Source organism: Vicia villosa, linkage group LG7 (genome assembly GCF_029867415.1).
Source record: "Vicia villosa cultivar HV-30 ecotype Madison, WI linkage group LG7, Vvil1.0, whole genome shotgun sequence".
Taxonomy (NCBI): Eukaryota; Viridiplantae; Streptophyta; class Magnoliopsida; order Fabales; family Fabaceae; genus Vicia; species Vicia villosa.
The window spans coordinates 74094040-74166128 of NC_081186.1; the positions used below are offsets into that span (position 1 = coordinate 74094040).

Below are 72089 nucleotides of genomic sequence, written 5' to 3' on the forward strand. Positions count from 1 at the left end.
ATCCGGAAGATAAGTTTTTAATGGAACTGAACCATATGGAAAGACCTGAAATAGAGAAAATGTAAAATTGGTTATATTATACCACCTTAAAAACAATCCTAACAGCAGTACCAAGAGTCAAGAAAATTTATTCATTAAATTTCCATATCAATCAGCTGCACAAAATTGAATAAGCAGTAGCACTTTCCAAGAAATATTCAATAATTAAGATATAAGGGATTGTTTAGGCATGCATAAAAACCTGTCTCAATTGATATGGCTAAAATATAGACATTAAATTAAAAAGGATTAATATAGAAACAAGAAGCCACAATACACAACAGAAAAAACAGAGTGTGGACACTGCAAAGCACTAGGGTCAGCAATTCAGTCCTTACTACATGCTATGATGGTTCCCTTTGGTGAGATACAAGCTAATAAACTTTCTGAATCAAAGCCAAATGTTATAATATAACTTTCTGAAACAAATATTACCAATAAAAACAATTTCCAAAGATAGATCTTTTTTAACAATTCAAAATGATTTTATTCCAAATATCCTCTAGTAGTAGTTATCACAACACCAACAACTCAGTGACTCAAACAAGAATAGACATCGTAAAGAAAAAACAGGAGCAGAGACGAGTAAACAAACAGCAGCTTTCAGTGATGCTTTTTCAAGTTTCTCGAACTCCTAAACTAGTTTGTGGGAGTCAATAGACCTAAAAGTCCTGATATAGCCCACTATTACCACTCTTCATGCTGTAACCTTGAAGAACTACAGGACCATTAAGGCATATCAACAACCTTGATTACCTTAGAGGGGAAACATGACATTATAACTACAATAGATTGCACATACAAACTTGTTTGCAAAATTCCACTTACCTCCTTATTATTGTCACTTTCAAGAGGGATTTGTATAAGGTCCACCCATGAAGGTGTGGGTGATTCTTCAAACAAAGGGTGTTGGGGTGCAAAAACAGTTCATACAGTAAAGGATGCTAGATTTATTTCACAAACAAGAAAGGTGTCAATGTAGTAAGTCCTGACTACAAGGGGAAACAATGTGAAATAATATACATTTCACTATTTTATCCTTTTTATAATATTAATTCCTTTCTATGGTAAGGCGTGCGCCGTGCTGTCTGGCACCTATTGCCTCAAATAAATTTTAAGATTACATGTTGCAAATGATAATTCATAGAACTAATCACCACCAATAGACCTAATACAACATAGCACCAGAATTGATATTTACACAATACCCAAAGAACAATGCACCCATCCTTTCCATATGCATTGTCTATGCAACTGACACAACTAAGTAGCACCAACTAATGATGCTGAAGCACCGCCCAGCATAACCACGCCAGTCCTATAACTTTCACTCCTAGCATTGATGACAATAGGTTGTGAATACATTAAACCTACATATAGCAAAAGAGGGAACTGTACTACATTCCAAAATATTTGCTTCTTTGCTGAATATTTTTGTTTGATTTTAATGATCTCTTAAATAAAAAAACTCACCAACTAATTTTTCAAAATTTTATTCTTATCTCTTAATATCGGCCATTAAATAGAATGCTAGGGAGCATTGATGGAATGTTAATATTTTGACTATTTTAAAAGAGGGTCATTTAGTCGAATACAGTAATTTCTTCAACTAATGCTATTAATGTCTCTATAACCTTGAGCAAAATCCTTAAACAACATGCATTTTGAAACAGAAGTAGGAAACACTTGCATTGTCACCGCGTACACATTGACTCAAGAGTATCAATTGCTATGGTACCTCTAGAAGTTGGGCTTACATGTAACTAAATGTAAAAGTTAGCTTAAGAGGTGATGGATGATTGTCCAAGCTTTATAAAGACTATTTTGTTCATATATCTAGTCTATGTGTGGTCTCAGCACACCCTTTTACACATACAAATAAGCATCTATGTAGACAAATACATCTGGCTCAATTCCCCTCACTCCTAGAACGAAACATCTAGAACATTGAAGATACAGGTGGCACAGTAAAAAATCTAATAGGCTCTAAAATTATCTTAGAATTTGAACTTAAGTCTAACTCAACACCAGAAGTTGGTACAAGAGCTGAGGGTAGATCAAGCATTATAAAGACTATTTTGGTTATATATTGAATCAATGTGGGATCTCAATAGTACCCAACCTAAGTTGTCCGACATTTCATTGACTATTAACTTCAGAATAAATATTTAAAAAGCAATGAATATAAGTACAATCTGATGATCTCACAAACCCTAGAAAACAAGGGAGCCTTTTAATGTGGACAATTATTCACAACATAGTTATCAGGTTTACAATATTCTTCAGTATGTGGCATGGGTATGTGGTGCAGTCCCTACTAAGTATTGGGTATATGGGAACCTACATAGTTCGTGTGCTTGGATTCATATGTTATGCTATACTGATAAGTATGCTAACAATAATTTTCTATCTGATTAAATCTATTAAATTACATATCGTAAAATATAAAATCTCAAATAAAAACTATGTGATTGGACGTCATTTTAATCTTCTCAGAATATAATGCGAACTTAAAGAAAAACATAGAAAGGTGATGGAAAATACTGTGTTTAATTCATTCAAATTCCACTTCAATTTAACTAAACAAAAAGACTTGTCCGGCAATAATATTTCTTTCACAAAACATTTGGCAACGCCTTTTTTCAATTTTGTCGTTTTCCACAAGGAGTCAACACTAAAAGAGCAACTCTTTTAATCACTGCTTTCTCTCTCCCACTTAAAGAGAAACATTACATATTCCGATACATTCCCAATACTCAAAAGCTCTCACTTCAAAATCAAGCTTTCTTCAAACATTTGGCAATGGCTTTTGCAACTTTGTCGTTTTCCATAATGAGTAAACACTAAAAGAGCAATGATTTAATCATTGATTTAATCTTCCGTTACCTTCCCAATTCTAAAAAACCCACTTCAAAATCAAGCTTTCTCCAAACATTAGACAACGGCTTTAGCAATTTTTTCGTATTCCACAAGGGGTTAACACTAACAGAGCAAGAGTTTAATCACTGCTTTCTCTCTCCATAATGATTAAACACTAAAAGAGCAATGATTTAATCATTGATTCCTCTCTCCCATTTAAAGAGAAACACCCCACTCTCCGTTACCTTCCCAATTCTGAAAAACCCTCACATCAAAATCAACCTTTCTCCAAACATATTACAACGGCTTCAGCAATTTTGTCTTATTCCACAAGAAGTTAACCCTAACAGAGCAACCATTCAATCACTGCTTTCTCTCCCTCGTAAATAGAAATGCCTAATCTTCTGCTACCATCCCAATTCTCAAAAACTCACTTCAAAACCATTCTTACTCCATTCAAACTCTCTCCAAACATTAGGCAATGGCTTTTGCAATTGTCATTTCCCACAAGGGTTTAGTACCCACAAATAAACACTTCGCCTTCCGTTACCTTACCAATTCTCAAAAACTTACTTCAAAATCAAGCTTTCTACATTCATTTAAGCATGCTCCTACCATCTCCCATCCAACATTCATGTTCACATATCTAAGCTCCCACCAAAGTAAAATCATCACCAACATCTACAGTTAGCTTCCATCTCCTCCACCAATTCATCTCTTCTAGAAATTACATGAAGAATTAACGGGAACTGGTTTTCAAAACTACCTCAAGTAACAAATTATGTTACACTCCTCACAAATATTTAATAACTTAACAAATCTTCCAACAACAAAAAATAAAAAACAGAAAACAAGCAATTCAAGAATTTCAAAAAAATCAACAAAGTCAAAAACCAGAAACCAGAGGAATTAAATTAACCTAAAAATCGAAGAACGAGCAACATCACCTCGCAGCGAGCACCGAAACGTATTAATCTCTGAACATAATCAACAACCTCTCTCCTCCTCCTATCAGCAGCGAGATTAGGTTGAATCCGGCGGAGAATCTCCCCCGTCGTTTCCTCAGCCGCCGTCCATCCCTCCTCCGTAACAGACGAAGGATCGAGATTCAAAGCAGGAAGCGGCGGCGAAGGCGGTGACGAGGAGTAAGGGCGATCCTCCCCGAAAACGACACCGTTTAGATGAAGATCGCCCATGACGACAACGACTCGTAGCAGCAAAAGAAGAAAAAAAGGTTAAATGGGGACCACACCCCGGAATCGGAGCCGGGGGTAGAAAAGGAAAAAGTAATATGAAAAGATAGAGAGGTGGTTCGTGGTTCGTGGTTCGGTGTGGAGGTGGAAACTGCGGTGGCGCGTGAATGGGGAATACGAAAGATGAAAGGGAACGAGGCGAGGCTGGTTTTTTGTCTTTTTGAAGTGGGTGGTGGTGAAAATGGTAAAATGGTAAAAATTTAGGGGGCAGAGTGCAAATAAAATAAATGTGGTAGATTGTGTATGATGAAAATGGAGGAAACTAGGGCTTTTTCTTGTTTGTATATGTACTCACCGAGTCAAAGACAAACGGTGCCTCCTGTTTCTGATTTTTTATAATAAATAATAATATATGGTACATGGATTTTTATTTTACTTTCTCAAAATTAATATTATAATTTATTTATTTTGTAAAAATAATTAAATTAATGTAAATTATTGTTTAACTAAATTATTGATTAAAAACTTATTTTTATGTTATTAATTTATGTGAGTTCACTTGTCAAATCATTAAAATCAACTCATAAATCCTAATGCATAGGTATAGAAATGTCAACAAAAAAGAAGTATAGAAATGTCAAACATTTTGAATACTTAGTCCATTATGATTATTATGATAAGGATGTTGCTTTCCTATACTTAGTTATTAAATACTTCATTTATTATAAATTATAGTAATTTATTTTGTCAATTTTATATGATAAGTTGGAATTTGAATAATTTTATAAAATTGTTTATTATTAATAGTATAAGAAATTTGAAAAATATATATAAAGTATTAAAATAACTTAAATAGAAAAATACTACCTATTATTTTGATACCAAAAATTTAGTTTTTTTACTGAACTTTTTTTTCAAATTATGCGTGGGAATGTGAACCGTTTTAATAGTAAAATGGATAAGTTTTAAGTTTTGGATTGTGAATAAGAAATGTGGGATTTGTTAATGTGCATAAGATATATCCTTATGTACGGTGCATAAAACTCAAATATTATTTATATATTTATTATTTAAAATAATATATCGATTACTCAAAATAGTATAAATATTACTCAGAACAATGAATATATTACAAAAAATTATTAAAATTCGATATTACTCAGAATTGTGTAAATATTACTCAGAATAGTGTACTCATTACTCACAATTAATAATTACTCATAATTAATAGATGTGTACAAATAATGCATATATTATTTATGGATTATGATATTATTACTCGTTTCTAACTAAAATATTACTCGGAAAAATTTAAATATTACTCTTACGAAACTTATGTACCGTGTATAAGGATATAACTTATGCACATTAACCTCATCCAAAAAATTGTGATATCTAAAACAACTCAATAATAAATTTGTTTTAGTTTTTACATACCACTACCATTAGAATCAATAATTTTAATTTAATGTAAATATATGAAAATGAAGATGGAGATTTTTTTCTTACTTACTTTGTTTTGATAAAGTTAAAACTTATTGACATAATTATAGTTTTGATATGAGAAATTATAAATTTTTTTGTTTTTTTACCATATACTAAGACACATTTAGATTTTTAAGAAATAAAACCATTTAACATAAGAGACAAATGAATGAATGATAGATGTCACGATTGAGTGAAAAAGATTTTGTTTAAATTTTTATTTTTTTTTCAAAGTAGTAATAAATTCGTGAATACACTAATACGCGCATTTGTTTACATAATATATTTATTTTAAATAAAATATTAAAAATAATATTTACATCAATAATACATTTTTTCGTATATAAAAATATTTAAATGAATAATAAATTTTTTTCCGTATACCTTTGGTTCATAAACATCATCTTTCGTATATCAAAATATTTATATTAATAATATATTTTTTCCCGTATAAAAATATTATTTATGTTTAAGTATCATTTACAAAAGTATTTGGATCAATAGTAAAATTTTGTATATAAAAATATTTAGATCAATAATAGATTTGTTAACCATATACAAATATTATTTTTGTTTAGGTATCGTTTACAAAACTATCTAGATCAATAGTAAATTTTCGTATATAAAAATATTTAGATCGATAATGATTATATGCTATAAACAACACCAAATATTAATAACATAAATTTAAAATTTAATACTATTAATTATATTTTTAATTCTCTTAAATTTATTTCATTGTTTTCTATTTCCATCATTCTTCAATTTTTTTAAATTGAAATCAATATCCATTAATTGTTTTTTCCAATATGACCAATTACAAATTACAAAAAAGGATAGGTGATGCTTCTTAATTTTTCAAAAAGATTATGAAAATTTCTTTATCAACCCCCATGTCTTTTTGGTCACCTCTGGTGAAAAATTTAAACTATCCCTTACTTCGGAAATGCATTTTCGAAATGCAAAAAAATGTTGTTTTCGGAGATGCATCTCCGAAAACGCTTTGTTTTTTCAAAATTTGTCTTATTTCGGAACTGCATTTCCGAAAACAGCATTTCGGAAGTGCATTTCCGAAATACTGCGCGTTTTGCAGATTAAGCAAAACAGCCCCCTCCCCCATTCATTTTACCCTAAATCTTCTTCCAAACTTCCTCTCTTCAAAATTTCTGCAAAAGCAAGTGTGTGAACTAGTTAGAGATTGTCAAAGGTGACCCAATCTCAACCTAAATCATCTCAATCTCTATTAGTGGTAAGTTTATCAATTTTTTCAATTCTTAGATCCATGATTCATATCTCTATTAGGGTGTTTAGAACTTGCGAAAATTATATTGGGGTAGGTTGGTAATGCTATTTAGGTTGTTTAGATAGATTAAAATTAGTTTTGAAGTTGGATTTTGGGGTCTGCCATGGAAGTTGCAGAAAACTGCTTCGCAAGGGTGTTTCGGAAGTTCATTTCCGAAAACACCTTCATTCCCAGTTTCGGAAATGAACTTTCGAAGTGGTCCAGAATTGATTTTTTTTTTGTTTTTTCAATTGTTTCGCATTCTTATTGATTTCAATTGTTTTCAGGAACATGGCAGGCAACCCAGCACACATCAGACAGGGTAGAGAGACCCAGACTGCGTCGGCTAGACGCGAGCGGGCGGCGCAGCTGGCATCGATGCAGGGATGGGGGAAGTGACGGGGACGTGTGCGAGTTCCCGTGCATATGGACGAGGGTACTCCTGCATCTGGATCGAGGAGTCGTCTGACTCGGGTATCTTCTTCCCTCCAGCGAGAGGAGGAGGATGAGGCAGTTACATACCACGAGGCGGAGGAGGTACTGGATGTTGACCCTCCACACGGGGAGGAGGAGGAGGAGCAGGAGGAGGGCTACCCAGGAGGGCCCAGTGACACGACCTTGCTGATTACCTACCACGAGCACGTCGCTCGGCGTATCGGGGGGAAGAGGTATTTTTATAATTTGCCCGACTTTATTATTTAACCGTTTTTAATTTAGCTGTTTATTCAACATTTTCTTAACGGTCTAATTAACAGAGTTTTTTATTTGTTTTTTTGTAACAGGAGAGACAGACTTTGAAACAGGTGAACCACGCCCGAAAGGTTTTCAGTCTCTTTAAACCATCGGCGCAATGGTTTAACGACGCGGTGAGAGCTTCAGGGCTTAGTGGGCTGTGCATGACGGGGTATACCACCATCAGCCACGGCATGCAGGGGGCCTTTGTGGAGAGGTGGCACAGGGAGACGTCTTCTTTCCACTAACCGGTTGGGGAGATGACGATCACCTTGCACGATGTGCAGTTTCTTCTCCACTTCCCGATTAGGGGGAGACTGCTGGACCATTTCCGGATCCAGAGGATCGAAGCCAGTGAGTGGATGGCGCTCTATCTGGGTATGGAGCCAGATACGGCTGACTATGAGTGCGAGACGACAAATGGGCCTCATATCCGGTTCACCACACTGAGCGCGTATTTTGAGCACCACCTGGTGGCGGCGGTCGAATCCGAGGAGGCGGATGACGGCCTATTTATGGAGTATCATCGTGGCTGCGCTCTCCGGTGCTGGTTCATGTTTGTGGTAGGCGCTGCAATCTTTGTGGACAAGAGTGCAAGATATGTCGACGTGACCTACCTCCGCTACTTCATGGATGTGACTATCGTTCACCAGCAGAACTGGGGGTCAGCTACTCTGGTATACCTATACCAGAAGCTGGATGAGGCCTCCAATTGGAGGACCAGGTAGTTGACCGGATCCTGCACACTACTGACGATACGTTTCATTTTAATTATTTCACATTTATTTATATTTCGTATTTAATTTTAATACATTATCGTGTTTGTGTTTTAGAGCTGGATCATCTCCTACTTCCCCCGCATCCACGGCTTCCGCATTGATCCTGAGTACGAGGATGAGATGCTCAGGGCCGCCCGATACGTTCTTCAGAGGGGGAACAATGCAGTGGGACCATACTGTGGGTACCTCGACCGCACGATGCACGATGACATCAGTTGGAGTCCATTCAGGGACTACACTAATGTTGTCCCCTTTGACATCATATCGTTATATTCTGGCTGGTTGCCATGCGGGACCAACACCATGGTGCGGTATCTCCCTGAGCGGTCATGCGACAGTTTGGATTTGTGCAGTTGATACCCATGTCACCTTTTGAGGCTGCTCCCGACACAATGATCCGAATGCAGCTCACTGACATATATGCAGATTGGGAGCGGCATGTGGTCCCGGAGGAGTATCGTCGCATTCGGGTCACCCAGGACTGGCACAGTGTGGAGGGGTATGTCACATGGTTCTATCGGGTGTCACATCCTCTAATAAGACTCGACGCTCCCGGCGCTCCTAGGCCAGCACACGAGGAGATCCTAGAGAACCAGCAGGCTGAGGATGACCACGCCATTGATCTCCTGCCGATCTGCCAGCGGATAGAGATGCTTGGGGGGGACGCGTTGGATCGAGGTATCGTTGATCAGGGCGGTCCAGAGGCAGTCGCCGTGATGGAGAGGATCATCACTGATGCGGGCCGTGCGGCGGCATACAGGCGGCAGAGGAGGTCCCAGGGAGAGAGAGTTAGGCATACCCAGTAGGGGTTCGGGTTTATTTTTTTTGTATTCGGATTGTATATTTCGCACACTATGACTCGACTCGGTCTGTATATATTATTTGAATTTTATTTATTATATTCGTATTTTACATTGATATGTCGTTTGTTTTGTTCGGCTTTTTCGTTTTGTATATATTATACGTCCAATATATCTTTCGTACGGGACTATTAGAAAACCATAAAAAAAAGAGAGACTTCTGTGTAATTCGGAAATGCACTTCCGAATTACACTAAAATCTGAAAAAAGGTGTTTTCGGAAGTGCACTTCCGAAGTCTGGGAAAATTTAAAAAAAAAAATACTTCGGAAATGCATTTCCGAAACAGGGATAAAGTGAGGTTTTCGCTGGAGGTGACCCCCATAGGAAGGTGGTAAAGAAAAAACCAAGATTATATGTAATGCATCATAACATAATATTGCAAGTGAGTGGTTAATTTTTACTAATTGTATTCACTATTTGAATAATAAATTAAAAAATATATTAAAAACTTAAATCATAAATTAAAAAATATATAATTTTTCAAAACAAAAAACTTAAATAAACACACCATAAAATATTGTTCAAACTGTTTGTTTTAATTAGAAGAAAATTATTAAAAACTTTATTAAACACCATAATGTGCTCACATGAATTTTGGTCTAGTTATCTGTAAATTCACATAGATGTACGGGTAAAGGTCACAGGTGTATTACGCACATTTATATTTTGAGCATAAATATAGTTTTTGCATATATACAAATATTTGAATCAATTATATATTTTCATGCATGTAAATATTTATTTTATTCTGGCATAATTTATAAAAATATTTGGATTAATATATTTTTCTATATAAATATTAGAACGTGTATACTACTCTAATAAATAAATATGCTAAAATTTTGTATATAGGATTAAAAGTCGGTTGAAAAACTACAGTAATGATCCATTTAATAATTGTTTTTTATGCTAATTCTATAGATATAAAATTTTTAATAAATAAATAATTTATTTTTTTAATGTAATTATTGGGATCCTAACTTTTATTTATACATTTGGAAATTGATAAAGATATGTCATTTAAAATCTATTAATTTTTTGAAACCGTAAATTATCATGATATTGAATTCAATTTAATTACTTATAATTTTTAATAATTCCATAAATTACTATTAAGAAAATGTGACAAAAAAGTTAACATATCTAAAACAAATAAAAATATTATGGAAGAAAAAGAAATTAAAATTGATACACTATAGTGAATTTAATTTATTTATGGTCGTTGCTTTTTAATAAAATAAAATAAAATTGATAAATGTAATTATTATTTATTAGTTACTACATTTTATTGTCACTGAAAAGAGTTTTCTCCTCTAATTAATTAATAATTTAAATTATTAATTAAAATTAATTATAAAATTAAAGTTTAAAACTTTAAATCTATGTGACAAAAAAGTTAACATATCTTTGTCCTTTAAAAATGCAAATAGTTATGATTTAAAAAATAAATAACTTTACACTTCAAGATATTCTCCTTAAATACATATCAAATTCACATCATTCAAATTAAATATATACCAAATTTTCCAATATAGAAAACTTATCGAATTTAAATAGTTTTATTTTTATTTAATATTTTATTATTTTAAAATAAAATATATTAATTGCAATAACAAAATCTTTATGAACATGTATAGGTGTCCTCGTCCTCACAAAGATTTGAAAATGTCTCTTGATATGAACTTGCACCTACGGTTGTAAAGTTGAATTAAAAGTTTTTCAATCAAAATTATGTAAATGAAAATATATAAGACATGAATGGAAGATTGAAAATACTATTGATGAAGTCTTCAAATGTGGTTACTTTTAATATATAAGACATGAATGGAAGATTGAAAATACTATTGATGAAGGTTTTCCATTTAAGAGTCTTAGTATCGTAGGAGCGGGAGAACTTTTAAGGACAATGACTCTTAAGTCATAAATAGCATGAACAAATGAGCGCATATGACTTACAACCTAAACAAACCCCTGAAAGAAAGAAAAGCAAATGATTAAGAAAAAAAAAACATAAAAAAGGATAAGTGTGAAAATTGGAATATTATTACTAATTGTCTGAGAAAAAATCTTCAGATCTAGTGATAACACATGAAGATGCAAAGAACAAAGCATTTAAACACAGACATGAAAAATTGGAAAATTGAAATCTTTCATCAAAAAATCAGTAAAAATGCATTTGATAATGACATGCAATAAAATAAATAAAAAATATTAAAAATGAAACCTTTGTTGATGTTGATGGCGACGGTTGAAGAAATTCGATGAAGACGGAAAACCTGAAAAAACATAATATGTTAGTAAATGGGTGAAGAATAAGTTGTAGAAAAATAAAAACAACTGAGAGAAGTGAGAGGAAGTAGAGACAAAGAGATAGAAAATAATGTGTTTAATGAGATGTTTGACAAATTTTCCGTGTGAAAGAGAAAAAGAAGACTTATTAGAAGTGACAAATTGATTGCATTGGAAACTGGAAATAGGTGTCAAGTAAAAATCAAACAATTGCTTTGAAACTTAATTTTGTACAATCCATTAAAGTTGTTAACAAAAATAAATGAATTAGTATAAATTGTGTCACCATATCATTAGAAAGACTAGTTTGGTTGGAAAAAGTAAATTTTGGACATAAAATACCCTCAATTTGGTGATTTGTCAAAAGTAGAGGCAAGGGCAATTGGGAGTTTTTCAAAACAACTAATTTTCTTGTATTATAGAAGAATATTATAGAAGATATGGAAGTCACTCTCGAATAGTGTTTTAAAAACCGGACCGTCCGGACGGACCGGTTGAACCAAGAACCGGTCTGGTTCGATTGTTGGATCGGATATGTTATTGAATTGGTGTGAACCGATCAAAATCGGTGTAAACTGGTAAAATCGAAAAAACCAGCGATTTTCTAGAACCGGTGGTTTAAATGCATTTTTTAATTTTTTTTATTTTAAAAACTTAAAACAACATCATTTTAATTATTTTAATGAAAAATTAAAATAAAAAATAAAAGAAAAAATAGAAAATAAAAATAAAAATAAAGATGTTTCGGATACGGTTGATTTTGTTGCAGATGATTTTGATATTGAAGAAGGAGATACCAACATTGAAATAATTTTTTCTTCTTTGAAATTAAATTTAGTAGACAATGAAGTTATTTATTATAATTTATTCAATTAGATTATGTTGCGATTAAATTTGTTTGCAAATATATACTTTGTAATTTTGTACTATTTTATCATGTGTGATACACGTCGATACTTCAAAGCACTTTCTAGCATCAAATAAGCTGATGCTCCATCTTGTTGGAACATCAAAAGACAAGCCAGCGAAAGTGTCAACACCACCAATGAGTTTAATGCATTCCTTACATTTTTTTCATTCTACCCTCTGAACCCTTCACATACTTGATACTATCTCTAATCTTTTCCAATGCATCTCCTACAACTTTCAGCCCCTCTTGCACAATGAGATTTAAAACATGCGCCGAACATCGCACATGAAAGAACTTTCCATCACATAACAACAAATTTTGCAAGACAAGTTGTCTCTTCAAATGAGCTTGCATTACATCATTAGCTGAAGCATTATCTAATCTGAGGGAAAATATCTTCTTTTTTATTCCCCAATCACTTACAAATTCAAGAATCTTCTTTAACAACTCTGATCCACTATGAGGGGGAGGCATGTGAGAAAAGTTGAGAATTCTACTCTTTAGATTCCAATTAGAATCAACATAATGAGCTGTTAAGCAAATATAACCCTCTGTAGTACAAGATGTCCATAAATCAGAGGTTAGTGAAACTCTTGTAGGAATATTAGTCAATTCTTGCTTAAGATTTTCCTTCTCTCTCTTATGAATACTCACTACATGCGCCTTAGCAGTATTTCGAGTAATGGCAGCAAAGTCAGGGTTCAAATACTTAAGCCAATTCCTTATATATTCAAATTCAACAAAATTATATGGTAAATCATGCGCAATTATGGCCATAGCACACATTTCTCTAGACACTTTTTTATCTATAGCAAGAGTCTTAAGTTTACCTTGTAAGTCGATCATGACTTGACCAACATCATCATATTTGAATTTTTGGGCATTTATTCATGTGACGATTTAGTGTCGTGGTCCCATGATTCTTACCGCCTGCCCTAAACACCTTTCCACAACCATTGCACTTTGCTCTATTAACGCCATCAATACCAGGGCCAATTTTAGTGAAAAATTTCCAACAATCAGCCATAGTCGTTTTGATCCTCTTAGTTTCAAGTGTTTCTTCATCACATTCAACATTTTCATTAACATGCTCCAAATTTACCACAGCAGCTGCAACTTCAACCGTTTGTGAATCCATTTGAAGCTTTCACCTATGACAACATGAAAAAATCTTCAAGTGGTTTAATAAAAAAAAACATAACGGTAAGATGGAAAAACATAAATAATATTTTAAAAATACTACATATTTAGATTTTGGTTTAGTTGTACTAGAAGTCTGGTATCACTTCTCATTATTCAAACTAGAAGATTTTGGTTTATAATTAGTGGTTTAGTTGTACTAGAAGTCTTGTATCACTTTTCATTATTCAAATTTGTCTTAACATAAAAAAGAAAAAAAAGTGACTGCAAATCTGTGATACACCAAACACTTTGTTTTTCCAATTAATTTCTACACAAAAACCTTCATCAAGTTATAATAATATATATCCACTCATGAGTAATTTTATATTTTTAAAGATAGTATATTTCATCCACTCATCCAAGCAAATATTCATTACCATAAAAAATTTGTGTCTAAATTTGAAGAATAGTGAAAAAAGCTGTGAATATATATATATATATATATATATATATATATATATATATATATATATATATATATATATATATATATATATATATATATATATATATATATATATATCATACAATAGAAAAAAACAAGATGAGTAAATTGGCAAGTATGACACATGTCATGCTCACATCAATTCTCATCTTTTAAATACTTTCTAAAAATGGAAATATTTTATTTAAATAATAATTACTTTATTTTATTTATTTATAATTTAATTTCATTATGTTTTTATTTTATTTATTATTTAAAGGATATAGAGAGATTCTTGATACACGTGATAAAAAGGTGTGCTTTTTCCATTGGGACTACAAACTTTCATTTCCTTTCCTTTCCTCTTTACCTTCATACATAGGTATCTCAACAATTCCATTTTCCAACCCCAATGCAATGTTTCAGTATCCTCCAACTTTTCATTATTATTTGAACTCATTTTCCTCAAACTCAACAACACAACAATCCAAAACTATTTTTCTTCTTCTTCTTTGTTCACTATTTTTCTTCATCTTTTTGGTTCACATTGATTCTCACTTCGATTCTCAATCTCTTCCACCGATCCCAATCCAAAACCTAATGCTAATCTTACTCCATCCCCACCGTCTGATCTTCTCAAATGGCAGAAGATGTGGCACCCACAGAAGAAGCGAAAATGGCAGAAGAAGCAGTGTATGTTTCTGAACTCCACAGTATGTATGTTTCTGTTACCCATAATATGTATATTTTTGTTACCTCTACTACACACCTTTCCCTTCACTTATTAATCTTCATTTTCCAATTTTTGCAGATTCTTGACTACTGACCAGAGGTTTAGGGTTTCACTCTATCATTCAATTTGCAAATCTTCTCATCAATGGTGTTTGTTTCCCAAATAATACAATAATTTAGATGTGTAGTTGTTTTTTATTGGTGAGAAATTCAAAGGAATATCAGTGTATAACTAGGTTAAAATCGTGTCAGATTTCAAACTGGGTTGGATTTTGTTTTGATGGTTGTTATTCATAGTTTGTCATCCTTCTTTTTGTGTTAGGTATTGTCCATGGCTTACGTAGGAGTAAACTATGTTAACGAGATCACTCCTTTAAATTTTTCTATGATTTCTATAGAGTAACAGTTGCAGAGAAAAAAGACCACAATATCTATCCAAGTTTTATGCTTTACTATTAATTGAAAATCATATTGCTATCGATAAAAACAAAAGCCCCACTCCATTCAACTACAACAAAGGCATCGTGGAAATTTTGTACGTACTTTATGGTGAAACAAAAAATATTTGGTCTATTGAAATAAAAAGATTGACTTGAAAGTTACCAGAAACGTGTTTTTTTAGAGAAAGAAGAATAATATAGAAACAGTAGTTTGGATTATCAAATAGAATGATGGTGAATAATTTGACAGACACGGCGGTAGATGAAATAATTGGGAAACCTAATATGGAAAAACCTAATTTTAAAAGGATGTCAAAATATAATATTAAATTTTTTTACCAATAGAAAAAAATTGTGAATTGGGCTCCTCAATTGGATTGTCCAATTTTTATTTTAAATAAAAAAAACTTAACTAGAAGCCCGTGGGTAAAACCCGCCCCGCTCCGTTTTTAGGCGGGTTAGGCGGGGCGGGCCAACTTAAGGCACCGAGTCGAAAACCTCGGTCCAACCCGCCAAAAATAGCGGATCAAACGGGCCGACCCGGCGGGCCCAACCCGTTTTTCCACCCCTAGTGATACCTGTGTTTAAAATTTGAATTTAAATTATAAACTTGTAAATTTATTTAGGATATGATATTTTTTAAAAATTTAAGTGCCAGTTATATATTGTAGAAACTGAATAATCATGTTCGACATGTTTTATACCTATATAGTTTTGTTATAACGACCGGTCTATTCAACTGAGTTATCCGGTTTAATCCAATTTACTCATGCGGTTCGACCAGTGACTCAATGATTCGACCAATAAACCAGTGACTCAGTACCTTCACTGGTTTGATGTCGGGTCCGATTTTTAAAATACTATTCTCAAATGATAAAAGAGGAAGGGCGGGGACACCCTACGAGTAAATATTGATAATAGATAAAACTAATAGAAGATCCGTACGAACATATTGATAATAGATAAAACTAGTAGAAGACTCGTGCGTCCGCACGGGTAATATCATTCGTAAGTTTAAAAGTTAAAACGTAATGATAAGATTGGTAGTGCAGTAACGCGGAGTGTTAAATAGTAACAAAAAGAATGGTAGACATTGGTTCATTGTTACATTAAAAGCCATTTAAAAAATTAAATAAATAGGGAATTGTCAATGTCAAATTTTTGGGATCCAAATGACTCCAATAGTATAGGACACAATTCCTTAGTGCGTGTTTGGATGAGGTAATTAGAAATTTTAAAGAAATTTAAAATTCAAAGCAATTCAAATGATTCAATTCAAATATATTCATTTTTAAATTATTTTGTTTGGATGGAGTATTAAGATAATTCATTGTTAGATTTTTGAGGTTATTTTTTATAAAATTTGACCAAATTAAGAAATTGAAAAGTAGGGACTAATTTGCTATTTTTAAAAATTTGAAGAACCAAAATGTAAATTTTAAATATTAAGGACCAATTAGCAATTTTTTGAATTTTTTTTGATCAATTTTATAATTTTAGAAAATATGAGGACCAATTATTAAAAATTGAAGAAATAATAGTAACAAATAAATTTTATAGAATATGAGAGAAATTTCAAATTCTTTGGTTTTTGGTGTCATTTCAAAATGATTAAATTTAACTTAGATGAAATACTCCATAAATTTGCATCATTTTAACAATTCTTCAATTTTGTATCCAAACAATAAATTTTGTGCAAATCATTTTAAATTCCCTCAAAACATTACATTACCTCATTAAAATGCTTCATCCAAACACACTCTTAAATATACGAAAAAAATTTGTAATTAATTGAAATAACATAATATATTCAAACTTTGTCACACAATTATGGTAAAGTATAAGTAAACGAAAAATATAATGAAGATTTTAGAGTTAAATAATAGATAATAATTATACTTGCCAAAAAATTCAAAAGAAAAGTCAAGTAAATAATAGATTTTATGTCCGGCAAATTCAAGAATGTGATATTTTATATGTACGGAGATTCAACATATAAAAGCATTTAGTAGATGTGTGTATGCAAGCAATATCTTGAAGTCTTGTTGACGTTATAGTGAAACTCTAATTTTTGTGGAAAAATAGAGAGGTATGAAAGGCCAGATATTTATATTTGGTTGAATGTATTATTTCTAAAAACAATACAACCATAAAAAATAAGAAAGAGAATACCTAGACCACGTTATGAGAAACTTCATTGAAGACCACATTAGTTGTTTGATATAATGAAATATTTTCTTTGTCATAAATTAAGATTTTCAAACAAGCTTTACTTTTAACTCTCGACATAGCAACATATAGTTGTCTGTGATTGAAGACGTATTTTTGGAAATACAAACCAACCTAGTCTAATGATTGACCTTGAGATTTGTTTATTGTCATTGCAAATGACACGATGATGGGAAATTGTCTTCTAATAAGTTTGAATGACCAGGGAGATTGGGAAGGAGACAAAGACATTTGGGGGATGTAAATAGTGTTTCTCGTATGTGTACCTGAAATAATCTTAGCTTCAATGACATGATTTGCTAGCCTTGTTACCGTCAATCTTGTACCATTGTAAAGTCGTTCAAATTGATCTCAATTTCTTATCAACATTACGGTTGTGACAATTTTTAATTATAATGAATGATTTGGCAATCCTGAAGTTTTCAAACAAAATCCCAAAGGTTTTATTCAATGAAACCACCAGCAATCTTCATCAAAAGGATTATCTAGTTTCTATCTATGGATGTTACCAAGCTTTATCATGTATCAGCAACACAAGAATGATTACATGTTGATTCAACTCAGTATGCGCTGATTCATGACTTCTTTGCGTCGACCTCTGGGTCAGAACATGTGTGTGTGTGTGTGTGTGTGTGAGTCAACCAAATCAAGGTAGAGCGGTCTGGAAAGACAATGCACTACATGCGTCAACATGCAGCATGCATGCGACGACATATACAAGTCATGAGTTGATGCATAGGTTGGTGCAAAGTCACCAAAATGGTTTTTGACAGACTTCACAAATCAGCTTCAGTATGAGTCGACCTATACAAGTTAAGAGTTTACTCATGACTATGTAAATCACTCAAAAATCCATTTTTCATGATGCATATGTTTCACTTGACCCATGTATCTTCCAAAACACTTGATGCACATATTTCCAAGATGAGTGTAATGCTTGTTCAAAGGAGAGATCATCCAAAATCCTCAAACACACTTCTTATTCTATTTTAGACATCATTAAAACCAAAAAGGACCTAGCACTCATAGAAGAGATATTTAACTGAAGTACCCTGATTGCACCATTCCATATTTATGTGTGCTTCATATTTCATTAGTAAGCTTGGGTTGTGTGGCACAACATGATCTCTATTAAGCTTGATTCCATTCTTCTTGATTGTACATTTGTTATCTATTATTCTATAAATCGGATATCCATCTTGATCAAATTTGGTAACAACTCGAAACTTCTTTGGGTAAAACTTGGAACACTTTTCATTATTCATGCATGGACATTTTGGGTTTGCCAAGCCACAAGGTGTTGGGTTTGGTTGAAAATATATATGTTGAAGAAGTCCCATAGTGCTTAGTTTTGTGAAGGAAGAGGGAGTCTAAGGCTATATATAGGATTCAAGTTTTTCTTTACAAGATGCACTAGTCAAAAGCACTTTAAGCTTGTATTTGACTTTTTATATTTTTTTCTTATACTCTTGTTTTAGAGTGTTATAATGGGTAGTTAAGTATTTTCTTTGAAGAGAATGGGTGTATTAGAGCCTTGGGGTTGTTGAGGGTAGTTTATATGTTGTAACAATTCTCACATAGTGTTATTCTCTGGTTGTCATTTGACAACGAGCGTGGTTTTTTCTCTGATTTTGGAGTTTCTACGTTAATCTCTTGTGTTTTTATTTTGTTCCTATTTTTTTCTCTATGTTTGTTATTTTCCCAACAAGTGGTATTAGAGCTTTTGGTTTGATCTGGGGATATGAGTTTTTAGTATACTATGTGGTTACAACTTTGTCTGATCTTCCACATCAGAAAAGAATGATAGTGTTGTGAAAGAGTTGTTAACACGAAGCTCGTTTTCTTTTTATAACATAAACTGATTTGATCCATCTATTTTTATGAAGATTATATTGATTGACCAAGTCCTTCCAAGAGTCCTCAAAATCTACTTCAGTGTCAAACTCATACATGCATTTCTTGAAATTTCTTAAAAGAAAGTAACTTCCTCCTTTTATTAAGTTTCTAAGATGCTTAATTCCATTCTGTAACAAATGCCATGTGTATAAACCATGGTAAGTCTCAGATATCACATCAACAAGAGCTATAGACATTGCATGATATTGATCAGTAAAGATAGTCTTTGATTTTATTTTTTTTGCTATTTTCTTGTAAGAATGTATCAAATAACCATTTAAATGATTCAATTATCTCACATAAAATAATGCTTGAACAAAAACGATTGAGCTCCTATGATGGTTGAAACCATAAAATAGAGCAAGTGACCTATTAGCATGATTGACACAATAGGAACCATAAACCATAAGGGTTGATCTAATGGTGAAAGTTTGAGTCTTGAGAGTGTGTTCCTTTCAAGGTTCCATGTTCGAATCCTATTAGGTGCTAACAATTCTTGTGTTGGGCCAGTCCATACATAACTTTGATCTTGCTTTAAACAAGACCCCTTTCCCCTCGCTAGTGGATGATAGAATTGGTCCTCTTGAAATAGTCGGTCGTAAGATCGGATACCAAGATTTTAAAAAAACCAATAAACAACTTGGATGACCTTATTGAGAGTGCAACACAATCAATTAAAAGAAAAATAAAAACAAAGTAATATAAGATACCTATAAAATCTCAATGTAACAATAACGAAAAGATCAACGCCCATTATATAATAACACAAAAACACAATGATATAAAAAAAGAAAAATAGAAAGAAAATACACAAACAAACTGTAATATAGAAAAAGAAAAGAAGGAAGGAGAAAATTAGAAATATGCAATAATGATGATTTTACTACTACAACAATATATACATAGTGACAGTGATCAAAGATGTGACACCAATGAAGTTTGACGACGGCGACGAAACTAAACAACAAAGAAAACAGACGGTGATAACGAAGTTCAACTGTGATGGTAATGACAATCAAAGACACAGTGATGATTACTAAGTTTCATTATGATAAAAAGATGAAATGCACAATGATGAAGAAAATGAAAGAGAATCAACATAATGGTTAGTTTCATATTTAAACACTTTGTTATGTTTTTTTTTAAATAAAAAAATACAATATTGAACATGTGACATGAAACAAATATTTAGATTGATCAAATAAATTATAACTGTTGAAAGAGAAGAGATGTGCTATATATATATATATATATATATATATATATATATATATATATATATATATATATATATATATATATATATATATATATATATATATATATATATATATATATATATATATATATATATATATATATATATATATATACACACCAACAATGTGACACCGTAGGATTTACACCTTATTTATTAAACTTCACTAGTCAGAGACCCGTGCTTCTGCACGGGTGATTTTTTTTCTGGTGTAGTATTTTTGTAATGATATGAATAATATAAATAAAAGGAATTATAAGCAATATGCATAATTAAAAGGAATTGTTTTACTTGAATAGAGTTAGAGTTTTATTGATTGCTTTGTTATACTCCCAATTCTTTGAAAACCGAATATCCATAGGAATCGTTTTGAAATTTGAAAATAAATACTTTAGTTTTCAAATAAAAGTCATTATTGTTTAAAATAAAATAGGCATTGTATTGAAAGTGACCCTTAAGATTAAACATTATTATCGTATTCATGTGCTAATTTTGTGTGTAATAAAGAACCATATAAAAAAGGACATGTGAGTTGGAGAAAAAAATAAAATTTTAACAAATGCAAATGTAAAATTTTAAATATAAATGAAAAATATGAAATAATTTACTTAATTGTAAATTTAACAATAATTATATAGAAAACAATGATCCACAAAAAAATGTTTAAGATAGGTTAAGAACACAATAGCAAAATTGGGTCAGGTAATTTAATAATTGACGATCCAACAACAATTAAAAGAAAATGATATAGATCACTATGGTTTAATTATAAATGAAAAATGATCATATAAATTCAATTATATTAAATAATCATATAAAAAATACAATAAGATGGAGATAACAAAATGAAATATTAACATTTAAAAATAAAAATTATCTCTCAATTAATAGTAATTGTTGATTAAAATAAAATAGCTACTATGTTGATAATGACCCGTGAAATAAAAAAATAATTTGATGCGATATTAAATATATTTAAAAACAAATGTAAAATAAACAATAATCATGGAAATTTAATTGTATTAAATAATGATAAAAAATCGTGAGATGGAGAAAAAAAATAAAAATAAAGATATTATCTCTCAAATAAAGACAATGATTGATTAAAATAAAATAGACATTATGTTGATAGTGACCCGTGAGATAATAAATAAATAAATAAATAAATAGAGAAAAAATTAAAATGAAAGTAAGAAAGTGTGAAATAATGTGAGAGAAATTTGAAATTTTAATTAAGATAGAGAAAATGTGTAATGATCGATTAAAAAAAATTAAATATTGAGTTGATAGTGGCCTGTGAAATAATTAAATATTTTTGGGAATAATAATTAAATGATCGATTATTAATATTTTTTGCGATAATAGATAAATGTTGAAAAATTAAAATGAAAGTATGGAAAAATGAAATGCGAAAGAAATTTGAAATTTTTAGTAAGATTAAAATTTAAAAATAGATTATTAATATTTTTTGTGATAATATATAAATTAAGAAAAATTAAAATGAAAGTAAGAAAGTGTGGGAAAATGAAATGTAAAAGAAATTTAAATATGACTTCCATCATCCATGACTTACATGTGATGTCAACATTCATGCAATAAAGTTGTAAGGAAAATGTTATTTAATTCGGACCAATGAAAAGCTAACACTTGGTGCATCCATTCAATAAAGTTGAAAGAGTGAATACTTAATTTGTTAGTTACAAAAATAACCTTTTATTAGTGCAAATAAATTTTGGTGAAAGGGTAATTTAGGCAATTTGGTCAATCTATTATTAATGAATAGATGAATGAAAGGGTAATTTAGGCAATTTGGTCAATCTATTATTAATGAATAGATAGTAGAATAGTAGATAGTAGATAGTAGATAGTAGATAATAAATAGATAGTAGATTGCAAGGGAGGCACACATTCCAATTCATACGTATGTAATAAAAAAAGAAAAAAAAATAGATGGAATAGTATAAATAGATTGAGTATATGCCAAAATGTGGTATAAGCCTATAATTTTTCTTATTGAAATGCATAAAACACTTATTGCCACAAAATTAGGGTTTCATATATTACTCTTTAGAAGACAACATCACCATTAAATTTTTTAATTATATTTTTAAATAAAAGTATTATTTTTGTTTTTTGATCATATGTCATGAAAAAACATTTATTAAATTATAAATTGTTTCAGAATACTAATACTTTTATATATTTATTCATCACTCTTTTTTTAATTTATTTTCTTATACAATAAATAAAAAATAATTTAATATAATAACTAATACTTTATTTACTTTTAAACAACATTAATATTTATGAGAATTTCAAAACGAGTATTAAGAAAAACAAAATAAACAACTTGGCTTTAATTAATACTTACAAACTTTAACCTACCCCACATTTTTCAAAAATCTAAAACTGACCCCCTTGAAAGGTTTGACCAAATTGCCAATTAGCTGGTGCCACGTTATAGCTTGTCACAATTCTACCGTCACCAGTGGTGACTTTAAAAGAGAGGCTTTGTTCATTGAGATAGGAATTGCTCTGCCAATTTTGGCCCCAATTTCTTGACATTGGTTGCCAACTAGTTTTGGACCCTTTGATTGACACTGCATGGGCATCTCCTGCACCCGCGACGTTGGTGATCAAAACCAAGTTGAAGTAAGAGTGACCATTGATTGTGAATCTTATTCCTCCCTTTTTTATACATGACACTCTTCCATCATCACCAAATAATAAGAGAAAAATAACTTAGTAAATTGGTAGAAATGAGAGTAATAATGATAATTCATAATTATAATAAATATAATTGAATTAATTTTTATCATAAAAATCAGATATTTTTTACGTGCAATTTTAAAGAATAATTTATTAAATTTGAAATACCATAAAAAATATATTTAGATGAGATATTTTGACGAAATAATATAATCTTTTGAGAGAACTTAAAATAATTTGGATAAAATTAATTATTTGAACAAAAAATAGAAAAATTATTAAAATAATTAAAACTTATTAAATATTTTGTTAAAAATTCATAATTATAACAAATATAATTGAATTAGTTTTTTATCATAAAAATCAGATATTTTCTACGTGCAATTTTAAAGAATAATTTATTAAATTTGAAATACCATAAGAAATATATTTAGATGAAACATTTTGACGAAATAATATAATCTTTTGAGAGAACTTAAAATGATTTAGATAAAATTAATTATTTGAACAAAAAATAGAAAAATTATTAAAATAATAAAAATTTATTAAATATTTTGTGCAAATTAGATTTAATGATTTTGAAATGACACATAAAATTAAAGGATTTGAAATTCCTCTCATATTTTATAGAATATGAATGTCAAATTGAATAAATAAATATTTTTTAAATTTTGCAAGTTGGTCCCTGCAATTTCCAAAATGTACAAATTGACCCTTAAGATTTTCCAAATATTACAAATTAATCTTGAATATTTTTCAAATTTTACAAAAGGGTTCTTTTAAATTTTTACAAATTGTAAATTTGACCCAATTTTTCAAAATCCCAAAATTTTAAATTTATAGAAATAACCAAAAAAAACTTTAACAATGAATAATTATAATAGTCTATTCAAATAAAACAATCTAAAAATAAATGAATTTTAATTAAATTATTTAAAATTTTAGTTTCGTTAAAAACTTAACGCATTCAAACACACTTTAATGGACGACAAAGCTCTTTCTCAATTTTTTTTTTTGACAGTGTTGCATTAATCTGATATATTGGTTATTCAGTTTATTTAAATTTTATATTTATTTTTATAATAGGATAAGGGGGATTAACATATTTATATAGAAGCTAGAAAACATTGCCAAATTGATGATTTTCACTTTCACATACCTTCTAAAAGCAATAGGCACAATTCCAGCTTTATATTGAGCAATTTGAAGAAATGCTGGTTCTGCCATATCAAAGTGTTGCAGTGGAGGATTACACCAACCACCATTACTATTTGGTGGACAAAAATTTGTGGCAGTAACAACAATGGTGCTAGCTTTGCACCATCTTGAGTCACTAACACACTTCATTTCATAGCAAGCTCCACAGCTTAAACCATTGTTGAACAAAGCTGTGCTTAGTGCTGCAGTGTTAGTTCCATATCCTTGATTGTACAAATTTCCATAACCACATGCACCTCCTACATACATCCATCAAACAAAACTATAATTTATTCATTTTAAAATTATTATAAATATCGACGTATCAGTATCGGTGTCGTGTTTTCGGTGTTAGTATTTTATAGATAATGAACACAATCATCTAAGTTAATTCTCCAACAATTAAACCGATATTTCAAAAGATTTAAAACTCACCCATTGTGGCGGCAGCATTGCCGCCGCCATAGAATGTTGCATGACCATTCTGCCAACCAACATAGTTGGCAGTGACCCCATGAAAATACATTTCAATGAACAGAAAAAACATAACAACTAGCAAAGTAGATGACATTGAATGTTTTTCTTTGTTAGACAGGGCAATGTATAGTTTTGTTTGTTTTGATGTGATGTTGAAGGCAATTAAGGGTCCTCTATTTATAAGCATCATTTAGTGACTAAAACATGCACATACATTGGTGGGGCTTTTTCCTTAAAGGCATAAAAAAAGTGTAGAATCACAGTGCACATGCGCTGGTTCTTGTTGGGATTCCTAACAGAAAATCTTTTAGTCTAGACCCCTGCACATGCATACCCCAACCAACCATCTTTCTTCATTACTTTAGGAGTTTATATCATCTTTCTCTCTTCTAAAAAATTGTTAAGAGCTAAGAAATTTTTAGGTGGAATTTGGACGCTGAGTTAGTTATGCTAATTAGACCGTTAAATCAAAATAAGACGGATTACATTTTCATTTCATTGAATAAGTTCACATACATTTTCAGAAAATCATGATTAGAAAATACTAATTAGTGACGATAAAATCGCGTGAATCAAAATGAGACGGCTCATATGTCCATTTTAGTATTCGAGCTGAAATGAAACTTGCGTTTATTCCGTCTAGACGTTTAATTCGACAATCACATGCGAGATTGTGTAAATGTTTGGAATCCAAATCCCTTGTTTTAAAATTGTACTCAGTATGACATTTGAGACTAGTGTAGGATAAGGTCTTAATTAAGGAAATAATATATAAACTTATAGTAGTATTATCTTATCATGTGAAAGAGTATCTATCTATCTGTGCAATCAAAAGCAGGAGCAACAAACAGCATTTGCATCATATATGCTCAACTTTTTCAACATGTAAAGGATCATAATATCTGTTATTTTCACTAATTTGGCACGTAGACAAGATTCCAACAGCAAGGTTAATAACTATGCGGTTCATGAATATATTTAAAGTGCTGGAATGATAATCTAATGCTTCTGTTACAAAGATTAATTGTGTATAGATGGCCCTATGGTATTCCCACGCGTGTGAAAAGAATAATCATTGCTTGTTAACTTATCTTTTTGTCAATTAGATAATGTGGAAATTAGTTTTTGGATAATATTCCACTTGATTAGTATTCATGTAACTTGACAACCAATATGCGTTTGGGTAAGCCAGGAATGGGGTCTTACAATTTGTTGTCACTCGGATCTTTAATATAAGAAAAAATTTACTTTTCAACTTTACTGAAGAATCAATTTATTTAGACTATACGAACCAAATATATTAATTATTCAATGAATTTAAAAAATAAATTTTTTCTTATATTAAGGAATACAATTACAATGGGAGAAATTAACCTTCTAATGAGGTAATTATATCTTACTAGACAGTGCTTACTGCCAACCAATAACTAAAAACCATATCTTCAACAGTCCCTTGCAAATTGGAAGGTGTTTACAACGCTTCCAATTTGAAATGAGCAATACAAAACATATCAAATCAAAGAAGAATACAATGACAGACGCCGGAAAAACATCGACTAAAATCAAATTCATAACGACAAGAGTTTAATTATCAAGCACAAGAAATAACTAAAGGCTTAACCACTTGGAGAAAGCAACATCAACAAAGCCAATTAAGGCACAAATCTTAACAATCAAGAGCACACAACTACTCAAGACAGAAGCAAAACATCAAAACTTAACCATCATGCTAAACTATCATAGAAGGAAGCTAAAATCAAGCCATAAAAGGGTGAACAACAAAACAAAGTGAAGCACATACCAAAAACACTTGTTTTGCAAGATGATCTACAACCAAATAGTAACAGTAAACAACAAATCCTGAGGCAAATCCAACAAGAACCCAACTAGTGTAGTTAACTGGTGTAGCTGGAGGCATTTCAGATAATGCTCTTAAGAGCACGTGTATAGCACCAGCCAAGAAAAAAAACAGTTGATGGTTGAGTAATGTCCTAGATTCCAAATATTCTTTAAGGCCCTATCAAACCCCATACCACAGATGCAGGTGATAACAGATACACAATTGCTGAAGATGGCATGTTTCATACTTTTCATATCTCTGATGATTCCAACAGGAAGAGAAAATGAAACAGCAGCAGCACATGCTACCATCACACAAATGTAAGGAGGACATATTTATAAACCACAACCCAAAACAAACAGTGTTCCGTGCAGTACCAATAACAGTAAGAGCTAGTAAATCCATTTTCATGCACTCAATTAAAAGTGCTTCATACTCGATTGCAATAGCCAACAAATCAAGAGAACAAATCCACCAACTTGCAATTCCCACACAATGCTTTCTTAGTAGATATACAAGTAAAGTAACTATATTTCAAAAGGATGTGGCAACAAAATAGAGATAGGACACAGAATGGAAATCCAAAACTTGTTGCTTTGCTCATAACTAGCCATAATTGACAGAAGAAGAAGGTCCTGCTTTAGTGGCTTTCTATGGACTCATACATCTGGCAATTACCATAGATTTCCATTAAGAAATTGCAAACCAAGTTCAAAGACAGCATTAGGAATATGCAGTTCTAGTTTAAAAACAAACAATTACAAGCTACAATGTGCAACAACAACACCATCACAATTTTGGAGAAACCGGAAGTAAGAACTAAGAACTACACAATTTCCTCCATCAATCAGAAACAATTTTAAACATTATAGGAAAATAATTTCAAAACACCTTTAAACCTCAATGATGCAATCAGAAAACACAATAGAAGTATGCCAAGCAACATAGTCGGTGATACAAACACTACACTACTTAGTGACAACTAGAACTACCAGAAATTGCAGCACAACATCAAGATCCGCAGTGATACCCAGTTAGAACTTCCTGGATAAGTTAGCTCTAAGCCCACTGACCAACTTGAGCCACCTTAGAATAGCATTCATAAATCAAATTGCAGTCATTTTGTTAGTTTTTCATTTGTCTATTATTTTCAGTGATTTTTTTTCTGTATAAAACATCAAATAGGAGAGAACAATGAGGTCCAATTTGTTGTCTGGCCTCATTAGAAAGCAAGAAATTTCCTACATTCTTGATAAAGTCAATGATCGGGGTGCAGGTTGGAAGAGTAAGCTTCTTAAAAGAGCTGGGAAAGTGACCCTTGCCAAGTCTATCATCACTTCTATGCCAGTTTATTCTATGCAGAATATGTGGCTGTAAACAAATATTTGTCATCAGACTGACAGAAATGTGAGACTGTTCATTTGGGGTAGCAAATCTAGCCAATGGATGAATTGGTAAACACTTACTCTTAGAGATCAGGGAAATGAAAAGTTGGCAAGTTGGTTAGATAGTGGAGAAGTTACATGAGTTGGTTAGAGAGAATGGGGAAGTTACTCGTGAGGGGAGTATATGAGGTGTGTGAGAGGGATATAGTGGATTATTCATTATCATTTGTATTAGGAGAGGGATATGGTTGGGCAAAGGAAGGTTTCTTCTTCCTTTGAGGAGCTTTGCTTTGGGATCATAGGGAATTCCCTATAATAGTTTCTTTTTATCATTATTAATTTATTCCCTATAATAGTTTCTTTTTATCATTAATAATAATTTTCTCTTATCTCATGAATTGGGTTCCTATTCCTAACAGTCTTGGACTCTTGGTACTCATTATGCTAGAGCCACTAATATTTCTCTTCTTGGTGAGGATGTTTGGAACTCAATTCACAATCCTAATAAACTTTGGGTTCATTTGCTAACAAACTTCACCCCATGAGTTGGCCTAGTGGTGATGATTTGAGACTTGAGAGTGCGCTCCTCTCAAGGTTTTGGGTTCGAATCTCATTAGGTGTTAACAATTCATGTGTTGGGTCAGTCTATACAGAGCTTGGATCTTGCTTTAAATGGGGCCCCTGCAAGTGGACGGTGAGATTTGCCTCCTCAGATTAGTCGATCCTAGAGTCGGATGGCGACTTTTCCAAAAAAACTCACTATAATAAACAACAATCTAACCACCTTACAAACTCGTAATTGCACAACCAAACTACTTTTATTCTTTTAATATGTCACATTAGCATCATATCTATAACAAATTGCATATAGGTTAAGAAAATATGGCCAAGTAGGCAATGATCTTCATATAGACACATACCTCATTTGTATGGGAAAAACATGTTAGAAATTGATGAATCTCATCTCATATATTTGAATCTTAAAAAGTTTATCCGTAAGCAAATACATAGAGCAGATACAATAAAACAGAGTAGCAACTCTTACAAGACAGTCATAAAGAAAATTGGCCTTGGCCAACAATTTATTGACCCAGCAGCGCAACACGGTCCTTTTGTACTGAATGAGTTAGGATGATATCAAACAGCTCGCATCGAATAGGCATCTCTATCTCATAGAAGGGGTTCTTCAAAACATAGTCCGTATACAATTCGTATACAAATTTCAATAAACTTTCTATTTGTTGAGTGCCAGGCTCACATACTGCAAAAAACTTTGTCCCTGTTGGAGAGAAGAATGAATTATTATATGTTGTATCAAAATCTAAAATCTAAACAAAGGTATGGATGGGAAAATTATTATATAGTGCTTTAATTTCCCTTTGATATTAAAATCTAAACGAAGGGCCAAATAAGATGACAACACAACGGTAAAAATTGAAAATGCAACTTGTACAGCAACCAAACACCTAGAAATATCTAAACTATCGCGCGTTCATCATCTTATTGGACCCTAGGTTTGGGTCTAAGCCCAACAGTTAAGCTGCATAGAGAGAAGTTAGAGGAAGGGTTGCATTTATAGGGAGAAGGAGGTGAGTGAGGGATTTCATTGAGAAATATTGCTGAGTTGGTTAGGAAATATTGTTAAATTAGGAGTTCTTAAATTCTGGTTTACCCTTTTCACTTTGCATTTCCACCATTCTTAAATACAACTTTTCACTCTTACGAAAATTTTGGAGGGTTGGGTCTATATTTTATTATATATTTGTGATTTTTAAAAAAAAGAATACCATGATATATGATCATTCAACTATGTGAATTATAAATTTTCTAGTTTTATGCCTCAGTTAATTGAAAATAGTGATAATTGATCTATAAATTTTTTTAAAATATATATACAACTATGTCAAATATGAGCAGCTTCACCACAATGGGGATTAGCAGGGCATATCAAAACCTGGAAGATAATAACAAAACTCTCCAGGTGAAATTCCAATGCATCACAAATGAGTAAGACTTATTTCACAAAATACTCTCAAGAGCTTTGGAAATATTTATAATATTAAACCATCTGTCATTAAAACCTGGCTACCCTAAGTACTTGCAGAGCTACATAAAATTCAAATGTTCGTATCAGATATATGATATTTCAATCGTCAATATGCACATGATGCCTGGCCTTCATTCTTGATGTTATATTCACCATGTGAATTTGAAAATGAGTTATTCAATTTAAAATAATACCTGTTAGTGATTGGAAGCAATGAAGATCAAATGTGTCAGCTTGGAGTAGTTCAATTCCTGAACAACCTGACACGGGTGATAACTGCTGAGAGATGGCATGCATTGAATGCCATAAGCTAGCCACTCGTAAGGTATCATTGGTATCCATTCGTCCAGCTGATCCATAATCCTAAATATTAAAAAATTTTAAGACATTATAAATCATAGTTTCAAATCAAATAAAAAAAATTCAAATTCAGAGTAGCAAGCAATGGAACCTTATAGTAGATCAATCCACCAGACTTATTGATGATGTAAAGACTATAAATTGCTGCCATCTCAAAACCCTTTTCCCGAATCTGAAATCCCTAATTTGAACAATTGAACTTCATTAGAGTTCTATCGAAAAACTTGATGATACAAAGCAAGGAAAACATAATGTGTAATAATAAAATCGAGTTCTGATCTCCTACATAACTAGGTGGTTACTCGCGGCCAATGGCGGCCGTCGCGCGTCACTGTAGCGGCTGCCTCAGATGCATTTCACGAGAAGAAAAATGGAGATTTTTTGAAAAATAAAAATAAACAAAAATGGAGAAAGAAGATAGAAGAATTGGAGTAGAAAGAGGATGAAAGGTGAAGAAGAAATGAAAAACTCACAATACGAACTAGTGGCGGACTTGAATTACAGTGGCGACTTCGACGTTAAAGGACAGGGAAGATCTCAAACTTTGCAAGCTGAAATGAAGTAAAAATATTTTGTAAAATAAATATACATATTTAAATTTAAGAGTTAAAAGGTAGTTTTACACTCTCATCCATCTAGTCATCAATCTCCTATGTCATTAACGTTTTTTTAAATAAAAGAATATTTTAATTAAATATATGATGGTGATTGGTTGACAGTATAAAAATATTTTACAATGTCAATGTATGACCCATTTTCTTTATATGTAATTAGAATACACTAAAAACTAGATACACTAAAAATATTTCTCAAACCTAAACCTAATGTATCTCAAGTTGTTTCACCACACCTATCTCCTATTGTAAAAAATGTGATTGATATCCGCGAGCATTTTGAAAATGGAGAATAGTTTGAATTACGTGAAGACATGTTGCATTGGATTCGTACAGAGGCTACGAAACTAGGATTTGGTGTTGTGATTGGAAGGTCCGATAATCGTACGGCAAAAAAAAAATGCATTTGTGACTTTGACATGCGAAAGAAGTGGGAAATATATCCGTCGTATCCAAAAATAGAAATTCGACGACACCGGTTCACGAAAATGTGAATGCCCATTTAGGTTGCGTGGTTATCTTTTGGCAAATAACAAATGGAGATTTAATGTGATATGTGGTTTACACAACCACGATTTAAGTCAAAATTTGGTCGGTCATCTAATTGCATGTCGGCTTCTTTCGGATGAGAAGACGTGTGTTTCTGACATGACGTTGAGCTTAGTAACGCCCAAAAACATACTTGCATCCTTGAAGCGCAAAAGACCCGAGAATACATCAAATATCAAGCAAGTTTACAATAGGCGCTATCAATCCAAATTAGCGATTAGGAGGGATCAAACTGAGATGCAACCCCTCTTGAAACTTCTAAATGAAAACAATTATGTTTGTAGACACCGAAGAGGTGATGATGGGGTCACAATAAGATATATTTATGTGACTCATTCTGACTCTATTAAATTGTTCAATATGTTTCCCACCGTGCTCATAATTGATTCAAGGTATAAGACCAACAAGTACATGCTTCTATTGTTGAAAATTGTTGGTGTTACGTCGATTGAGAAGACGTATTCTATTAGTTTTACATTTCTAGAGTGCGAGAAAAAGGACAACTTTGCATGGGCTTTGGAGGTTTGTAGGTGAATGTTGAAGGATCAATAAGACACGTCGAAAGTCATTGTTACCGACCGAGATACAACATTAATGAATTCGGTTGCAACTGTATTTCCTACTTCTTACGCCTTACTTTGCGGCCTTACTTCTTACGCCTTACTTCTTACGCCTTACTTTGCGACCGAGATACAACATTAATGAGTTCTGATCTCCTACATAACTAGGTAGTTACTCGCGGCCAATGGCGGCCGTCGCGCGTCACTGTAGCGGCTGCCTCAGATGCATTTCACGAGAAGAAAAATGGAGATTTTTTGAAAAATTAAAATAAACAAAAATGGAGAAAGAAGATAGAAGAATTGGAGTAGAAAGAGGATGAAAGGTGAAGAAGAAATGAAAAACTCACAATACAAACTAGTGGGGGACTTGAATTACAGTGGCGACTTCGATGTTAGAGGACAGGGAAGATCTCAAACTTTGCAAGCTGAAATGAAGTAAAAATATTTTGTAAAATAAATATTTAAATTTAATTACAATACACTAAAAACCAGATATTTTTTTTTGGGAAATTCTTATTCCATCTTATAGTCTAAAAAAATTCTTTAAAATTCTGATTTTGCCCCCTTTATATCGAAAATATATTTTCCATTCGCACCATGTGACAAAATAGATTAAATATGGTCTACGCTCTCAAAATGTAAAAAATCATACCGAAGATATATTCCCGATTTAGAACCGTAAATATAACTTCAGTTAGTAGAGCGGGAAGATTAACATTTTCTGTCACCTTGTCATTTCATATATAACCGAAAATATATTTCCGGTATTATGGCAACTACATGGAGCTTAAAACAGTAACCAACATGGTCAACTTTTGATTATACAATTTCTTCTTCTTTCCATAAAACCTCTCAGAAATCCTTCTATTCTCAATCCTTTTTTTAATGTAAAATCTTCATTTTTGTGGTTCATCGTATCAAAAGGAGTTAAGGAAGTGGAATTTAAGGTAAAGTTTATTCTTTTCATTCTTCATTCCTTACATTATGTTGTTTTTGAATTTGGAAACAGGTCACGTGAAAACCAGATGTATACTTCCGGTTTGTAGTTAAACAAAACTGGAATTACATTTCTAGTTTCTGTCTGTGTTTTATTTTCACAACATAACTGTTTATAAGTTAGTGTTAATAAGCTTTATGTTTTCTATTACATTAGGTATGATGCATCCCGATAACATTCTCAAACCTAATGTATCTCAAGTTGTTTCACCACTTGTATGCTATTGTAACAAAGGTGATAGATATTCGCGAGCATTTTGAAAATGGAGAATAGTTTGAATTACGTGAAGACATGTTGCATTGAGTTCGTACAAAGGCTACGAAACTAGGATTTGGTGTTGTGATTGGAAGGTCCGATAATGGTACGGTTAGAAGAAATGCATTTGTGACTTTGACATGCGAAAGAAGTGGAAAATATATTCATCGTATCCAACAATTGAAACGCGACGATACCGGTTCACGAAAATGTGAATGCCCATTTAGGTTGCGTAGTTATCTTTTGGCAAATAACAAATGGAGATTTAATGTGACATGTGGTTTATACAACCATGATTTAAGTCAAAAGTTGGTCGGTCATCCAATTTCATGTCAGCTTCTTTCGGATGAGAAGACGTGTGTTTCTGACATGACTTTGAGTTTAGTAGCGCCCAAAAACGTACTTGCAACCTTGAAGCGCAAAAGACTCGAGAATACATCAAATATCAAACAAGTTTACAATTGGCGCTATCAATCCAAATTAGGGATTAGGGGGATCGAACCGAGATGTAACACCTCTTGAAACCTCTAGATGAAAACAAGTATGTTTGTAGGTACTGAAGAGGTGATGATGGGGTTACAGTAAGATATGTTTATTGGACTCATCCTGACTCCATTAAATTGTTCAATACGTTTCCCACCATGCTCATAATTGATTCAACGTATAAGACCAACAAGTACATGCTTCTATTATTGGAAATTATTGGTGTTACGTCGACTGGGAAGACTTATTCGGTTGGTTTTGCATTTCTAGAATGCGAAAAAGAGGACAACTTTGCATGGGCTTTGGAGGTTTGTAGGTCAATGTTGAAGGATCAAGAAGATATGTCGAAAGTCATTGTTACCGACCGAGATACAACATTAATGAATTCGGCTGCAACTGTATTTCCTACTTCTTACGCCTTACTTCGTAGGTCCCATATTACAAAAAATGTGATAAGTTGGGACAAACCCGCGGTGGGGACAAAACATATTGCAGGTGAAGATGGAAAACTGGTCAAGTCGGGTGTCATTGTGGAGAAAATTATGGATGCATGGAATGTTATAGTAAACGCATCTATAAAATATATATATACGCTGATGTTGTTTTATAATTCAGAAATGTTTGCGTGAAATATCTCGATCTATTGAAATATGTCGATAGCACAATACTTGATCAGGTAAAGGAGAAGTTTGTTTGTGCATGGACCAATGAGGTTATGCATCTTGGAAATACAACGAAAAATCGAGTTGAGTCTGCTCATGCTTGTGTGAAAAATTGGCTAGGAAATAGCAAGGGTGATTTGATTACGGGTTGGGATTCTGTGAACCAGATGATACTAAACCAGCATAGCGAAATACAAACAACATTTGATCGTAGTATCACGGTGTTGGAACACAGGTTCCAGACACCGTCTTATATTCTCAGTTGGTCGGTAATATGTCTCGGCAAGCTCTGAATTATATTTTCACAAAGCCAAACAAGCTTATAATATCGGTTCCGACAGCTCAAAGTGTGGTTGTACAATTGTGAAAACATATGGTCTCCCTTGTGCTTGTGTCATATCTAAGAAGATGGAAGTTGATTGTCCAATATGTATGGATGAGGTCTCTAGTAATTGGAAGAGACTCCATTTTGAAGATGACAGTAAAATTAAAGACGATAAATCAAGTATTACCATCTTGACTGAATGGGAAGCGATATAAGAAATATTTTTGAAAGCCGATGATGCCACCAAACTCCTCATTAAAGAGCAATTGAGGAAGATTGAGTTCTCGGAGACCACAGACTTGAAACCACCATCTCAACTAGTAAAAACCTAAAGGGGCGCCCAAGAAGGTGAAACCGACATCGGGCGACAATTTAACTACGAGGAGTCCGTTATATTTTGAAGACGTTGACAAAGTTTTTCCCGATTCACCAACTTCGACATCTGAAAAAAGTGCTTTCAAGGGTCCCTGTATTAGCAAACCACATACTACACCGACTCCACCAAAAATATCATTCATTTATCACATACCAATTTTTATGCACAAGTACATTGAACGGATCGTCAATTTCGGGGGTGACGGTAATTGTGGTTTTTGAGCTATTTCTAGTTTTCTCGGTAAAGAGGAGGAGGATTACATTATTGTCCGACATACATCGATCAAAGAGTTTAGGGGCATTAGAGATTTATACACACGTGTCTTTGGGAGTAAAGAGAAAGTTGAAGAAGTGTATAACGCTCTTCTACCAAGCGTGAGTAGATTCACACTGGAGGATAAGTGGATGTGCTTTCCTAATATGGTCATCTAATAACCTGTGCGTATGAGAGGGTGTGTATTAATCTTACAAGATACGGTTTCTCAGAGACTTTGTTACCTCTACACACTGCTCCAACGCCAAATCTCAATGATCGTATCATATGTGTTGGATGGATTTCAAATCCGCGACATTTTGGCAAGTGTATTTGAAACTGGGATGCCCTATACCACCTACATCACTGGAGTGGGCAATTCATTTTACAATTCCGTCAAAGACTTGGCCGAACCAATTCATTAAAAGGATGCAAGACTATAACAAGTTGAACAAAATTGAAACAGAAAAAAATAGAGAAAAGTCAAAAGGAGTGCCACCGGTGGATTTGGCCGACGATAATTTTTTCGGCTCTTTTACGTAGTTAGTTATCATTTTATTGTAAATGTTATTTTGTTCATGTATTATGCTATGGAAATATAGTCATTTTTGTAGTTTGGCCAAAATACAATATTTCAATACATGGGTGTTATTTCTAGAGTTGTTGTTTCTGTTCTGTCTCTTTTTTTAACTTTCAGGGAACTAATTAAAAATTTATTTCCGGTTGCAATTTACATAAAACCGAAATTGCACTGTCGGTTTCCACTCTGACACAATGATAGGATTTGTATGGTTCATGTTTGCATCCAACTACTATAAATAACCTCATTTGTCATATTGTTTCTTACCACAACTCCAAAAACCAGAAATGAACATGAAAATGAATATTGAATGACATGTTGAAGTTGTCCATTTTACAGGCGTCACACCATCAAGCTAATTTAAGTTCATTATGTACAATCCAATTGAAGAAATACGTGTAATATTGCAGGAACTTGTACCTTAAGGCGACAATCGGAAAGTTGTGAAGATCGAGTTCCGCTCACCATCTGTTGACAAAGACGGGAAGCTTGTGTTCGTCAACCGTGAGCTGAAGAACGACGCTGATATGCAGGCTATGTGGAATACTTATACCGGTTTTTAGGAGAAGGTTCCGATCGAGCTAGATGCGACTATTTCAAGATGGGTCGATGATATTCTCATGATGTTGCAACGTCCACATGGATGTTGATTTGTAATGTTTACTTTGTGTTAAAATCCTTAATGTATTTCCTAAATTTATGTTATGATTTGTATTTTGATTTTGTAATGTTGGTGTTATTTAATGATGGTTTCTGGTTTTAGTATAGCACAAAACCGAAGGTATATCTCCGGGTCTAAATCAGAAATATATTTGCGGTTTCATTGTACAATATATCAGATTTTGGTTAGCACAGAAAATATATTTCCAATTTTGAGGGGCATCTTTGGAATTTCACGTGGTGCGCTAGAAAAGCATGGGGTGGAATAAGAATTTCTTTTTTTTTTATAAGAAGTTTATACAATCTCAATTAATTCCAACTATTGATTTGTTTGAAAATTTTGACTTTTTGTTTTTGGGTTTTTAAGAGAGCCAAGGCCCAAAACAACAAACTAGCTTACAAGAGGCATTTGATCAACATTACAATCACTCCTGAACACATTATTCATGAAATATGGGCATTTTCTAAACAAACTTATGTTACTCGACATGGCTGCATCAAATTTTTCCAAACGGTCTGCACACATGTTAGCTTCGCGATGAATGTATTTTAAGCGCCACTCATGGTGTTTTTTAAGCAGTTTTGCACTTTATTTAGCATGCTTAGGCCTTGTCATCTTCTGTTATTCTTATTCTGAATTTCCTTCACCGGTGTTATGTTATCAATATGGACGGACCTCTACTTTATCATATTGATGCTCCTGAATCATACAAACACCTTCCAAAAAAAACCCAGCAATTCAGCATTGTAAACATTACAAATTTCTCTGTTCTTGGCATACCTTCATAGCCAATCTCCTTTATCATTATGAATAATACCTCCACACCTGCTGTCTTGTTCTTCTGATTAACACCATCAATATTTAACGTGGTTCATCCTTCTTCATTGAGTTTCCATCGTGTTCTTACTTTGAGTATAGGTTGATGCACCACAGGATTTTGCAGTAACATGACATGATTATAACTCTTAGCTTTTGTCAGAACTTCCCGAGCCAAGTGATCAGAAAGCATAAACTCTTGGTTCCATCATATTTCATTTCACTCTATCCATTATTTATAAATCCAAACAATAAAATCTAATTAAATACCACTCCATCACATACCCTGAATGACAACATCTATCACATCTATAAATTAAAATGGTTGTTTGCTCACTTTGAAATTGAGATAGTAGTTGGGTAAGCAATCAGTAGTTATTCATAAGCTATTCTAGAAAATTTACAGAATGTAGCCAAAAATGATTCGAGTATATTATAAGTTATTTTTCCAAAATGAATCCAAACATTAGTAAGTGTTTTTTCATAAGATAAAGCCGAATTAACTTTAAAATAAAGACTTCCAGACGTCTCATAAGACATGCTAAGTTGCTAACTATTCATAAAGTTCAAGGCTCAACAGTCTAATATAATCTAAATAATTGGATTGTGCAACAACTATGAATAAATCTAAAACTTAGTACTTATACATTATAGAAGAAATCGATTCCATGGAGTGTCAATGAGGTGAAATAAAATAATAAATCACAGTTTACATGCTACAAGTAAATGATGATACAAATGAACAGAGGGGAATCCATACACCCCAAAATACAATGATACAGTGAGAATGACCTTTCCATTCCCAATATTCTAGCAGCCAGAAACACATGCTGAAACATGATTATGTGATCTTCGCAGTAAAACTCTAGGGCGCTTCCCCTTTTTGGCGAGCACCCAAAAAACAAATAATTAATTTAATCCTCAATCTGAATGGATTAATATACTTCATGAAGTACATAAGTTGACTGGAGGTCAACGCAACGAACAACGAATGCCAAGGATAAGTTAGCAGGTCAAGCGAGTAATATCAAATTCAAAATGTAGTGCTACTCTCACTCGCAGAAAGAGAGGGATCTTCAGACTTAACAACGGTTGTTCCTTTGCTGCTAATATCAAGTCCTTGAAAACGACCAATCTGATCACTTTGCAATAATTCTGAAAATGAATGAGAATTTGTTTGTTGCAGTTGATGAGTTGCCATACTAGATGGGGAGTGACCAAATAGTGGCAACTGGATGTTACGGTGACCCGAATGACCTGGTTGTGGTGAAATGGGAAGGAAATTTGATTCTGTAAATGGCATCTGGCGCATACCAAGATTGAAAGATTCAGTGTGGCTCATTATATCTCCAGTAGCAACCTTCAGTCTCTCAACTTCTTTCTTTAATGCATCATTAAGAGCTACAGAAAACACAAACAAATTCCAGTTTAATAACACACCTCAAAAGCTTTTGAGGCAGAAAAAATTGCAAAACGGTGAAATTTTTTAACACATTGTAAGAAGGTGATAAATTTTACCATCACGGAGATGTGCTTGTTGCTCCATGGCTTGCAGACGGAGCTTAAGCTCTGTATTTTCATTACTCAGACCTGTTGTGTCTCTCTAAAAAGAAATAAAAAATCAAGAAGTCATTGAGTTAATTTTACAGCAACAACTTAAGTATGAGTGAAATCTGGAAACAACCATAGTAAAGCATTCACAAACAATGCAACATTATATCATAATACTGAAATCCCAAACACCAAAGTGATATATAAGTGATTATACAGAGAGAATGCATACAAAATTAATATTTTGTATTTAGCTATAATTGCAACAAGGATATAGCTATGGTTCAAGGATAGTGATGAACAATGCAGTTGACTTTATTGCACTATACTACACTGAGAAATCCAATAAGCAAAACAGAGTAACTATGCAAAGTGGAACTCCTAAATGTGCTGTAGTTTTAGATAAATGTCAATACAAACCTGGTATAATGTCAGTTGGGCAGAAAGAGTTGTAGCTTCAGTCTGTAGGGTCTGAACTTTGCGCTCTAGTTCATGTATATAGCGAGCCTTTCTCTCTTTTGAACGAGCAGCAGATTGTCGATTCGCAAGTATTCTATTCATAACAAGAGCAAAGTGAGAATAATGAATAAAACAAATCCACAACAATTAGTAAAATTGAAAATTAGATGAAACTAGTGAGCATAAACGCTCTATCACATTTTCCCACCCCATAAGATTTTAGATCTAAGAAGCTCAGGCATATAGTACAATACATATGATATGACACAGCTACTAGAAAGTTAAAAAAAAAAAAAAACAACTAAGATACATTAATAAATATGTGTTTGTGAGATAACTGGTAAGTATATCAGACTAGTATCAATATCGTAAATGTGTCAGACACAACTAGTTTTCCATTTTTGAAGTATCTGGGCTTCATATAGCTCAAAATTAAAAAGACTTGCACTTACAAAAATATTCTGAATGGTCTCTAACTCTAATCATAAATTGCAAGTTATCAATTGACAAGTTCATTACAATACACATCACAATTCAACAATGCTTTAGTTACTGCTAGAACTTACAAAGTTGCTTGTGCTACAATCTAGAATCACAAGAAAAGGTTGACTTTCACACTATCACCAACTCATCCCAGTTAAATAATCGCGATGAACACGAAAACAAACCGAATCTAAGCAAAAATCATCAAAACAGCACAACTGAAAAATTGAATCACAAGCACACTTACAAACCTCAATTTCATAAACTAATAAAAAATTAAATTTGAAACTTCAAATCAAATCAACAAATCAAATTCAAAACTCAGAACAGAGAAAAACACTCATAGTTGAAGAATTCAGTAGTGTACACAATCAAAGTAAAAACAATTATGCATTTCGAATCAAACTTTCGAACCTTTTCGCCCGCTTGGGATCAATAGACCAAAGCTCAGCCAGCTTATCAGGAGGCATAGCTTTCTTCCCATCCATAATCTCCCCAAACGACGAAGAACCATCCACCGAACTACTATGCCTATGCCTCGACCTCCCTTGGTTCTTCTCCTGCTCATCATTCCTCACCGGATCTACTCCACCGTCTCCCAAATCGTTTGAACCTCCGAGCTTATCCATGTCAATGTATGTCGAGAACAGGTCATCCTCGGATCCGATCTCATCTAGGCTCGCCGTAGACGATCCGCCGGTGAACGGATCGGACGGGGACAAGTCCATCATGTCGTCCGGCAACCGGAAACTGACCTCGGAGTGAGCTCTCCGGTGGAGGGGGCCGCCATTTCCGCCGGGGCGCGGGAACATGGAGGGTTTGCAGGCGGCGGTTGTGGTTGCCGTGGATGGAGGTGGCGGTGGGGGAAATTTGGACGCGGTGGTTGCATTGTGAGGATTGGGGATGGAACTGGAATTAGGGTTTGAAGATGAGTGTTGCATTTGTTCTGAATTCGTGTTGTTTTCGTCACATAAGACGAATGCAAATTCAATTTTCTTCGGTACTTTCTCTGGTTCTAAGTTCTAAGAACTCTGAAGATTTTTGGACAAAAATACAGTTCTGGATATTCAATAAAATATCAATAATTTTGTCAAAATAAAAAATTATAATTATGAGAAAATAAGAAATTGTAAGGAATTTTGTAAAAAAAATTGTATTGAATTCTTTAAAATAATATTCTTTAGGAAGATTTCACATTTCATTGAAGAGAAGATGAGAAGGGAGCGGGGGCAGCCGTGAATCAAGGTATCCACGTTATCGATTTTTTTTGCTATTTCAACGGAATCATGTACAACAACGAAGGAGAGGGAAACACCAAACATCAATAATGAGAGGAATCAAAAGGAAAACGAGATTGTTCAAGAGGATCTGAAGGCAACTAAAACCCTAGGGAACAAATATTAAACACGTGAGAAAAAATAGTTATGGGTTGATGTGATAAGTGGAAATCGAAATCATGTAAATGACATGGTCATAGAATTTGTTGCATAAAAAATCGTCAATGGGGAGGTTGAAATTGAGTTTGAAGAAGCCGACATTGCATATAAGGTAAAATTTTGGGGAATCATCCCTTATCATGTATGTGTTACGAGGAGATATGAGTATGCATACAGTGAAACAATATATGCTGAAGTTATGGAATTTTTTTAACTGCCTAATATGTTTTACAATGATGAAGGGTATTTTATACTGAGGTTTCATTCGTTTCCAGAGAAGGAGGTTGTGCTCATAGAAGGTTCATACACTATCCATAATATGCTTATGCTGCTGACAGAATGGAAGCCAAATTTCAATTTGAAGAAGGACATAATGAGAACACTGCCAACTTAGGTCAAATTGTCGTAGTTATCGCTACATCTATGGGAGCAAAAAGCCTAAGTAAAATAGGTAGCACTTTGGGGAACCCTCTGATTACTGATGAATGCACAACAAACAACCTCAGGGTTTCATATGTTAGAATTTTTGTGAAGATATATATAACACAGGAGCTCACAAAAGAAATCACCATAAGAGATATTTGAAGGAAGGAAAATGAAACAACCTGTAGAATATGAATGGAAGCCACTTTTCTGTGAGAAATGTCAAAGAGCATGACACAAATGTGATCCAATGGTGCAGAGGAAAAGCAAACATTGGAAACCAAAGATGGTACAACAAGATGAGAATCAGAAGGAGGCTAAAAACAATACAAGTACCATAGGGGAAGAAGGTAAGGAGGAATTGAGCATAATTGGCAAGGCTGATAGGGACAAAGGCAAAGGAATACAAATGGAAGGAACTTGAAGGAAGTTACAATGTGAGAATGGGTTTGAAGTACTAAAGCTTTTGAATGAGTCTTTAGTGATTCAAGACAAAACTCCATGATAATCTTGTGGAATGTGAGGGGGCTGAATGAGGGACCAGGATCATCTCCTGCTTTTTCCATTCAACCACCATTCTGCCTTAAATCAAATGGCTAAAAAAAATTAATTAATACAATCAATTTGAAGGAAGAGAAACAAAATGCAAATCCAATGATTAGAATTACAGCTGCACACACAGCAGGAGAGGATCCTGGTCCCTGAATGAGTTAGGTAAGATTAAGGAAATTATCTCTCGTCTCTTAAATCTTAAGCCTTACATTATTGTGTTGATTGAAACTAGAGTCAAAAAACCAAAGCTCAAGTTGTTAGAGAAAAGCTTAAATTCAGGGGCAAATATCTGGATAACTACGATAAACATGTAAATGGTATAATATGGATAGAATGGGATGATAACAAGATAGATATCAAACATGTTAATAGCACAAGCCAACTGATCCACTGTGGAGTTTATGACTTAGAGGGTAAGTTTCTGAATTGGATAACTACTATTTATGCTTTGAATCAACTGGAAGATAGAAGGCATCTTTGGCAGGATATTAATCAAATTCATCAGCAGCAAAAAGGTTGTTGGTGCTTAGTATGTGACTTTAATAATGTTTTGAAGACTCAAGATAAAATAGGAGAAAATATGGTGACTGAGTAAATTGATTTGACTACAATGATGGAAAATGTTGGGCTATTTGAAATGGATAGTGTAGGGGATCACTGCACCCTGATCCAACAAACAAGTATAAGGGACTAATTATTCTAGAATTGACAAAGTGTTAGTCAATATCAAATGGTTTCATGAGCATATGGATTTTGATCAAACAATCATGCCATCAAATGTGTCTGATCATGCTTTACTCTGTTTGAAAAGCCAGGACCAACCTATAATCAGGAAGTCCAATTTCAAATTCAGCAATAATGTGGTTAGTATGGAGGGGTTTACAATCAGCTATGGCAAATAGTTGGAGAAAGCATATTAGAGGAAGACCTATATATGTTCTTTGAATGAAGCCTAAAAGGTTACAACCTATCATGAGAAGCATGGGCAAACCTCTTGTTAACTTGAGCATCAAGGTGAAGAAGGCAAAAGCTAATCTTCTTCTAGCACAACAGACACTCATGACTGATAGGATGAACAAATAGGTGATGGAGGGAGTTAAGAAAAGTACCAATGAAGTGCTTAAATGGAATAACCTTGAGGAACAAGATATGAAACATAAATTAAAGATTTAGTGGCTTAGATTAGGTGATGGAAACAATACCTACTTCCATGCATCCTTTAAATCTAAGGAAAATCAGAAAAGTAAGAATTTGACTCGCAGAGAAAATGGTACTCAAATGAGAACTCAAGCTAATATTAAACAAGAAGTGCTAGATTTCTATGTACACACTCATGGAAAAGGAGGATGACATCCTTGATGATTAATATTGTAGTTATGAGGAGTGGAGCTCAACTCAGTTATGATCAAAGAGAGAGCCTGGTGACATTTGTGACTGACCATGAAAATCAAACAACTCTCAAAGGTATTGGAGACTTAAAAGCACCAGAAGCACATGGTTATGGGGCCAAGTTTTTTAAAAGCACGTGGGAAATTGTTAAAGAAGATGTTAGGGCAGTTGCTAGTGATTTTTTCCTAAATAAGAGAATGTATAGAGCTGTTGACAACATTATGGTAACTTTCATCTCTAAGAGTTAATAGGCTAAAGTTATAAAGGATTATAGACCTATCTCATGTTGTACTACCATAAACAAAATTATATCCAAGATCCTTACAACAAGGTTATGGAAAGTGATAGGGAGCATTGTGAATTATAATCAAGCTTCTATTGTGCCAAGGTAACATCTCCTTGATCATATTTTGTTGGCTTATGAGCTAATTATAGGTTATTCTAGAAAGGGAGACACACCTAGATGCATGATGCAACTTGATCTTCATAAGGCATATGATACAGTGGATTGGAGAGCCTTGGAAAACATTCTAAAAGAAACATGTATACCTAGCAAATTCATAAGATGGACTATGTTAGTTATTACCACTGTATCTTATAGATTCAATGTAAATGGTGAATACACAAGTAGTATGCAGGCTAGGAGAGGCATGAGGTAGGGAAACCCTATCTCTCCCCTCATGTTTATGATTCTCATGGAGTATTTGAGCAAGTCTATGCAACAACTGTAGAGGAATCCTGATTTCAAATTTCATTCTAAATGTGAAAAGTTGAATATCACTTGCCTTAGCTTTGCACATGACTTGTTGATGTTTGTTATATGGGACTTCAAATCCTTTGAGATTATGATGGAGAATTTGCAAAGCTTCTCAAGGTCAACAAGCCTGAAGATCAACCCTACCAAATGTAAAATATACTTTAGAGCAATGGACGAGAACACTAAAGATGACATCAAGAAGCTTACCTTTTTCAGTGAAGGAAAATTGCCTTTTAGGTACCTTGGAGTGCCCTTAACAAGTCAAAAATTATCCACTCAGCATTACATGCCACTAATTAAGAAGATTGTAGGAAGGATAACTCATTGGAGTTCCAAGCTATTGAGTTATGCAAGTAGAGTCTAACTGGTTTATAGTGTGACATTTGCAATAACAAACTTCTGGATGCAATGTCTGCCACTTCCTAACAAAGTTGTCCGACAAATTGATGTCAATTGCAGAAGTTTTATATGGACTGGAGGAAAGGAGATGAGCAGGAAGTCACAAATTGCTTGGAAACATGTATGTAATCCTAAAAGGCATGGTGGCTTAAACATCATCTCTATTAAATAATGAAATAAAACTAACTTGATTAAGCTGCTTTAGAATTATAATAGGAAAACAAATAATTTATGGATCAAGTGGATTCATACTTACTACTTAAAGCATGAACAATTAATGGTAGTGAATATAAATACTAGATGTTCTTGGATTTTGAAAGGTATATTAAAAACAAGAGAAGAAGTGCATCAGTTGTAGGCTTGACATGATATGCAACAGGATAACAAATTTAACATGAAGAAAATGTATATGGCTGTGAGAAGTAATTTCTAAGAGATATAGTGGAAGAAGTTTTCTCATGGAAACATGGCTCGACCAAGAGCACTGCTTGTGATATGGCTAGCTTTTCACAAGAGGCTAGTTACTAAAGATAGATTACACAGGTTTGGCATGGCTACTAATGTTCAATGTTGCTTCTAATAGCAAGTGGAGTCTATTCAGTACCTTTTATTTGCCTGTACTAAGTTGAAAACAATTTGAAAGGTGTTAAACTTGATTCAAACTCAGCATGAGACAAAGGAATGAAGGGAAGAGTTGACATGGATAATATAGAATAACAAGGGTAAAGGTTGGAGAGTTATGCTTCTCAAATGTGCGGCAACTGAAACAATATACGAGACACAAAAATATAGAAATGATAGAAGTTATGAGAACATTGTAAGTAATATAGATACAAATGGGATACTTATAGACACCACTGCTTATAGGGCTTGGAAGAACACCAAGACGAGGAAACACATTGCTAAGATGTTGATGCCCTAGGATATTGTTAGGTTGTTTTGTCTTTCGGAGTTTTAGGGGCTGTATTCTTAATGATCGCCTTGTGTATAATGCTTTTTTGAATTAATCAAAAGACTTTATTAATTAAAAAAATTTAAAATTTTTTTCTCTTTAAAATAATATTTGACATATTATGATTATCAATCATATTTTATTGTTTAAATATTTTATTGTTTAACAAATAAATAGTATTTTCTATTTTTTTGCATTAATAAAATATAATTATTAAATTAAAAAAGAAATTGTATATATTTAAATGATTAAATTAGTATTTATCGTAGTGTTACAAAATTATTCGAGAATCTAATTAGATCTTGTTAAGGAGATGGTGGATGTGCGAGCTACATCGAAACAAAAATTCATTAGAGATATTGAGATAAGATATTCACACAATTTTAAAATAATGAGTGTATGTGTATTTTATCTAACACTTCCATAATTTCCTCGAGTGATGTGTGACTTAATATTTTTAGACAATTGTATCTATGAGTTTTGATTCAATATTAGTATTTTTAGTCAAATTTAGTTTAAAATATGAAAGAAAATTATAATAAAATAATTTAAAAAATAATATATCTATTTGATGGATGAAAGTACTAGTATTTAAATAAATTCAAGAATACTAGATTGTTCACCTAAAGAAAATATTAAAATCAAATTCTAATATATTAGATGCATATTCTCTATAATGGTAATGGAAAAACTCTTCTCTCAATAAGTACTGTATAATATACTCGTTAATTTAAATTTTTGTGATACCCTCTTACTTGTAAAGGAAACTAAAATACCTTGACTTGAAAAATATCGTGAATCCATTTTGTTTTTTTGTGAGCAAATTAAATTCATAGTCTGGAATCCATTTATTTTAATAAAAAAGTTACTATAGTCTAAATTTAAATCGTACCGTTTATTTAGATGTATGAATATAGAATTATGCACGTCATTTTCAATCACCATGTAGCACCACATGTGATTCGGTTGAAAAGGCCTAGCGATATGTCACGATACATTGCATGTATTGGTGTTTTGAATATGGGAAAAGGTTTTTCTGTCTTATATTTAAACGTGTAGTAGATCCAAAAGTTAAAGCAGTAGATCATTCCATAGAAAATCTAAAAGATAAAGCAACAATGGATCATTCCATAGAAAGTTCAAGAATAAATCAATCTTGAACTTCCTTAAAAAAACTTTAATTTTTATGAATTTATGTTCCAACCCGGTTCGCGATCCATCAAAGAAGATTTGAATCTAATGGTGTGAAGTTAAATAAAACAACGGACATACAAATTGATATACTTTAAAGACATTTGATCAAAAAAATGGAAGATGAATGGTCAAATTATATTATTCGCCCAATGATGTGAATACTGTGATGACATAATAATATATTATTGGTCCAATGATGTGAATACTGTGATGACATAATACATTATATTATAGGTCAAAAAATTCTAGACCTCCAAAAACCCTAAAAACACTAATATAAAAGGATTACATACACTGAATTAACGTGTACACAAATTTCTAACATAAATATTTCTTATATTATATGGCTACTTGCGTGACGATCGATTAAAAAAAATAAGTCTGAGCAGCATGATAGGTTATCCCTCACTAGCGTGACGCCTCTCAGCGTTCTCAAGACCATAAAGACCTTTATGGCGTATGGCGCCCGCCATCGACCCTGCAGATTTTTCGTATTCTGCATAGGATTTAATTTAGACTTTGATTTTTTATTCCAAACACTTAAAATTGACTCAAAACATTTCTTACATCACATAAAAACACAACACAATTATACAGATTTCACATACAACATACAATTCTATAGGAGGTTAAGAATTCCTCAGTTCTACCCCTTATACTTAAACACCCATTAAAGAAGAAATCTTCCCCTTGACTACTTTCAGAATTATCGACTGACCCCACAAACATATCTAACGAGCTACCGACAGGATCCCTCTCATTCTGATGTGGCAACCACTCATTGCCATATTCGGCCTTGAGTGTTACATGCGGTGGAACCACTCCTCGCCCTCTTTGACCTCGGGTGTTACATGCCCACTAGCTTCCGCATGGTTCATCCTCGAACCACATCGTACTAGGAGAGGTCTGACTCTGATACCATTTGTAACACCCCAAACTGCTTTCAGGATTATCGACTGGCCCCACAAACCAACACAGGTCTTTTCAGCATGATTTGTCCTCACTTACACACTTTCTAGGAAATTTCCCAAAAGGTCACCATCCCAAAATTACTCAAAGTCAAGCACACTTAACTGTGGAGTTCCTATGGAACGAGCTACCGAAAAGAAGATGCATCTTGTTGGTATAAGTGTACCCATCAATCCTTATAAGTTTTCCTTCAACCATGCAATCCTATACTTGCACAGTCTCATGATCCCTCTCATTCTGATGTGGCGACCACTCCTTGCCATATTCGGCTTCGAGTGTTACACGTGGTTCAACCACTCCTCGCCCTCTTTGACCTCGGGTATTACATATTCTCCATTCAACTTCTAGCTAGCCTCTCTCTTCTCTTTAGCCTTTTCTCCCTTTTCCAAAATTTCTACTTACTTATCAAAGTTAGGGCTCTCCAAACTTATATCAACCTAATTAATCCATCTCTCACTATTTCGACTTTCCTCCCCTTGCTTATTCCTCTCTTATTCATTGTTCCCCTTATTTCTATTAATTCTCAATATGGTTCAAATTCTCTATGCCCTCATTTTAATTAAATAAATAAATAAATTACTATTATTTTAAGTATTAAATTAGCTCCAAATTAATTTTAATTTATTCTAACCAATTCTACTCTCTCCCAACACCTCTATCTCAAGGTTACAGACACCCAAGACTTCTATTTATTTGATTATTATTACCCAATAAATTAAATAAAGTATTAAAAATCATAAATAAATTACAAATAATCAAAATAAAATAATTTAATAAAATTGGGCTGTTACACCATAGACTTTGCTGACGGGCCAGAACACCAACAAATCCATAACAAGCTCAAAACTCAACCTATTAACAAACAAATCCACAAGAAAAAAATAACGAAGTCCAATACATGTGAATCGAGAGAATCGGACCCGAGCTCCAACAGACACATTCACACGAAGGAGACTCACTATTGCCCTGCTGCCACCGCTCCACTATTCAATTTATTTATGATTTCTACAATCTCAAAATATGTTTTCTTTCTGTTCATCAATATATTTCAACAAGATATGAAGTGTTAAATAGTAACACAAAACTTGATAGAGTTAAAAATTATAATTAAATAGATGAGTTAAATATTAAAATAGTTTAAAATATTATATTAGTTAGTCTTTTATTTTAATTGTTTTTAACTTGGACTCTCTTAATATTTGAACTTTTTAATTTATTATTAGTCAATAACATTATTAATTTATTATATATGTAATATACGTAATATTTGACACATTTAAAGGTATACAAAAATTAAATAAAAGTATTTAATTTTATTAGTTGATTTTTATTTTCTTCTTAATTTTAAAATAGACTTAAGTGTTTAGTCCATAAATTCGCGTGACATCCATTTTTTTCATTTTCCATTTTTTTTTACCTCCAGAATTTCACGTAAGCATCTTTTTAAACTTAAAAATTTTAATTCTACCAAATGTTGAACTCATACCTCTTGCATTTACATAATACTCAACCATTATGCTAAGCGTTCCCTCTGTTTATATCAGTGCAATAATAATATATATTACATATGTACTTGAGTATTTAATTTAAGTGAAACATCAACTATTAATAATTACTTGATTTATTAAAGATTAAATAACTATTAAATATAGTTAACACATTAAATAGTTGAAATATGTAATAAACTAATTATTTATTAAAATATTAATAGTTCAAATATTAAATAGTTGAAATAATATAAAATAATTATTTAGTATTTAATAAACAATTTAATTATTAATAATTAAAATATTAAATATTTTATTAAAACTTAATAGTTGAAATATTAATAAATTATTAAATATTGATATTTGAAATATTAAAAAGTGAAAATATTAAATAGTTGAAATATTTAATAGACTAAAATTTAATAAATTAAATAGTTGAAATGTTTAATTGACAAAATATTTAATAAACTAAATAGTCTAAATATTAATAGTTGAAATATTAGTAGTAGAAATATTAAATTTTTGAAATATTATTAAATAATTATTTAACATATAATAGTTTAAATATTTAATAAATAAAATAGTCGAAATATTAATAGCTAATATTAATAGTAGAAATATTAAATAGTTGAAATATTAATAAAATTAAAATTAAAATATATTATGAAATAATTATTAAATAGTATGAAATAATATGAAATAAAGTTTAGTTTATTAAATAATATTCAAATATTAAGTTTATTAAATATTTCCACTATTTAATGTTTCAACAATAAATAAATTATTTAGTTTATTAAATATTTTATTTAAATTATTTAAATAAATATTAATATTAATAGTTTATTTCAACTATTTAATGTTTCAATCATCAGTAAATTATTTATTTCAACTATTTAAATAAATATTAATATTTATATAGTAATGTTAAGGTTTGTTAAAAAAATTTAATAGCAATGTTAAACATAATTAAATAATGATTAAAATATTTTACGTTGAAATAAAAACTTATTGCATTTTTTTTACATGAAATTTTTTAAATTGAGTTGTATTAAATTTTGTTTAAAATGTTAAATAGTAATGTTAAATATAACTAAATAATAATTGAAATATTTAACTAACTAATTATTTAATAATAATAAAATAGTTGAACTAAAATTTTTATTTTAAATATTTAATATTTAAAATAATTAGTTTATTTTTAACTAGCTTATTAATATTTAAAATAATTGATTTATTAATAATTGGTTTAAACAAAACTTAACATGAACAGTTTATTTGAGAGAACAATTGACTTAGTGGAGAGGAATGTATCTTTTACGTAGAGCTGTCAAATGGGTTGGTCCGGACCAGCCCGCTTCGATCCAGAGTGCCAAAGCATATAAAGAGGCTGAAGTGGGTCGGTCCGATTATTTTATGGGCTGTTAAAAATGAGCCCGACCCAGTTACTAATAGGTCATGTGGTCCAGTGGGCCAGTCCGATTGGCCAGCTAGTCCTTCATTTCAATATTATAGTTTTAAATTTGTAGAAATGATGTAATAGATAAAAACTACATAACATAAGTAGATAGGGATAATAAACTTAAGGGTCATGCTAACGAGTGCCCCAGGGGCACTCTTTAAGCATTCTAAATAAAGAAAATATTCTTTCAAAAGTTCACCATTTCAATTTTCGATGCATTAATTACGCATATTTCCAAGAAAAACTTACTTTTTAAAGCTATTAAAGAGTGCCCCTGGGGCACTTGTTAGCATTTCCCTAAACTTAATTAACTGATATTTAAAATATTTATCAAATCAACGTCCATATTTACGAATCCCACGAAGATATCTACATAAAAATAAAGAGAAACGGAATATTGTCTCTAATACTTATTAAAATTTCTCTTTATCTCACAATTATTTCTTTTACCATATAATCTTGAAACATATCTTCATTCTCTTTAACTTTTCTTTTTCAATTAAAATACACTTGTGCAATTATACCTTAACTCAATATTTTATCTCCAAAATTTACTAAAATTATTTTAAAATTTTATTTTTAATGGGCCAGCCCGAAACCCACTTGGCCGGCCCGACCCACGAAAAACATAGGCCCGGTGTACTGGCCCAAAAAATAGGATTTTTTTTAAAAAAAGTTTACAATCCGGCCCACGATAAATATAGGGCCTGTGTGCCGAGCCCATTTTAACAACTCTACTTATAAATAAGAAGTCTAAGGTTCAAATCTTCTAGAAACTCAAACCTAAAAAAAATATTTAGAAACTAAAGACAAAACTCCCTAACATACATGGGAAATTATTTAAGCCTCGTTATAGTTAATCTTTAGGTTTGATGTTCTTATTTCATGAGTAACTCTATCTCCTCGGTCAATCCATCTTCCTTTCTAAAGTTTCTTTTTGAAATTCTTCAATGGTCACCTAGAATATAAAAGCACCTACTCATTTTTATTCAAATGCAAGATTTTATTCTAGTAAATTACACCTCATTAGTCATTAATATAAAAGGTTAATTATGCACTGTCGTTTACTTGCCGGAGCTTAAATTCTTTCAACTTTATTATTAACTACACAATTTAACATTTTTCTTTGTCCTTTGTTATGACATCTTTCCTTTGTCATTTAGATTTAAGAAACGCATATGCAATAGATGCTACCAAGTAACAATAGGTGACTATATTAATGTAGATTTGCAAAATAACATATCATAGAATTAAAATATTAATCAAATAATCTTAATAAGTAATAAGCTTATAACAAATTAAATTAAACAACATCTAATAAAATGAAACACATAATTATTAAGAAAAAAAACTATCCCATGTCTCATGAGAAACTCTATATGATATGATGAGGAGAAAAAGGAGAAAATGAGGAGGACATGACAAAAGAGTGTTCATTGCTATTACCAATAGCATGAGGGCTTCTTGGTGTTATAGGACTTTTTGATCTTGGAGTTGTCACACCACTTTGAGTATGTGATCTTGGAGTTGTCACACCACTTTGAGTATGTGATCCTCTACTCCTTCTTGGTCCTTTCTCTGCACAAATCATCTCAACTTGCTTCATTGTTATTGGATACCTCCAATTGCAACACCCTACCTTCCCCGCTCTTTCTATGTACCTTTGGCTGAATTTCAATCCAAGGCATTCTATACATTTTCTTCCTTCTACCATCTCTCCCATTCCTAGCTTCACACATCTGCAGCAATAGACTCTTCCACATACCTGCATCCATACACCATTATCAATATAATTACTAAATCATTATGTCATGCACCTATAACAAACTTTGATCTAAATCATCTGGTACATGCTAGTTGACTTAAATAAGTGTTAGTTATTTGTCTATGATTCAATCTCTGACTGCAACAACATATATATGTACTCCGTATTAATGTGATATGTATAAATCAACAACTTTTATTAAAAAAACATTTATTAATTGTATAGAGTTTATTATATAGATAAATTTCATCAAATTTTTAGAAAAATAAATTGAAAAGAAAAGAAAGCACGAGATATCTTTGTTGACATACCAAGCATCTAGTACGGAAGACATAAACATAGGTACTACAAATTGTGCAAATCTTAGAGTGAGGAATTCCAGGTCGCCGTCGTCCACCACCACCTTTTCCAGACGCCATACTCACATCATCATAGCTCATACTATACGTCGAGCGATTATCTCCACCTGTCATCGGTCGAGGACTCTTTGAATCCCGGGGATTTTTTGCATTTCCACTCGTATGACTAAATTGGGGAGGATCATGTACATGTCCATGTCCGCGGTTCTCCTCAGGTCCTTGTCCAAAGTGACCCCACGGCGAGCCACCACGGCCAATGTCATGATGATGTTGGTTGTGTTGAATGGAAGCTTGAATGGAAGCCTGCAACCCTTTGCTAAAATCAAGACTAGGTATTTTGGCTAGTGAGGGTAAAGGCGATGGCGAAAATTTTTCCCTTGTTGGAATATTGCTAGCAACTTCGGAAACATGTTGATTAGTGGTTGTTGTCTTCACATCAGCAAGGTCTTGAAAAGTCAGGTTAACAGATTCATCTGGGATTCCTAGGTACAATGTTTCAAGATCAAGCAAAATTGGTTTTTCATCCATTAGAAACTCTATCTTAAGAACAAGTGCATTTGATTAGGCTATAGCTATGTGTTATATAATATAGAACTTTAGGCTTATGTTATATGGTTATAGATAAGACCACAACTATATTATATATGATGATGATGATAGGTTTGGAACTTTTAAGGTAAAGGGTGACACAAAAGGATGTTTTTAGACGTGTGATTTTGGTTACATTGGAAACAAAGACGATCATATATGGACAAACATTGCGTGTTATAAGGCCGGTCGAAAATTAAAATGTTTAGCTAAGAGTACATTAGATTCAATTCATAGATAACAATTGGCTCTTATCATGTTTTTATTTATTTATTTTATAAATATACTATTTTAATAAATGGTTGTTGCCTTGTAAGAGACATTAAGTCAAATGTTTGAAAAAGTACTATATAAAAAAATATTGTTGCTTGCCAACTTAATTGATAGCTATGCAGAGATATCAGAGTGCACAGACACTTGTTCGTTAAGCCAATTTAATTGATAGTTATGCAGAGGTATCAGACTGCACAAACACTTGTTCGGAAAAATATTGTCGCTGTCCCGTTAAGCCAACTTAATTGATAGTTATGCAGAGATATCAGACTGCACAGACACTTGTTCAAAAAAATATTGTCGCTGTCCTGTTAAACCAACTTAATTGATAGCTATGCAGAGATATAGATATCGACTGCACAAACACTTGTTCGAACCTGCGGCAGATGAAATTCTAGCCACTAAGAAAATTGCTACCATTAAGAAAATTTCTCTTCCAAACATTAAACAGAAGATATTTTGCACCAATCAAACATGAAAACAATAGATATAACAAGTTGAACACGACATGTCCGGCCTAAACTAGAAAAGCTATAACATTATTGTAACTATAAGAAAAAAATCTATTTTAACCATCCCTTCTGAAAAGGAAAGAAAAACTAGACTGTGCAGTTAAGGAGAAATCTAAAATTTGTATGAAACTACCTAAATTAAATAAAAATGAATGTAATCTAAACTTCAGTTAAGAATCAAGTTTAAGACTATTTTCATACATTCCCTCAGCAGTTGTTTCAAGATGACTAGTTAGTCATAATCTGTCTTGTTATGTGTATCCATTTCCATATCTTCATGATTGGGATGACAATTCAGATCTAATTGTGCCGCCGCATTCGCCTCAACAACCTCAAGCTGACCTTCATTCAGGCTTCCCTCAAGCTGACCTTCATTTAGGCTTCCCTCGTCCGATGAGTGGCTTGTATCTTGTCCTGATGCACCACCGCTACTGGTACCGGCTCCATCTCTATGATTCATTTGATCGTTTTGGAAAGCGGCTGCTTCAGAAGATTCTGATCGGTTTTTCTTCCTACGCATCATATAGGTATTGAACCGGCGCTTCACAGTCTCGCAGGGGACGCAGGTGCATGTTGGCTTATGTTTTCCTTGTCCGCTTGGTGGTTGAATGCACACGATGCAACTGCATCCAGGACGATGCCTCGGATGTTTGGTGGTGGCTCCAGCTGATGATGACTCACCGAGTTCAGCAAGATTGTCGCCTAAAATTGCTGCACTTGCAAGAGCGTCTAGGCTTGAAAGCTTGTCTTGTTCAATCGACTTACTCTTTTCGCCAATTTTTCTCTTTTTAGAAACTGCGAAAGACCGCGCGCAGCCAGAAAATATAAGAATTAATTATGCACTAATTAATCAACGACTTCCAACGGTGTTTCAATAAACAAGACTACTACAAAACGACGTATATATAAAATAGATAGAAGAATAGTACCTTTTCTGGTTCGCAGAAGATTTTCTTTTTCCTTTGGACTGAGCTGCTCTGATGCAGAAGATTGACTAGTATCGGATATAGTTCTCTTCCCAAAAACCGGTGGTTCCTGAATAAAATTAAGTAGAAGTCAAAAAGATAATCGAGATAACAATATTCGAGCATGATTCTCCAAAGTCGAAACTATATCATTCACAGTTTCACACTTACATCATATTCTTCGAATATCAGGCCCTCGATTGTCACGAGATTTGGCTTGACACTAGGCGGAGGACAAAGAAAGTATTGTGCTTCTTCCCACGTAAGTCTCAACTCTATAGAATCTTCACTACGAATGTGCAACCTCTTATTTTTCGGCCCAATGTTACGAGTCTTTTTCTTTTCTGAAACAGAAACCAGTTGCTGCAATGGCTCGGGGTTTATCACCGCATCACTAGGCGCGGTTTTAAGCCAATCATAAGTTCCGTTACCCAAACGCAGATGTTCTGAATGTCCATTTAAGTTCGGTTCCCCGTTACCTTTCGTTTTTTGAAAAAGATCAGAAAAACTACCTAATGAGTTCAGAATCTTAGTTCCACTAGAAAAGTTTGTACCCTTCGTCAAAATTCCGTTCGAATGAGCAGATGGAGAGCCATCCTGCTTAAATAATAGTTCTTTTAATCATATTTTCAAAAATAATCAAAGAACATAGATGTATTATCTAAAGAAGCTTAAGATAGTGTAGTTGAGAATCGTGTCATAACCTGTGTATCAATAGAATTCGTAGCCCTTCTAAAACCGAGTACAAATTTTTCTCCAGGTTCTATCCGACTAAATGTCACTATAGCAAAAAGATCGTATTAATGAGATGAAACAGAATATCAAGTAACTTTGAATAACTGTGCGAAATGAAAACACAATAGTATGTGCAGTAATCATGGCTTAGATTGATGTATATACCAGTATCGCCGGCATTTAATTGCAAGGCCTGTATGCAAGGAGTCACGCCCTCCAATACATACATCCTACTGTTATTATTAGGCCAAAACCTGAACTGAAAAGTCCACTCGTTCCCCTTAAAATCTTGGAACTGTAATGGAACACCTTCTGATTGCGAAATCGGAGGAAGAAAAGCCTGAAATTCAAATGTGGATTCGTCACGTGTCTCAATTACAGGAGAATATGTATTTCTTTAATAAAAAATCGTTAAAATAGAGTCAATATGAATACCTCAGCACACGCTTTTGGGAGAACAAGGCGACCGATTCGACCTGCATCACTCGGACTTAACACCTTCTCGAATAATGGCACTATAGTAGACTTCAAACTGAGATAATAATGTTAAAGGAAACTATTAATGCATCAACTTTGCAAGTTTAATAGATGTGTAATAGACCAAAATAATTAAGGCTTGTTTTAAATGACTTATATGAGCCTTTCTAATGGCATAAGTACTTTTGAGAGACTATTTGAGAGAATTTATAGAAACAGTGTATGGCATGTTCATACGCTGTTTTCAGCTTATTTCTTTAAGTACTTCATGATAGCTTATGAAAATAGCTTATAACTTATATGAAAATAGTTTGACTTTATTTTACTGTTAGTTTAAAAAATTGCTTATACATAAGCACTAAAGTAAGCTGTTTATCTAAATAGAGTCTAACTATAAAGGATACTCGCCAGACAACTTCTCCAATTCTTGATTAGTAATCCTTGGCCAGTATCGAGAAAGTAACTGACTTTTCCCTTTAACATCAACATATGGCCGTCCAATGCGTTCATGAGAAATCAAACCTTTATTTGCTTCAAGATTCATCGTAACCCCATTCTTCGTTTGATTAGTCAATAAAGGGTGAGATTTTTGCTCTTGCTGAAAAAGAGAAATCTTCAGCGAAAGTAGTTCATCCATATTATTTTTAGTCTCCTCCCATGTTGGCCGATTATTTTCCGACGTAGTAAGCCTCGATAAAGGACTAGAATGTTTCATCACATTTAAATATCCTCGATCCTCTTTGTTGAATCGACACTTAACTTCTCCGCTTTTTGGACCATTGCATGAAACCATGCCGTCTCTTTGAGCATGTGGCCAGCGGCTTGACTCACCAACTTCACCCGTTCTACACAACTGCAAAAGGTTTCCTTTGCCAGCAGCACGTTCAGCATATCGATCACTTGCATTGTTTTTGGTTGATAGAGTCAACCTATTAGATTTTTCAGTATCCTGTATCCATAAAAACATTCAAGTATACGAATAGGTCAAATTTAAGTCTCACAATGGCAGAGAATCAAACAACATATTACAGAAATGAATATTCAACTTAACCTTACCGGACAAAAATGGGAAATCTTGATGCAGCTAACACAGCCTACACCACCGGAATCAAGGTACTCGAACAAAGACCTTGACACAATACATCCACAGTGGACCGGCTGCAAATCAAATCAAATCAAATAATAAACTTCAATGTTCAAGAGAGACAAAAGAGACTTAAGTATAATTCAAATAGCACTTTTTTACCTTGTTACAATTGCTGCATTCCCTCCAACCGGCTTCATGACGGTGGAATACATCACAGAAAACCGAATTCTCATAGGCAAGTCTAAACACGACAAAATAAGTAGCATTTAGACAGTCATGCACAGAACAGAAAGGGTCAAGCATGTACACAAATGGTTACGTACTTCCTTCGGAATTAAATACAAGCAAAAATTGATTTAAAGTCTAATGAGAAAAAAAATCTTAAAAGTCAAATGTATTTTGCCCAAATGTTAGAACAATACATTTGACTTTTTAAATTCTTTTTGCTTATATTTCATTTTGGATAGAGTATTATGCAGCCGCGCCCTCAAGGAATCTCTTTCGTTCGATGAAGACAGTTTTCATAATTTGACTTCAACTTTAAAAAAAACTCAAAATCTGAGTCGATTAATCTTCATTTTCATCAAAAGACTGAGATTCGCAAAAGCGAGGATACAAGGAATCCAAATCCTCGAAAACCCGGAAAAGAAAAATGGTTGAAACTATTGACTAATCCAATTTCATCTCATAAAAAGACTTAAGTCAAATCCCGAAATCATTTACAAGAAACGCAACGCAACACATTCGGCAACCTAGCCCATTTACGTAGTCAGCACACATCATTGACTGTTAGATCGATATCAGACGTCTAAATTTCAAGCTTCGTATTTTATTATTGAAAAAATCAAAACTTGCATTGAAATTTAGACCGTCTGATCTCGATCCAACGATCACAGATACGTGCTAACTACGCAAATGCGTCAAATTAACTACTCCAGCCCATTCAAACCCCATTAACAATAACAAAAAGTAGTAGCAGATAAGTCAAAACCCCAAAATCACAGCATTATAGAATCAAATTCACGACAAAATCTCAGCTCAAGTAAAACAGATACAGGAACGAAATTTACCCGCACTTGTTGCAGAGTTTTGCAAATCCACCAGACATCAAAGACCACCCTTTCTTCCATTCACCACTTGAACCATCCTTACACAGTCTATTCATGCAAACTTCAACCCCCATATTGAACAGAGTCCACAACAAATCAAAGTCAAAACCCTAAAAATCAAAAACCAAAAAACTCAAATTTCAGCAAGATAAAACCATACACTACAAGAACAAGACAAAAAAACATAGATTAGATAATCTAAGACTCAAAACGAAAAACAATAAAAGGATAAACATAAACAGAACAAACAAAAAACAGAACAAACCTTATAAAAAAACAAAAACAACTGTGTAGTGTTTTCTATGCACTGTTGTAATTGTAACCATGCACATAGAAAATCGTGTCGATTGTCAACGTTAATTGATGTCGAATTTCGACACTAACACTGAAGCGAAGAACAAGAAGTAGAAGAAGAAAATATGAAAAGGTGAATATGAATGGAATGGAACATGGTAACCGTAAATAGTGAGAGAGGTTTTTATAGAGAGAGAAAGTGCATGCAAAATGCACAACACAAACGGAATACACGCACGCATAGAGATAACGATAGTGCAAAATGCATGCATAAAAATTCAATACTCATTATTATTGTTTCCAACAAAACCATAATAACTCCGTTTACCTTATTTTTATGTTTCAGCTTTTTTTTCTGTCTCTTGTTTTTCTGCTCTTCAATACACCAAATTTTATAACGTTACCCTTTGCCACTGGTTTTCTAGGTTGACTCTAGATTGTTTTTGCCTTTCTTTATAACATTTTTTAATTTATTTATATTGAGATAATTAATTTTTATAAAATTAAATATATTTGGATTAAATCGAAAACCCTTGGATGAGATGGTAAAAATCTCTTACAATTTAACTAGAAGTTCGAAGTTCTGGAGTAGAACACAATCCTAAGCCCACTGTTTTTGAATGAGTTTTATTGTCTATAGTAGTCATTTTTAGTTCAAAAGATTAATTTTTGTAATTGTACGTAAAAAATACCTGTTTTTCATAAAAATATATATATATTTTCAATAAGAAAATTGATATTATTATTAATTTTTTTTAAATATAACAAGAATTTATTGTAAAATTATTTTATACAATGTATACTCTATGACCTCATTTTTTAATTAGTTTTAAGAATATTCTTCAAGTATTTATTTTACATAATAGGATTGAATCAAATATATTTTTTATACAAGAAGATTATAAAATAGGAAAATCAAATAAGGAAATTATGGATAAAAAGTAATATATATATATATATATATATATATATATATATATATATATATATATATATATATATATATATATATATATATATATATATATATATATACTTAATCCTATTTACGAACGAATGGTATTAAATATGGGAATCTAAAAAAGTTATATATAAAATTTAACAAAGTAGGATTGTAGTACTATCTTAGCATTAAAAAAACCATTTACCTTGCATGTATGGTTATAAAATTCTGACACTAAACAATTTAATATTAAATTTTGAATAAAAAAATTAAACATAAAGTCAAACATTTTTTATATATCAAAATATCGTGTGGAGTTGCGTGGGACGGTTTGTATTTTTTATATGTGGCTAAATTTCATAGCACCAAGTATTTAACAACCTTTAATATATATATATATATATATATATATATATATATATATATATATATATATATATATATATATATATATATATATATATATATATATATATATATATATATATATATATATATATATATATATATATATATATATATACTTTGATGAGACATTGTATTGTATGCTACATCCATTTTTTTCTAATTTTGATGAGAACTAAGAAATAATAGATAGATTATAATAGGTTTATAAATTATATTAAATTTCTTTAAAATTATATCAAGGTCTGGCTGACCAGTGCCCTCATGACAATGGTTAAATATTCTAAAAAAAAGAAAATATTTTATAGAAAGTTAAATATTTTAATTTTGAAGACATTAAATACGCAGATTACCGAGATAAATTTACTATTTAAAAATGTTTAACCATTACCCTAAGAACACTGATTAGCATTTTCCAATAATCGATAATACTAAAGGTGGTGTCTAGTTTTCAAAATATATGATGTATTTTTTCTAAGACATTTATATATAAAACAAAAGGAAGAAAGAGAAGGACGAAAACTCAAGTCAACTAAAAACTAATATACTTAATTATAATTTAAAAGTCATATTTTATTCATTTCTGAAACTAATCTTCCTATTTAAAATTCAACCGTTTTTAGCAAGCTCAACTTTTGCGGAGGTCCTGTGTAGTTTAATTGTAGTTTAATTAGGGCGAAACAAATAGAGGCCCTATATTACCAAAGTTTAATCAATGTAAACATTTTATGAGGCTCTATTTTGCCACATGTTAAGTGTAAAAAATTTGAGGCCCTGTGCGGTAGGTTGTCTTGCACGCTCTCAAAGACGGTCCTAGTTTTTAGTTCCAAAAAACAATTCAACCATTTTCTCTCCTTTCACATTTATATATTTAAAATTAATTGCTTATTTTTTAAATGATATGTCGCTTATAAAATGTGATAAATTATAATATAAATTTTTTTGCAGAATTTTATAGATAAAACAGGTCATTAAAAGCGTAAAAGAATAATAAAGAAAAACCTTAAAAGCTAAAAAAATATAATTAATACATTACTAAAAATTAAATTAACACATAATCAATTTCATTACAAAAATATAAGGGAAATCAAAATTATTTGGCTTAATTATAATTTTAGACCCCTATTTTGTTTTTTTTTTTAATTTTGATCCCTCTATTATAGAAACCACTATTTTAATCATCTTTTTAAGTTTTCTACGTAATTTTTTGTTCTTCTATTTTATTTTTTTCTTTTTTTCTGCAAAATTAGTTTATATTTTTGTCTATTTTTCAACAGAAAATTAAACTTAAAAGGAATCAAAATCGTGGTTTTAAAAATGAGAGGAACAAAATTTTAAAAAAAAACAAAATATAAAAACTAAAATTATAATTAAATCAAATTATTTTAATTTAAAATAGAGCTAGTAGTTTCATGAAAAGAGTTAAAAAAAAATTCAACCGTTTTTAGTTAAAAAAAAAAATTCAACCGTTTTTCTCTCTTTTCACATTTATGTATTTAAAATTAATTGCTTATTTTTTAAATGATATGTTACTTATAAAATGTGATAAATTATAATATAAATATTTTTTTCAGAGTTGTGAAGATAAAACAGGTCATTAAAGATTGGCACGTTATCAATTTTGAGCGTAAAAAAAACAATAAAAAAAACCTTAAAATATAAATAAAAATAGTTAATACATTACTAAAAATTTATTACAAAAATATAAGAGAAATTAAAATTATTTTAATTTAAAGACTCTCTTTGATAAGACATAAATTTGAGCTTGTGCATTATAATTTATAACTTATAAGCTCATATGATAATTTTGACATGTTTGATAATGGTTTTTTATCACTAGTTTATTACTTATTTTATTAGTTTATAGCTTATTTTTCAGACACTATTTTAAATAGCATTTTACCTTATAACTTATAATTTATCATTTTTTTTATCCTTATTATTTTAGCATTAACTCATTTTTATCCTTTATAATTAATTTTAATTTCAAGTTAAATAATTATGTATTAAATATCTTTTATGTTATTTTATATTTATAAGTTATTTGAACCGCTAATTTTACTAAACACTTCAATTAGTTTATCAGTTATCAATCTCAACTATCAACCATAAGTTATAAGCTATCAGTCATCAACCATGAGCTATAAATTATAAGCTACCAACTAGTTTATTAATCAACCGCTATTTTTATCAAATATACCTAAAATAAAGTGAGTAGTTTCATAAAAGGAGTAATTAAAATAGAAGAACCAAAATTATAATAAAGTCAAACTAATATTAGAGAAGTAATAAATGATTTTTTTTCATTTTTAAATTAATTTTTATATGATTTTTGTAAAAACAATATACCTTTATTATACCTTTTTTATTTATATACTTTATACTTTGATAATACATTGTATTGTACTGTATGATGCATCCATTTTTTTAATGTGATAAGAAAGTAGACTATAATAGTTGTATAAATTTAAATTATTTTATATTTTTATAAGATACACAATTTTACGTGTAAAATATCTAAAATAATCAATAATACTAAGGGTGGGTGTTTTATTTTTTTAAATATGATGATATATTTTGTATTAATGTATGTGAAATTAATATGCTAAATTATAATCTAATTTATCATATTTTACTTTATTCATGAAACTATTCTCTTTATTTAAAATTCAATGGTTTTTACTCTCTCTTTTATATTTTTCTATTTACAATTAAATGACGTGTCACATGTAAATGTGACAAATCATCATATTATAATTTTAAAGATAAAAATTATAAATAATGCATCATTAAAAATTGACACGTTATTAATTTTGAATGAAAAAAATTAAAATAGAAAAACTTGAAAGATTAAATATGCAATTAATATATTATTAAAAATAGACATGTTATCAATTTTCTTTTCAAAATTGTAAAAAAAGTATTACAAATATTTTAATGACTAAATTACAGATTTGGTCTTCTTATTTTTGTGTTTTCACGATTTTAGTCTTTCTATTTTGTTTTTAAACACTTTTGATTCATCATCCTTACTTTAGCTACAAAAAAAGCTTATGTGTCACATTTTAAAATACGTTTTTTATCCTCATTATCACTTTTGGTCCCCCATCTCCATTTAAGGATGAGCTACTTATTTTAAAAGTGACACATAAGTGTTTTTTTAAAGTCAAGGTAAGATTGAGGACCAAAAGTGTTTAAAAACAAAATAGAGGGATTAAAATCGTAAAAACACCAAAATAGGGGACAAAAACTATAATTTAGCCTATTTTAAATTAAAATATAATGACTGGTTTCATAGATTAGGAAATTTGTACAGCCGTGATTTATGCTTCCACAGACCAGATTAATAAAAGACTTCTTTTGGAGGACTTATCTTATTTTTTTCTTTCCAACTCTCTCCCGTGAAATTTAATTGGAGACTTTAATGCCATTTTGAGTTCTCATGAACACAAAGGAAGGTTTATCCCTGTGGAACCTTGTTTTTGTTGGGTCATCTTGAGAAGTATATGTTGGGTCATCTTGAGGAGCATCCACATTGGGTCAAGAATAACACAGAAGTGAAAGAGACACCACATATTCCCTCAAAACTTTAAGGTGATGGGTATGTGATTTTTTTTCACTTATAAAATGCTCAACCTCCACTTTTCTAAGCAATGTGGGACTAACAATTCACACTTGTACATAACAATCTCCCTTTCAAGTGTGAGTTCATCCACTATGATCCCCCTTAAGTGGAAGTTCTTTCATCCACATACATTTGAATCGTCGTTGCGGGTACTACAATGGGACAATCCGCCTGACCTCCATATTGTCGGGAAGACTTTCGGTACAAGGAGCCAGTCCATTAATTGAACCATCGGCTCTGATATCACTGTTAGGTCAACATAAGGAGCATCCACATTGGGTCAAGAGCAACACAGAAGTGAAAGAGACGCCACATATTCACCCAAAACTTTAAGGTGATAGGTGTGTGTGTTCTCTCACTTATAAAATGCTTAACCTACAATTTTCTAAGCAATGTACTGCTAACAACTCACACCACATATTCACTCAAAACCTTAAGGTGATAGGTGTGGGAGTTCTCTCATTTATAAAATGCTTAACCTACAATTTTATAAGCAATGCAATACTAACAACTCACACTTGTACACAACAGTTTTGTAGGTAAATAAGTTTTTTTGTTTTGATGATGACAATTGTGAATAACTGTAAAAGATCAGAAAGATAAATATCAATATGATAACATCTATGAAGAATAAAATAAGATATTCAGCATGATAAGATGCAACATGATGTCAACTGCAAAAGATCTGAAAAGACAACACTCAATATAGTAAAGATGCAACCATTGTGAAAATCAACCAATTAGGGGTGTTCAAAACCAAACCAACCCAATAGAAAACTGCAAACCAAACCAAAGCAAATCGAAACCGCAAAAAACCGCATTTGGTTCGGATTAGTTTGGGTCATCTTTTAACAAAACCGCACGGTTCGGTTTGCGGTTTGTATTTTGTAAACCAAACCAAACCGAATCAAACCGCATTATGCTACAACCTAACTTTTACTTAACTCAATTCCAACCTAAACTTAAACCAATTATACCTTAGCTTATGATTATGAACAATTTTCTCATCCATACACATATAATTTCAGTCCCGATCTTCTCAAATTTCTAATAACATTATCGCACATTCTTTGCCACATACATCTCTCCTCTTCTTCTATAATCTCTCCTCTCTTTTATTCTTTCTTTTTCAGCTTCTCATTTTTATGTAAATGTTTCGTATTTCAGTTTCGTTTTTATCGCACATCTTCTTCTCTAATCTCTCAATTTTTTTTCACCTTCACTAATCTCTCGTCTCTTCTATTTTTTTTGTTTCATTATAATAATTTTTATATTTTTTATGCTATTATTTTATGTTTAAGATTCTACTTTTGTCTAATTTAATTTTTACATATTAAATAGAAAATTGTTGTCAAAATATGACGAGTTTTGTTGTTATTTGATAATGTATGAATGTCTAAATACAAAATTATGTTATCATCTATATGTGTATGTATGGTTCAATAAAATATTTGTGAAAAATCGAACCAACCGAACCGAACCAAACCACATTAGTTTGGTTTGGTTTGGTTCGGATTTTTTTTAAAAGCCAACCGAACCAAACCAAAGCGCACAATTTTTTCTCTTGCGGTTCAGATGATTTTTTTTCGTCAAAACCGCCCAAACCGCACCGCGAACATCCCTACAACCAATGCACTTAGTGGTTAAAGATGCAAGTCATGAGTTTGATAAATGATTGATAAAGTTCCCAGATAAAGCTTCAGACAGTAACAAAGGTTGTTCAGACAAAGACAAACAAAGTAATTATCAAAAGCCTCAGGAGATCTCAAAATGGCAACACAATCACTACTACGAAACATACCTACGATGAAGATATATTACCACGTCATTTATTCACCGTAGTAATATCTTATTTTTTATGTGCATTTTTTTTTATGAAGAAACATTTCATCACGGCTTTTAAATCTAACTGTGATCATAGAAATTGGGTGACAAGCTTCGAATCCCAACATCAATATTTTTTTTTCAATAAAAATAAGCGTGTGACCCTTAATATTTTTTGTTATTTAAAAATTAAAAGTATAACAACCACGATTGTTTCATTCAATCGTGGTTATTTGTTCCATATTTCGTTACGGTTGTTTCTTGCAACCGTTATGAAATTCTTTTCACTTAATATAAACATAACAAACAATTTATTTCGTTCATAACACACAAGGGTGTCCTAGCGAACAAGACGACGACAATATCAAAATCTTCATCATCATCATTCATTTCTCGAAACAAATTTCTTTCTAGAAACGAATTTATGAAATATTCACCTTGTTTGTTGTTCATTTCTTGTTCTCTCTCTCTCTCTCTCTCTCTCTCTCTCTCTGAGGTAATGATATTTCTTTATGAAACTTTATGTTCTTCGTTAGGGTTTACCTCTAAACATAATGACATTGTCATGTGTATTTTTCATGTTTTATTCAGATTTTGTGACGATAAATTTGTGTAGTTACAAGCTCATTATTGCGTTGTTGATATGCTTTAGATTTTGGTGTTGTTAAAGGAAGTAAATGGCAACAGACACTAAAAGAAAGAAATTCTTTTATTCATTAAAAAGGCATTACATTTTGGTTTCACAGCAGATATGTCTACATTAGATGATTTTATTCTTCATCCCTCTCTTCTTCCACTTTGGAGGCTCCAGTAGATGTTCCTACTCCTTCAAAATTCTAAACCTTTGAAGCTTTCTCAAACTTCTGCTTCTCTTCCTTTGCTTATTTCTTCATCAGCTTGGTAATCTCCTTCTTAAAATACCTATTTTCAGCCTTATACTGTTTACGTTTACCCACTTTAGTTGTTATGTGATATGGATGTTTACGTTTACCCATTTTTATAAAAAGAAATCTACCTTAAAGACTATGCATCAAGAATCTCACTTTGACTATCTTGAAGACTATGCTTAAATTCTCTATGTTTCTGTTTCTGCAAACATCTATTTATGTTTTTACTAGATTCTCTCTTATCTATTTTTTTATCTTATATGTGTAGATTATTGTGCCAACTTCATATGAAGAACATCAAGAAGGAATACGGGAAAAATAACAAGTAAGTATTTTATATTTTTATTCATAATTTACTGTAAGTTATAATTTTTAAGGTTATTTAATCACAACTATTTTTATTTGGAATTATAGATATTTATTTGTATGTTGTTGTATGTTTTTGATGTTGTTATTGACATTGTTTGTTAATAAATGGTACTTCATATGCAATTAGCAAGTGGTTATTATATGAGTCTTTCATATAATATTTCCATAGAGAACACATGTTATCAACTCTTCATAGCTTTCAAGAACATATAGTTATCAAGTTCTCCCAATCTATCTTAATTATTTGGTTTGTTAGTGAGTTTGTTATATCATATTGTTAGGAGTGAATTAATGGTAAATTCATGTGTTAAAATAAGTAATTTCTTCTCTAAATTAATGCAAATTGTGATAGATCCATAGGTTTTTAGTAAGAATTGAACTGAATAAGTTTAGTTCATGTGTAAAGCAAATCGAATCACTTGTGGGTACTATTGATGCAGGTTTGGAGCTGAAAAGGAGCTTTATAAGAACATGAGGAAGAGAGATAGCTAAAAGTCTCAAAGGCAAAGCAAAAAGACAAAGATTGACAAGGGCGCGCCACGGGAGTTCTAGCTGGCGCCGCAAAAAAGTCTCTGTTTTGTGTCGCGCCGCGTTCATCCGTTGCCGCGCCGCGGCCGTGACGTTAAAAGCCCAAAACTTATAAATAAAAGCCCTAGCTTCGAAGTAAAGGGCAGATCCTTTGTGAGCGAAATTAGGAGAGCATTCTGAGTTTGCAGTCAAGAACAACAATCGAAGGTCAAATCTTTACCAATCGAAGACATTCTGTTGATGAAGATGAATCCTTCTATTAATTCTTGTGTGTTCTTCATGTCTATGGAGAGCTAAATTCCTCTTGTTGAGTTTAAGGTAGTAGTTAACCTATGAATATACAATGCCATTAATTATTTCCTATGAACAATTGTTTGAATTTATTATCAATAAGAAACCTTGTTTTTATTTTACACCATTGTTGAATCTTTGATCGAAAGAAAGGATTTTAACTTTTGCCCTAGTTTACTATATTGATTCAATCTCAATTTGCAGAGATGGAATTGTGATTGAGTTTTCATAATTATCGTTCCTTATTACTATTATCAATATTGATATTTGGAGAGATCGAATCTCATACCGGTAAAAGTTGATCTAATTTGATTTGCAGACATGGAATCATATTTGAGGATAAGTGAAGATAGTAATTCAAATGATTGTTCAATTGTGAATTAATTGATAAGTTGTATAGGAATAGGTTGATGAACCCTAAAGCTCAACATACTTCCTTAATCGTTAACAAACGTTCATTATTTGCATTTAAATTATTGTTTAAATTTGATAGTATCATAATCATAAAACAAATCCTATTACTTTTTCTAACTCAAAATAATTAACTATAGAACGGCAGTGATATTAACCAATCCCTGTGGATACGATATATTACCGAAAATATTTACCCACAAATACTTTCAACACATATGTGATTTCTTGTTTCATCAATCACTCATTGAACCTGCATTCATTTAAATAGATTTTTAAGTTAATAATTAAAAAAATTAAATTATTCTTGAAAAAAAAACTTTGACGATCCAATGTTTTTTCGAATTGCATCCATCTTGTAAATCATAATTTCCTCTTTAGCCTATAGAATTTTGATTCAATGCCCAAAATTATTCAAAACAATATTGATAAATGGATGCTAGTATGAGTCTTTCACACAAATCTTGATGTTTGAAAAATAAACTAGAAAAGAAGAGAAAATCACTACTAAAAAATTCGCTTTTAGTGACCGATTTAGTGACCGAAATTTTTTGGTCACTGTAGTGACCGAATTAGCCACCAAAATTTTATATTCATGAGCAAATTTTAAGAGGTCACTAAATCGGTCACTAAAATAAATCAGCCACCGATTTAGAGACCAATATTTTGTGACTGAAATTTTGGTCACTATAGTGACTGAATTAGCCACCAAAATTTAATATTCATGAGCCAATTTTAAGTGGTCACTAAATCGGTCACAAAAAATATTTTTATATACAATTTAATTTTTATATATAAATTAGAGACCGAAATTTCGGTCACTAATATTTTTTGTTTTCTTTTACTATTTTTAATCCTCTTTATTATTTTACTATTTCCTTTCCATTTTTTTAAAGATTTTAATTCTCTTTCAAATTTAAATTTTTACTAAAATTTTCATATTTTTATTGTTTTAACATATAATATATTTATAAAAAACTATATGTGTGTATATATGTTTAAATATAAAATATAACAATAGTCGTTAAGTGGTGTAGTGGCAAGTTGTTATTAAAATACACGGAGGTCACAAGTTCGATTCTTAAGTATTACAATTTTTAATTTTATTTTATCAAAAAGAACACTATAATCGGTCTTTAAAATCGGTCACTAAATTCGTCGCAAAAGCTTAGCGACTAGCACTTTTTCAACCGAAAAGTAATGGTCGCTAAATCGGTCTCTAAACGTATTAGTGACCGATTTTTAAGCTTTTTCGGTCTCTAATTCGGTCACTAAAAACGAATTTTTCTAGTAGTGAATCAAATTTTGTTTGAAAGACTCAAAAGACATCCATTCATCAACATTGCTTTGAAGAATTTGGGATTGAATCAAATTCTATGGGTGTGTTTGTTTCAAGGTTGTAAAAAAGATTCCCAGGAATATGGCCATGGGAATGCAACATTCCCATGTTTGATTCAAGTTTTAAAAAATTATTCCAAGGCATTTTTTATTCCCAGGATTCTTATTTACACATGACTTTTTTATTTTTATTCCTAGGCTTAAAGGGTGGGAATATAATATTCCCATGGGAATAAGTTCAACCAACTTTAACTTCCCACTATCACTCACATTTATTATTATTTTTTATTTTTTAATATTTTTAAATTAAACAAATTTTATCATTATTCCTAGGAAACAAAATTCTTACCAAACACATAAGTTGGAAGAATATTCCAAGGAATACTAATCCTGGGAATATCATTCTAAGGAATAATTTTTCTAACCTTGAAACAAACACACCCTATGGGTTAATGAGGAAATTATGAATTATAATATGCATGGAGTTCGAAAAACATTGGATTATTTAAGTTGTTTTTCAAGAATAATTTAAATTTTGAGATTGTTATCTTAAAAATCTATTTGAATTGTTCTATATGATTAATGAGGGGCAAGGATTGTTTAAGCTAACAGTTGTGATAGGTAACGTGCTACATAGTTTACTACAACGCCTGCGCAACCGTAATGGAAAGCATCGTACATACAATCACACCTTATCTCACAACAGTTGGTCAGTCGTTGTGGTAAGACTTCTCCAACCGTTTTGGTATCACTTTTTCGTAGTAGTGAATGAATACATTAGACATAGGTTGGGAAGTTATCTCAATTTAGTAAGTGAGTGAAATTTTTTTAAACGCAAAAGTATTCCTTTATAGAAGTATATGGCTATAAGGACATACACACTAAATTGAGCTAAGATATTTTGTGGAGAGAAGTATTAGCGCTTCAATCTACCATTGGGAATGAAGCTTGACCACTTCAATCTCAACATTTAAATGGAGAATATGTAGACTATCATATTTTTTGTCTTGTATTATCATGGTTGTAAGAAAACCACCATATCCTTGTATAAGGGGGTTCATGATCTTCACCTACTAAAAACTTTTAAGTACTTCATGGAAACTCTCAAGATCAATTCTTAGGGAGAGGAGTAGGCCCTTTTGATTTAACTAAACCTCTATAATTCTCGGTGTTTTTCTTCTTCCCTTAAACTCTTGAACTTCCGCACTTTTTTTTTAATATTAATTTTCCTCTGCCTAGACAAAGAATAATATTTTTCAAACGGTGATTTTAATCTCGAAAAGTTTTCAAAACCATGTTTTTCCCCAACCGCATAATTCACCCCTCTTGATTTCAACAATTGGATTGATATCAACAATCTAGTGGATCTAGACACTAATGGGGGCTTGTTTTACTTGGAGAAATGATAGAGTGGGCACAGGTCTTGTAGAAATAAGATTAGACAGAGTTATTTGTAACCAAGCTTGGCTTTCTGTCTATGAAAACTCGTATGGCTCCACTCTCCCTAGAATGAAGTCAAATCATTTTTCTATCATTTTTTAATTCAATTTTAATATTATCAGAACTGTCTCTTAATTTAAATTTCATAGAATGTGAGCTTCTAATAAATATTTGATTGTTGGAACTCTCAACATATGAGATGTCCAATGTATATTTTGAATAAGAGGCTAAAATTGTTCAAGTAAAAACTTAGAATTTGGAACAAAAAGGTCTTTGTAGATGTTCATAAACATGTTGTTGTTTCATACGATATTTTACTTTGAATTCAAGAGTTGATTCAAAAAAGGGGAGCCAATGATAACTATTATCTCAGGAGAAAAAGGCCCAGGTGGAACTTAAAAAAGCCCTAGAAGTGGAAGAAGTTTTCTTGAAGGAAAAATCTAGATTGTCTTGGCATTCTGATGGACATAGGAATACTTCTTTCTTTCATAGAATGACAAAGATCAAAAGTTCCAGAAATATCATTTCTCGTTTGAAGGATGGAGACATCCTTCTGCCTGATCCTCAAAGCATTGCCAACCATGTCACTAATTAGTTTTCTAACCTTTTTGGTGTTGTA

At 32.0% G+C, this 72089-nt stretch overlaps 7 protein-coding genes across 15 annotated transcripts in view; 1 reads left to right on the forward strand and 6 right to left on the reverse strand.

The window, feature by feature from the left end:
• Positions 1-4410, reverse strand: part of LOC131620827 (uncharacterized) — a 13428-nt gene extending 9018 nt beyond the window's left edge. For all 5 annotated transcript variants that reach the window (XR_009289303.1, XR_009289304.1, XM_058892002.1 and 2 more), the window contains exons 1-2: positions 3846-4410; positions 1-45 (exon numbers count right to left, since the gene is read on the reverse strand). The exon at positions 1-45 is cut by the window's left edge and continues 141 nt beyond it. Coding sequence is in view for 3 of the 5 variants with exons in the window: in XM_058892002.1 (XP_058747985.1) it covers positions 1-45; positions 3846-4094 (294 nt within the window). In the remaining 2 variants the exon portion in view is untranslated. The remainder of the gene's footprint in view (positions 46-3845) is intronic.
• An 18496-nt stretch (positions 4411-22906) lies between these two features.
• On the reverse strand, positions 22907-25130 carry LOC131617460 (expansin-A8-like). The gene is made up of 3 exons (XM_058888745.1): positions 24932-25130; positions 24459-24756; positions 22907-23297 (listed from the first exon to the last, which is right to left on the reverse strand). The coding sequence occupies exons 1-3, from the start codon at positions 25065-25067 to the stop codon at positions 22994-22996; spliced, it is 738 nt and encodes a 245-aa protein (XP_058744728.1). The 5' UTR covers positions 25068-25130; the 3' UTR covers positions 22907-22993.
• Positions 25131-29070: 3940 nt separating this feature from the next.
• On the reverse strand, positions 29071-32694 carry LOC131620829 (uncharacterized). Of its 4 annotated transcripts, none has more exons than XM_058892008.1 (4): positions 32676-32694; positions 30697-30777; positions 30440-30608; positions 29071-29477 (listed from the first exon to the last, which is right to left on the reverse strand). In XM_058892008.1, the coding sequence occupies exons 2-4, from the start codon at positions 30754-30756 to the stop codon at positions 29281-29283; spliced, it is 426 nt and encodes a 141-aa protein (XP_058747991.1). In that variant the 5' UTR covers positions 30757-30777; positions 32676-32694; the 3' UTR covers positions 29071-29280. The 4 variants fall into 4 exon arrangements, with proteins under 4 accessions (XP_058747991.1, XP_058747990.1, XP_058747987.1 ...); XM_058892007.1 differs by lacking the exon at positions 32676-32694 and adding an exon at positions 32489-32559; XM_058892004.1 differs by lacking the exon at positions 32676-32694 and adding an exon at positions 31079-31202.
• LOC131619343 (uncharacterized) lies at positions 31868-32302 on the forward strand. Its single transcript, XM_058890451.1, has one exon. It carries the CDS (start codon positions 31868-31870, stop codon positions 32300-32302), a length of 435 nt encoding a protein of 144 aa, XP_058746434.1.
• Positions 32695-38399: 5705 nt separating the features above from the next.
• Positions 38400-41301, reverse strand: LOC131617461 (transcription factor RF2b-like). Its single transcript, XM_058888746.1, has 4 exons — positions 40643-41301; positions 39707-39839; positions 39254-39338; positions 38400-39136 (listed from the first exon to the last, which is right to left on the reverse strand). Exons 1-4 carry the CDS (start codon positions 41167-41169, stop codon positions 38769-38771), a joined length of 1113 nt encoding a protein of 370 aa, XP_058744729.1. The 5' UTR covers positions 41170-41301; the 3' UTR covers positions 38400-38768.
• An 11172-nt stretch (positions 41302-52473) lies between these two features.
• Positions 52474-53988, reverse strand: LOC131617462 (uncharacterized). Its single transcript, XM_058888747.1, has 2 exons — positions 53322-53988; positions 52474-53010 (listed from the first exon to the last, which is right to left on the reverse strand). The coding sequence occupies exons 1-2, from the start codon at positions 53895-53897 to the stop codon at positions 52621-52623; spliced, it is 966 nt and encodes a 321-aa protein (XP_058744730.1). The 5' UTR covers positions 53898-53988; the 3' UTR covers positions 52474-52620.
• Positions 53989-54687: 699 nt separating this feature from the next.
• Positions 54688-59832, reverse strand: LOC131620830 (B3 domain-containing protein Os07g0563300-like). Of its 2 annotated transcripts, none has more exons than XM_058892010.1 (11): positions 59738-59832; positions 59077-59225; positions 58166-58247; positions 57976-58077; positions 57324-57868; positions 56878-56974; positions 56608-56782; positions 56412-56488; positions 55879-56304; positions 55672-55777; positions 54688-55537 (listed from the first exon to the last, which is right to left on the reverse strand). In XM_058892010.1, the coding sequence occupies exons 2-11, from the start codon at positions 59187-59189 to the stop codon at positions 54975-54977; spliced, it is 2286 nt and encodes a 761-aa protein (XP_058747993.1). In that variant the 5' UTR covers positions 59190-59225; positions 59738-59832; the 3' UTR covers positions 54688-54974. The 2 variants fall into 2 exon arrangements, with proteins under 2 accessions (XP_058747993.1, XP_058747992.1); XM_058892009.1 differs by lacking the exon at positions 59738-59832 and adding an exon at positions 59381-59625.
• Between the last annotated feature and the right edge of the window lie 12257 nt (positions 59833-72089).

What these genes read in the sequence shown, in the direction of transcription:
- LOC131617460 (XM_058888745.1), bottom strand. Translation starts at nt 25,067, where the DNA reads ATGTCATCTACTTTGCTAGTTGTTATGTTTTTTCTGTTCATTGAAATG. An exon ending in CAATGCTGCCGCCACAATGG is followed by an intron (nt 24,757 to 24,931) that starts GTGAGTTTTAAA and finishes GGATGTATGTAG; the next exon opens with GAGGTGCATGTGGTTATGGA. An exon ending in GTGCCTATTGCTTTTAGAAG is followed by an intron (nt 23,298 to 24,458) that starts GTATGTGAAAGT and finishes TGATGATGGAAG; the next exon opens with AGTGTCATGTATAAAAAAGG.
- LOC131620829 (XM_058892008.1), bottom strand. Translation starts at nt 30,756, where the DNA reads ATGGCAGCAATTTATAGTCTTTACATCATCAATAAGTCTGGTGGATTG. An exon ending in GTGGATTGATCTACTATAAG is followed by an intron (nt 30,609 to 30,696) that starts GTTCCATTGCTT and finishes TTTAATATTTAG; the next exon opens with GATTATGGATCAGCTGGACG. An exon ending in TTGCTTCCAATCACTAACAG is followed by an intron (nt 29,478 to 30,439) that starts GTATTATTTTAA and finishes TCTCTCCAACAG; the next exon opens with GGACAAAGTTTTTTGCAGTA.
- LOC131619343 (XM_058890451.1), top strand. Translation starts at nt 31,868, where the DNA reads ATGACGTTGAGCTTAGTAACGCCCAAAAACATACTTGCATCCTTGAAG.
- LOC131617461 (XM_058888746.1), bottom strand. Translation starts at nt 41,169, where the DNA reads ATGCAACACTCATCTTCAAACCCTAATTCCAGTTCCATCCCCAATCCT. An exon ending in GATCCCAAGCGGGCGAAAAG is followed by an intron (nt 39,840 to 40,642) that starts GTTCGAAAGTTT and finishes TGTTATGAATAG; the next exon opens with AATACTTGCGAATCGACAAT. An exon ending in CCCAACTGACATTATACCAG is followed by an intron (nt 39,339 to 39,706) that starts GTTTGTATTGAC and finishes ATTTCTTTTTAG; the next exon opens with AGAGACACAACAGGTCTGAG.
- LOC131617462 (XM_058888747.1), bottom strand. Translation starts at nt 53,897, where the DNA reads ATGGATGAAAAACCAATTTTGCTTGATCTTGAAACATTGTACCTAGGA. An exon ending in TCTTCCGTACTAGATGCTTG is followed by an intron (nt 53,011 to 53,321) that starts GTATGTCAACAA and finishes GTATGGATGCAG; the next exon opens with GTATGTGGAAGAGTCTATTG.
- LOC131620830 (XM_058892010.1), bottom strand. Translation starts at nt 59,189, where the DNA reads ATGGGGGTTGAAGTTTGCATGAATAGACTGTGTAAGGATGGTTCAAGT. An exon ending in ATTAAATGCCGGCGATACTG is followed by an intron (nt 56,489 to 56,607) that starts GTATATACATCA and finishes TTTTTGCTATAG; the next exon opens with TGACATTTAGTCGGATAGAA. An exon ending in TCTTCTGCGAACCAGAAAAG is followed by an intron (nt 55,538 to 55,671) that starts GTACTATTCTTC and finishes GGTCTTTCGCAG; the next exon opens with TTTCTAAAAAGAGAAAAATT.